Consider the following 65,915-nt stretch of genomic DNA (forward strand, 5'->3'; position numbering starts at 1 on the left):
CCAAATCTCTAGAGAGCAACTGCCTATAAGATTCTCTTCTTATCCCCAGTGAGAATATAATCTGGTAAATACGTGGGAGTGAACCCTTTCTCTTCTATTCTTGTTCTGACATAATTTCACATAGGGTCGGCATTCTCTTGCATGTTTCTGCCTTGTATTCTGATAAGAGACCTGCGGAGATCAATGTCCCCCTAATCATGTGTTCCAGCACATTCTGCATTTCATCCTTTGTATAAAGAGGTCAAGCAAGAAAGGAGTGAGATGCCAGGGTAGGGAACCAGATCACTGTCTTCCAATCCATAGTGGGCTGGAGGAAGGTGATGGTAGATTTCAGGTGAAAGGCATTTTAAGTCTGTGTGCCACTCCTGGAAAGTCAAATAGAACTTGGCCCTTAGTCCATTTTGTGCAACAGTTTTTACTTTTCTAGTATTATTCCCTCAATTGCCCTTTCTAAATCTTCCCTAAATTTCAGTATCTCTTCCACCTTATTGATTCTGCTACCTATTCTTTATGAGGACAGATCTCTTCCTCATTCTTAACTGTAACTTGTTCTAATCAACCAACCATTTAAAATAAGGTGGATCAATTGAATTTCACCGACTCTTCATACACTAAGACGTCGCCATCTCATCACCTATGATTTCTCTAGTGAAACTTAGAATTTCATTCACAAAAAGGAAATCAATCTCAGCTAGGTTATGTTACTAAGAGCACAATCCTAACCCACTTTCCAGCACCGACATAAGGGCAATGCAGCTCCGAGGTAAGCGTTCCCTTACTTTGAGGAGACCTCCATGAGTACCACCCAACTGCAGGATACAGCACACGTCCCATTGACACAGCTATGCCAGTGCTGGCAAGTTGGTTAGGATCAGGGCCTTACAGTCCAGTAAGAATCTCTTCTTCTCAAAAGTAATTACATTAATGGGCCACTCAGCTCACAATATCTGCTCCAGATAAAGCCCAAAAGTATGTTCAGAAATTAATCCACATCCACATTAATCCAATCCCCCTGTTGGCAACCTTCAGTCTTGAAAGACTATGGTATCGCGCTCTGAATGGTGTTCTGGAACAGCGTCTAGTGTGGCTGAAAAGGCCGATTCGGGAGTGACAATCCCTTCCACACTGGGAGCAAGTGCAGTCTGTTCCTGGTCTGTCTCCCTGGCTATGGGCCTTCCTTCTTTGCCTCTTTGCCTCAGACTGTTGGCCAAGTGTCTCTTCAAACTGGGAAAGGCCATGCTGCACAGCCTGCCTCCAAGCGGGCCGCTCAGAGGCCAGGGTTTTCCATCTGTTGAGGTCCACTCCTAAGGCCTTCAGATCCCTCTTGCAGATGTCCAATCCACAACTGCAAGAAAATCTAATCAAACCACGAGAGCTAAAAACCACGAGAGAGTTTGATGATCCAAAGATTCTAAAATCTTGTCCAAAATCCGTTTACAGCAGCCATTCAAAAATCAGTTCAAGAGATTTATTCCTTAGATTCAAACTATGATCTAATTTAGTTTGAATCTAAGGAATAAATCTCTTGATCAGACCTGGTGAACTGATTTTGTAGTTTCAAGTAAATTCCAAGTAAGCTGTCCAAGTAAATTCATTAGAAATCAATCTAAAATCAATTCCTAGTCAAATTTCATTCACAAGTTAAAGGTCAAAGTCAGTTCATAAGATACAGACAAAGTAAATCCATGCTTAGAGTCAGTCAGTTCATGAGATAGAGGTGAAAGTAATTAAGAGCCAGCCAGAGCCAGACTTTGAAATTGGTCAAAGTCAGTTCATAGAATCTAGCCAAAATTTAGTCAATGTGGAGTCAAAAAGTTTGGTCCATTTGTCTGTTGATATAATTCAGTTAGAATCAATACTCATTCACATTTTGGGCTCCGTTCCGGCTATAGTCATTAGACTTGAAGAGCAACATGCCAGAGCAGCAAGCCCCTCCTTTGGTAGACTGTATAGGTGCTGGTTCCCCAGACCTCCCCAATAAAGTTGGGTGGAATGAGCTTCCATACTTTTCTGAGTCCAGAAGGTGGGGCTTAGCCTACCAAGTAAGCTGAATGGTGAATCAGGAATCTGCCCATGTAGCTGGCAGCTTTCTGTGCCAATTGCAGTCTTCATAGACAGCTCCACACAGGGTGCATTACAATAGTCCAGTCATAACATCACCAGTGCATGGATAACCTTAGCCAGGTCTGACTGATCCCAGAAAGTCAGGTCTGCCAACTAAGGGCACAATCCTAACCAGGTCTACTCAGAAGTAAGCCCGATTTTGTTCAATGCGGCTTACTCTCAGGAAAATGCGGTTAGGATTGCAGCCTTAGTTGGATAAAGCTGCTCTGGGCCACAGCTGCCACCTGGACATCCAGGTTCAAAGTCCTGTCCAGGAGCACCCCAAATCCTGATCCTTCACAGGAAGTGCAACTCCACGAGAACAAGTTGGCAATCTAATTCCCCGAGTCTCAGAATGCCTAAATAGCACATTTGTTTTGTTCAGATTTAATGTCAGCTTGTTAGCCCTCATCAAGCCGCTCCAGACAGGATCTGACTCATTATAAGGCAGCTTCCTATGTCCCTATTTTTAGTCTTGAAAGCTGGTGGCAAAACTTGTTGTTAGTTTATGTAAAACATTGCATGCCTTTCACAATGTCCAACCATGCAGCAAGCTGAAGTAGGACAGAGATTCACAAATACTTTATGCACATGTGCTGGGCAAACCTGAGTGTGTACAGCATCTTGTACCATTTTTCAGAAGAAGAAAAAGGAAAAGGGCAAGGAGGAGAGATAAGCAAATCATATAAATTGCTGGCTTGTACTGAGTCACACTGTTGGTCCATTTAGCGATTTGTACAACAGGTAGTGGGGGAGTTTTAAAATAATGGAGCTAAAAGGTACATTGCAAGTGGTGGATCTCAAATTTGGGGAGAGGAAAGCAACTGCATCTTGACCCCACCACAGCATCTCTTTCAGTGGTTGTTTGCTGGTGCCTCTTTTCTAGATTGCAAATCCTTTGGGACATCCTTTCTTTTCATTTGCTATATAAACTGCTTCATGAATTTTCTGTTAAAGGATATAATCATACTGCTATTAGTTGGAAGGGCTTGTAGAGCTAAACCTTTTCTCATTGGTCTCCACCAGGTTGACAACCCAAAAGACTTTTTTCTATTGGTCTAGGGTGGCAGAGCTTATCCATTAAGGCCTTACTCCATTGCCCAGGGGTTCCCAACATTTTGGAGCCTATAGACCACTGAGGCAAAAATTGGAATCACTGTGGACCATATGCAACTCCATCCCCACCCCCTGCATATTAAAAATGTATAACTAAATTTGATAGTCCATGAGGGCACACACAAGTTAGACACTGGAAGTACCAGCTGCAGTTACAGGCAGTCCATTCTCCACCCTCTCTGATGGGCCATGGGGAAACCTCTCCTGAACAAGGACTCCCAAAGAGGGATGGACTACCAGAGAGGGAAGAGAACTGCCCATGGCCACAGCAACATTTCAGTGGTCCATGGGGGAAGCACTTGCTTGGCAAGGTGCTGGAAGTGATAGAAGGTGATCATCCTTTTTTCCCCTAAGACCTCACAGACCACCTGTGGTCCATGCTACCTGAGTTTTATCTTTTACCTAGCAAGGCTGGGTTTTGAATCTGTGACTTTTGGCAGCCATAACAAATGGTCTACCACTGAGCTTAGGGTTCTCCTTACAGGTGTGACAAAACAGACAGAGTGAAAGATGGCAGAGCTGAAATGAAAAAGAAAACCCCCAAAGAGCAATGGGATAGGAACAAAGGATATAGCATAATGCCAAATCATACCTATCTGGTCACTTCTTTAGCCCACCCCTCACTTTAACCTCAGTATTATGGTCTCTCATCCCTTTGCTTTACCCCAGACTTCTATCCCAAACCTTTATTTTGCTTCCTTGGAAATAAATGCAGTTGCCCCCTGTCCCATCAAATCTATGCTCTAGAGCAGGGGTGCCCAAACCCTGGCCCGGGGGCCACTTGCGGCCCTCAGGAACTCCCAATCAGGCCCACAGGGAGCCCCCAGTCTCCAATGAGTCTCTGGCCTTCTGGAGATTTGCTGGAGCCCGTGCTGGCCCAATGCAACTGCTCTCAGTGTAAGGGCGACTGTTTGCCTTCTCATGTGAGCTGTGGGAAAAGGGCTCCCTCCACTGCTTGCTGTTTCATGTTTCTGATACAGCAGCAGCAAAGGAAAGACCAGCCTTGCTTTGTGCAAGGCCTTTTATAGGCCTTGAGCTATTGCAAGACCTACATTCATTTATAAGTTCCATCTCTAATATATTCATTTATGTAAATTTATGTTTTATTCAAATTTTAGATGTAAATTAATTTTTTCCTGGCCCCCGCCCCCCGACACAGTGTCAGAGAGATGATGTGGCCCTCCTGCCAAATTTTTGGACACCCCTTCTAGAGGGCTTATGTCCACTGTGGACTAATTAACCTCCCTTTTTTCCCCATAATAGCCCTAGCTCTGCAGGAAGTACCACTAGACCCCACCACCAGGGTGGCTTGCCTGTTTGGACTGCAGAGGTCCTCTTTCCTCCCTGCTCCAGTCAGTAGTTTCTCCAGCCACAGGAGCTGGAGAAGCTTTCAGGAGCTCCTGGGGTGGACAGCCACACACCAATCTCCAGTGAGTCCTCTTTCCCAACCTTTCTCCTTCTACTCCCCACACCCTCTCCTACCACCTATTCTCCTATTCTCACCTATTCCTATTCTCTCATTCTCCTACTACCTCTCCTATTCACTGCAGTCTAAGGCCCTGGTGTTAATCCCATGTTTCCCAGACCTGACAGAGCAAGGGCCACTACTAACACCATACTCTGTCTCCACAAGGGATCTTGTGTGTTTTCATTACATTCCCAAGAGATCTACTGTTGAAGAATCATGCTTATAGTGCAATGAAAATGCACTTATAGCTTATAGTGCAATGAAAATGATCGTTTCAAAGGGATTGGTTGGTTCCTTTGTAAGCAGTACAGTTGTCAGGTTGCTAGGGGAAAGTTCTATGCTGGCCCTCCCATGTTCCATCCTTGATGGTGCATTGAGCTGTCACCAGGTCTGAGGAACCAGGAATCAGTCTGGGCAGGTTAGTCTTCTGGTGAGAACAAGTCCTCAGCCATTGCCCAACTTGGCCAGCCCTTACCAGTCGAGCTTTTGCATTCCTCCTGAAAACAATTCCCATACGTTGCACATTTCTGTCTTGCAGTGGGAAGCTGTCACATGCAACTGCAAGCAAAGATGTGAAAGTTGAACTTCAGCTGCTACAAAATAGGGGCAGGGAACAAAATATACACCATGACTTGTGCTTGATCTGTCCCTCCTCTCCCACATCATGAACTATCCAAAATCACCGCCATTTACACTGCAGATTTCTGTAGAGGAATTGTGCCTGCAGCAAGTATTTGTTTGAGAGAAAAGCCTGGAGATATCAGACTCGGAAACAATGCTTAAGGCATGAGAAGTCACATCATCAGTGTTTGAGGAGATACTTGCCTGACAACCTGGCCCAGAGACAGATGGCACTACAGCTACTTTACATTCTGCAGACCTCTGCAGTCTATTTTTAACATGGGCTATGGTTGGATGACTATGTGGATATCCCATCCTGTACCAATGTACAGTAGACACCTACAGAGCTCTGTTTCAGTGACATTCTTATGGTCTGTCTGGCTTCTCTAATAAAATAACATTAAAGAATTCAAAGTGCAGTTTAGAAATTGGGGTTGACAGCTGCAATGTGGTTCTCAGTCTTCTGACTACTGTTAAAAGCATTGCAGTCACAGTGCATGCAATCTTCTGTTATTTATATATTATATATATATTTTGGGGGAGGGGAATTAGAATAAATGTTCCTGTTTAAGTTAATGCAAATAACTGATACTGTATAGCTCAAATGAGACTGAGTTTATAGTCCAGTCCTTTGGACAGATTTGTCAACAGAAAGTTTATGAAAAGAGGAAAGGAAGAGGACATCAAATGAGGGGACCCTTTGGAATAGTGCAACCCAATAAACCAGTGTTGCACCGAAACAGCAACTCAGGAGGATCATCATTATGACAAATGCTATTTTAAGAATTTTACTATTGTACATTAAAGGCCTGATTGAGGTTTTACACTTCCTCAAAATTTAAACTCGCTGAAAGGTGCAGTTTTGAAAAAAAAAAAAAAGACTTATCTACAACTGGGGTATCTTCTCAGCCCCCAAAGCCAGACATTTTAATGATTAATGCTAACTACTGTTAACATGCTGTTAAAGTACTGTTAACATGCCTATTTGCATGGTAAGCATTCTATAATCATATTACACCAAGCACAAAAAAGGAATTTTCAAACCATAACAAGTGTCATGCTGAATTTCCTCTTGTTGAGCAATACTTTACACATGCATTACTTTAGGACAGTAGTCAAGCTTCCTGCTATTTGGTACAAACTTCTTGTGGGTGAGGACATAGGGGTGGCAATTAACATCTAGGTAACACAAAGCTAACATCAAGGAAACTACACAAAGATCATTATTGGGATAAGGTCACAACAGGTCAAGGGCTTTCCACTCTCCCAACCAAACTTGTGCATCATGCTCTTACTTGTACAGGATGCACAAGCAAGCAAAGACCCCCAAAGGGGAACAAAAGCCTGAAATATACCATTATTCATCCAATTTAAACTGTTTTTGCCATTACATTGTGAGAAGGAAGCAACCTAAGGGTTGCCGTAGAATCAAATAGCCCCATTGCAGGGATACACGTCTTACCCAAGAAGCCACCGGCACTGCCTGGAGAGTGTTTAGGATGCTGTGGCAGCTATTTTCAATGCTGCAGCAGCCCTGTGCACTGAGCAGCTCAGGATTGGGCTGAGACAGCAATGAGATTAATAGTACAATCCTATGTGTATCTATGCAGAAGTAAATTCCATTGTGATCAATGTGGCTTGTCCACAGGAAAGAATGGATAGCATTTCTCTCAGGCAGCCCAATTTTAGTCTGCACCAATGCAGCTGGGCCAGCGTAGCCACACTGCATCCTAAGTGCAAATTGAGTAGGCTGGAGGTCACTTCACAATCATCTTACTCCAGGTAAAGCAGCATCCTGCTCAATGGGGCGACTCTAATCTGTGCCTGGTAAATAGCTGGCACAATTCTGAGTTGCCTAGTGTCAGATTTTCAGGCCCAGGAAGGGGGATAGGATTGGGTATGCGCCAGTGCTGCCGATCCCACCCCCCTCCCAGGACCCAATCTGTCCACCCCTTTCCCCACCCCTGCGCTGCTCAGAGCAGCTCTTACGTGCTCTGGTACACACTACAACTTGTTCTAGTGCCAATGAGGTAGTGCAGGCTTTCCTGATGGCACTCCTAAGTTCTAGGCTGTTGCAGCGTGCTTTGTGGCATGTTTGTGACAGCCCAGGCCAGCACAGCAGGTTAGGATTGTACCATGAGAAAGGTACAAAAAAGATTCTCCCCTGGTCTGGGAATGCAGGGTTGGCTGTTAGAGAGGAGCTGGCAGACTCTTAACAAGCAACTAGCAAAAGTAGTCTTGGCGTTGGGTAGACACACCAACATCCAAAAGAGAAAGAGCTCCGTTCCTCCTTATTCGTTCTAGTCCCACAATACCATATGAGCTTACCTCAGCAGAGCTACTACTATACTTCTGTCAAAACATATTCATCTGAATTCAAGAATCTCAGAAGAGGGTACAAGCCCCAAACAGTAGAGTGTGGTCAGTGGGCAGAGGGATTACTTGCCCCAAATCACAAAGGAGGAGTTCCAAAGACAGAGAAGGATGGGCCAAATTGTGAAGTTTACTAGAAAAAAGGGAAGGCATTTTCTGTGGCTTCAAAATTTTACATTTCTAGTCTCCCATTCCCCAGCCAAGTCAATAAGTACAAAATACACCAGAATGATTTAAGTTGCACAAAAATCTTTATTTGCAATAAATCTAGTACATTTAAACCTTCAGAGACAAGACAGAATTCCAAGTATTTTTGGCGAGTTCAGTTCTTGTTCTTTTAAAAAAGCACACACACACACTGTTTACTCTTAAACAAAAAACATTAAAAAGACCATGAGATGTTACCATAGAGTTAGCAGAGCTAATTGGAGCTTGTTTCAACAAAAGCAGAAAGCTGTACATATACTTTAGTGGTCATGATGGTACTGCACGTGAATAGAATACATAAACTCACAAAAAGTGAATATTACAGTCAGACACATTAATTAAAAATTGAAAACAGACAACTGAGGCATTCAGATGTTCTAGGACTGTCACAGTATTTTCTGTTCTGCCATTTCATCTGCTCACCATTTAGAAAATTCAGCTTGCTCTGCCCCAACCTGGGGTTCCCATGTTCATGTGGAAAGTTGGCATGAGCTGCTGCATTTTCTTGCAATTGTGCATGATGAACATTTTACAACACTGACAAGAGTGGTACAAACCCCATTTCTCCTGGGCCTTGTGTGTGTCCTGGAACCCTGAAAACCTTTGCAACCATACCTGGTCTGGGACAATTTTGCAGTCACCAGCTAATACTGTGTAGAAGCCAAGGTTCAATGCCCTTGTATTTATCTTAGCACTCATCCCTTCCTGCACAATGCACTCAAATGCACCCACAGTTCTACAATACACAACAACTCGCTGGCAAGTCTAGAAGAGATGAAATATTATTCCGAGAGGGGAAGATCCCCACCTCTATGGTACTGATCTACTGTTTTGACAGGCAAAATATTCAGAGCAAAATCTGAAAAAGGCAACATGTTCCATTTTAGTTTTTAAAACACTGCCATGAAAAAGAGCAAGTTAGAAAAAGAATAAATTCAATCTTAATATAAGACATTCATAGTACAGTGGGACACGCTACAGTAACTGGACACAAATAATTACAATGAGGATTATAATACCTTGTTGTTTAATGCACATGTTCTACAATCAAATTGCTACCACAGGTCATTGTCCCAGATGCTAAACAGCAGCACACTTAAAGCCCAGTTTTTCTACTTTAAGTCCCAGACTGATGAGACACATTAAGTTCTTCAGGCTTCCCTCCCTGAAAAGGCCATTTGGGTATGTGAAGAACAATTAATGTTCAAAGTTTATCAGTAATGGTTTAGAATTTTGGAAAGAAGCAGCAAAGTATCTGCTTCATACTGACACCTAGTAGGAACTATGTTAAACATTTTTACAACTCTATGCCTTGTTGTTTGAACAACAGCCCAATCCTATTGACAGCCTGTGCTGGCGGAATGCATGTTCCACTGATGCACATAGTCGCAAAAGCACCATAAAGCGCTTTTGTGACAGCGCAAGGCCCAGGTCACCAGAAGGCCCACTGGAGCAGGTAAGTCCAGAGCAGAATTGTGTGGGGGAAAGCAGAACCAGGAGGCAATGTGGGCGGATTGGACCTAGTAGGGCGGTGGGATCAGTGGCACTGGTGCACGTTTTATCCAAACTCCCTTCCTGGACCCGCTCTACCTGCAACAGATCAATGTGCATTTGTGCAAGCAATATCACTGGAACAGGTCAGAGTTGACCCACTGTACCTGCTGGGGCTTACCCTGGGGCAAGGGGACAAATGTCCCTTTACCCTGAGGAGACTTCCATTTCCCACGGGATAGAGTGGAAGCCACATCAGCACCGCTGCATTGCTGCGCGGGGATTTAGATAGGATTGGGCTGTAAGTGTCTTACATAACTATAAAAATCACAGATTTCTCAGAGTAATTTGCACTTTGCAGTTGGTAGTTGCTGGCCACCTGCACCACGAGAACCCAATTTCCAGAGTGCTTTCATATTGTGGATGCACAGACACACACCTCTAGAAATGGCACTGTGGGATGGGTTTCGTGCATTAGTTAGCACTACCTGCATTCTTAAACCCAAATTGGGCAATTCAGTTTACCGTGGAGGGAAGCAGGTTTTCAGAATAAAGCTTGGAAGAGCCAAGTTTTAAATTCATCATTATCACACGCTTATAATAAAAACCTTTCAAAGAGGTATATCTGTCAATACAGTATGTGGAATGTAGCTGTTTTCCTGCAAAATTTCACTGTTGGTACAACTGCACAACAGCAGCAGTTTGTATTTTTAAAATCCTTGTACAAAACAATCATTTATATATAAAAGCGCATCAGTAAAAGTCTGGGGAATAAAGCTAAAATTATCTATCCATGATTTGTATTTTATTAAACATTTCATGAAAAAGTGGCAGAAAGCAACTTTAAAAAAAGAAAGGAATTAAGTCTTTGATATTGCATCAATTTTCACAATTCAAAACTGTTATTTCAAAAGTTTAAAGTTGCAAAAAGAAACCAATTAAGTCTATTTAAAAAAAAAGAATTTGTAAACACCAGGCAGCCAGCCATTTTTACACTGTTTTCCCTGTTAATGTGGAATGGACTATCAGTAATGCAATATGGTGTTATATGCCACAATCCACAGCAAGGCATACTTCTACCCATTGATTTAAGCAGGTTGAAGTCACCAAACTTTGTGCTAGACCGAAGCCATCACTTACTTATTGACAGTGGATGTAATACAAAAGGGCACACAAGCCATGCTGAAATGAATAGGAGCTGTGCAATGCTCTTGCATGACTCCCATTTATTCCAGGAGAGACTTCCATAGGAAAAGTGCTTGGAGTATAGTATGTCCAGCACTTGATACATGAACAGCAATTCTAAGACACATTTTTGTCACTTCAGTTCACAGTAAATGTGTTCAGAAAACTATCAAAGTCAGTGCATTTTACCCTGTGCAATATTTCCCGCCCCCCATTTCCCAGAATTTCTTTTACCCACATAATACTGAGTCAGAGGCTAGTGCAGGTTGCAAACGTGTGTGTGTTTAACATCACCAGTGACGGATGATATCTGCAGGATTTTTGTAAAGGTACTTCCAAATAGCATAATAGTGAACTGCAGCAGCAGTGGCAACAAACAGATGCCAAATGGCATGAGCGAATGGAATGATCCCATCACTTTTGAAGAAGATCACACCCATGCAATAGATCAGACCTCCCCAGGCAACTTCTTGAAGACCATCAGTGTTGTTCTGTGGATTAATGAAAAAAGACAAAAACAATTTACTCTTTGTCTTCATATGTACACAACATTCCCCCCCCCCCATAGCTGTGAGCAGTGAAGGTATAATGCATCTACTGAAACTGTGCACACAGCCTAGATAAAACAATTACACAACCTAAACATGAACAGATTCCAGCAAAATCAGTCCAAGGACCCACCTAATCAAGAAAATGGCTTCAAGCATGGCCAGCAAGACATTTCCAGGAAGGCCACAAAGAGAACATGAATGCAAGACATCTCAACTTACTCCCCAGTAACTAGTCCACACAGGCTTACTGCTCCTGAACCCGGAGAACCCATTTAGCTGCTGTGGCCAACACCAACAGACACTTGTATGAAGAATTGGTTCAATTACTTTTAAAGCAATCTAAAGCAGTCCACCTACTTTAATAGGTAGACCATGTGAAGTTGCACAGCAAGGAACAAATGTTGAGAAATGCTGCTTTAAGGGGGAGCTGCAGAGGACTGTACATTTACTGTTTTCCCCCTTATGTTTCTCTTTTAGGCCAATTTGTGGAGGATGTGTCAAACAGCCCTTAGTTTTGACCAGGAGTAGGCAAACTTTCAACTTCAGGGATCCTGGACCTTTAGCAATTGTATAGAAAAGGGAATTTCAGCAGGTGCAGCTTGTTAACTAACAGATGACAAGCCTCACCTGCTGAAATTCCCTCTTCTATACAATTGTTAAAGGTCCAGGATCCCTAAAGTTGAAAGTTTGCCCACCCCTGGCTTTGACAACTAAATGGCGCCTCCACGCTCAGAGGCAGCATGAATCTGAATACCAGTTGCTAGGTTCAAGCAAATAAGGTAGTCCATGACCTTCTTGTGGTCTTCCTAGAAGCATCTGGCTGGTTTTTATTCTGGGCTAAGCAGGGAATCTTAAAATAATGCCTACTTCTTTACTGAGCATTTATGGTATTCTTTGTCCAAACTATTTAAAAGAAAGGAGGGGGGAAAGAGACAAAGTCAAGATAAACTGAACTGACATTCCAGACCTCTTTTAAATGCTAAGTATCAAATCAATTTTAAAAGGATTTGCTTAAAAAATATTTATTTATAATTTTTTAAGCAAATATTCATCCTTACCATTGAGGTCACTGCTAGGGCAGGAGAAAACCCCATTGCTAAGTAGAAGAAGAGCTCTACAATTTTATACCTACAAAAAAAAAAAAAAAGAATTAAAAAGGTACATGGTACATACTGTAATTATACAAAAGCCACATTGCCTCCTTACTCCAAACACAGCATGTTTTCATTCGTGTACATGCTGGTATACCAACAAGGAATTCAGATTCTTCAGGGATTTTTTTCTTACTTTTTAATGCACTAGGCCTCCACAAAATGAAATCTACTGTTCAATCAATTCCCAATATTAAGAGCAATATCCCATAGGTACAGTGGTGACATTAGGGTTTGTGTCACCCAGTACAGGCCAGAGCATCACACCTGGGATGAACCTCCTCCCATGAAGTGGGTGGAGCAACGCCCCAGGCAGTGGGCATTGTGATGTACCATTGCCCTGTCTCCTTTTTTTTTTGCTATAGCTTTTGATAGAGGTATTTCAACATGGTTTGTTTCCTTGCATTCCACATGAAATTATGCATCGATTGATATAACATGATGGTATTAAAAAATAATAAGATTTTAAAAATTTGGGCCAGTAGTGGTGTTGGCCCCTGGCATATCACCTGGTGCAGTCAGCACCCCCTGCACCCCCTTAGTGATGCTACTGCATAGGTAATCAATGGAGAGTTTTCTCCTCTGATGGGCCAAAATGTTCTAAAGGACAAAAATATATTTGAATGGCATTTCAACTAAGGGCCCAATCCTATCCAACTTTCTATCACTCTGTGCTGCATCCTGCAATAGGGGAGCAGTAACAAAGGTAAGGGAACGTTTGATGTCTTACCTCAAAGCTGCAATGGCCCCGAAAAATTGGATAGGATTGGGCCGTTAGAGCCCAATCCCGAGTTCTCTTGTGCCGGCCGTATGAGTGTACCGCCAGCTTTGTGTGTCGCAAATGCGCTGCAAAGCTCATTTACGGCACCTGGCGAGTAGGATGCACTGGTGCTGGGCCTCAATGCTGGGCAGAAGATTATGGGCAGCCGCTGGTGATAAAGCAACACCAACAGGAGGCGGTGCAGCTTTTCGGATGGGGGAAAGACATTCCAAGGGGGGGAAGGGCGGGCTGCAATGCTTGACACAGGACTTCTCTCATTTGTGCCAGCAAAACAGCTGGCACAGATGTGAGTAACCCGATTGCAGGGCCTGGGGCTTTCCTTGGAAGAAGGGGAACAAAAGTTTCTTCCCTTAAAGAGACCTCAGGAAGCCTTCCTGGTTCCACTGGATGTAGTGGTTGCCATCTTTGTGCCGCTGCACCCAGCAGTGATGGGGCAGGACTGGGCAATTAGCCAGGAAACATATTCCATGTAGCATAGCACTGGTGCGTTAGTTCCAAAAACAAGCTGAAGAAAACAGTCAAAGGGAGCAGTTTCTATTTGGGTGAAAGGAGGGAAGGAAGAAAAGAATATGTAGATTTGTTTGAGAACAGCTTCCTTCATGTATCAAGCAGGTTTTATTTTCTTAGTAAACCACCTTGTGAACTTTGTTTTTTTTTTTATGAAAAGTGGTATATATTCTTGACAACAATAATTATTTATCAAAAGGAGGTTACAAGTGAAAAATGGTAATTCTTTCCTGCATTCCAGGGATGTGCCTGGCACTGACATGGTGAGACACAAATTAAAAGAGCTAATGCAAAAGCTGAGTGGCAAACTCAAGAGAACTGGGATAAAAGTAGGATGCTTCTGTTCTAATTTTTGTTACATAAAATCACCACAAATAATAGTCGCTGAAAGGGAAGGTATGTTACTCTAGATGTAAAATGTTCGTTCACAAGTCAGGATAACTCTTGCATCCTTCTGTTTATGTATTTCTGCCATTTTGAAATTCTTAAGACAAATGCATGTATTAAGTACCCATGCTGATACACTACTAAAAACCATGATTCAGGACTGGAAGCAGGCTGCAGAAGTGTGGGCTCCATTCTGTTCTGACTTCTGCCCGATAGTTAGAACGGGTTAAGAAGTCACACACACCTTTGCCTCCTTTGCCCTGCGCTGGCCTCTCCCTCCATTTCCAGGCAGCCCAAAACACTGCAAAAAGGCTCTGCCTCGCCCAGGCAGGGAATAGCCCTGGAGCCATGGAAAAGGTTCCCCTTTTGAAGGAACAGTAACATTCCTGAAGCCCCTCAGCCAGCAAAGAGGCTAAAGAGGGGGGCAGAAAACCCTGTGTAACCAGAACACATGCAGCAAGGTGGAGCTCTCACTCACTCACTCACTCACTCAGGGGCAGGTGAGGTAGCAACAGAGGGAATTGCTTAAAAAAACCCAGGGAGTGTATGCTGGATTCCCCCCCCCCCCATGATGCAGGCAATCACCTACACAAGCAAGCCTTCCCACCAAGCAAAGTATGAGATATAGCTTACGATCCTCTCCACACTTTCCTGGGAGTAAGCCCCATTGACTACAATGGGGCTCATGTCTGAGTAGAAACAAATGGGGCTGGACTCTGAAAAGCTCAGCATCCCACCTGTGAAAAAAGCGAGACAGCTGGCAATCGGGAGGGCTGAGGAGAGGGAGGTAGGAGGGGGAGGAGAGGGGATTGCTTTAAAAAACCCAGGGAGTGTTTGCCGAATTCCCCACCCCCCCCCAGATGATGCAGGCTCTCCTGCTCCAGCACGCCTTCCCAAGCAAGCCTTGGGAAGCCGTGGAGAGACAGGTGAGGGTGAGCAGAGAGCCAGACTACAAGTCCCAGAATGCTCCGGGGCATAGGAGCTTCCATGATGGTGGCCAGGGAGGGTTGTAGGGGCGGCGGCAGCAGCAGCGAAGAGGAGGAGGAGAACCTGCAGCGCTGTTGGGAGGCCGCCTGGGACACAGAGGCTCAAGCAAGCTCACCATTCCAACTGTGAGAGAAGCAGGACAGCTGGCAACAGGAAGGCTGAGTACGGAGGGGAGAAGAGGGGATTGAGAACAGCTGCCTTAGTTTCCTTCCATCTGGATGTGTCAGGCTGCAGTGTATTTGTGTAACTCTATGGCATTTAGCACAATGCGTTTTTTGTTAATCACGATGAGTCACGGAATGGAACTAATGCGGATAAATAAGTTCCACCTGTATACCTAATTGGCAAAGGTGTGAATTAAAGTACAGATCATGCTATTTCTTACTTTTCATGGTAGAGAAATACATAAATGGTTCCTCCAGCAGCCATTAGCCAGATAAACCAACGCATATGGGATGCCAAAGGTCCAAGTTCACGAAGATTTAACCTAAAAAAAGCATTAAGGTAATAACAGAAATAGTAAATAGATGGTAAATTCTGCAGATCTATTTCTGCTAACAAAAAGATTAAAACAGTCCTCAGACACAAGATATTCATTTCTTAACTTTACAGTCCCTGAGATGTATTATTTAGTGTTAAAAAAAGGAAATAATAATCAGCTCTTAAGATTAAAAATAGACATGACAGAGGTCAAAATTTCCTTAGAGCTAACTGCTTATGGTTGATAGCAAATACTTTCTATTAAAAAAAATTAACTCTCAATGGCAAATAAAAATGCATTTAATTTAATCATGCCTCTTCAGGTGCTTAGAATGGCTTATAAACAGCAATCAAACTGAAAGCCATGAAAACTAAGAAAATTACACAGGCCTACGAAAATGAGGGTCAGAAAAGTTTTCCCCAAACTTTATGGTGGTGTGATATGAATTTGGGGTGCCGATTCCAAAAACGGCATCCATTTTGCCCTATCATGTCTAGTTTTGGAGATGTAGTACAGCCTCATTGGTGAATGGTTCAAGCAGCTTCCTCATGAGGAAGCCATGGTGGAGGCTTCCTCATGAGGAAGCTGCTTGAACCATTCACTAAAGAGGCTATGCCGTGTCTCCAAAACTAGACGTGATAGGGCAAAACAAATGCCATTTTTGGAATCAGCACCCCAAATATTCCCAGGAATTGGTGTAACATTTAAGGAAGCAAAATGTATGCTGGCCTGTGTTATGAATTCCATTAAAGCAGTGTTTCCCAACCTAGGAATTGTAACCCCTTAGGGCAGGTGTTAGCATTTGGGACACTACCTCCTTAAGGAGGGTAGTGACCCAACAGGGACACATAGGTGCCATCAGTATGACACTTCCAGGTCTCACTGCTACTGCTGCTATCACTGAACATGGTTAAGTAAAAAGGTTTTTACTTACTTGTGTTTGGCGGCTGCAGGAAAACAGGAAGTGTGGTATTAACAGCACCTATGGGTCCCCCAGTCAGCTCCTTAAGGGGTAGCGCCTGACCAAAGGTTGGGAACCACTGCATTAAAGGCTACTAGAATTTTGGGAGAGCAGACACATTGCAATATCAATAAAGATGGGTCACATATGACCACTCTGGTCCTAATTCAGAAGATACACACACACAGAATTCTTGTATGCAGTTATCAAGCCAGCTGCAACTGTAATAGCAGAAACTTACTGCTGTACGCACATTACCCTTGCTGGATCAGGCAACTGTGTTAAAATGCAAAGACAAATAAAAGCCTTAATTTAGTTAATGGAAAAAGGATTTCACTAGCCTAACCCCAGCAGATTAGACCATGCACAATCAGTCAACTAACCAGACAAGTGAAAACTGGGATGATAATATGTCACTTCAATTTTAGCTACCCAAAAAGATATTTAATCCTTACCATGGTGCATACGATGCCGCAATAAAGACATAGATCATCATTCTGTCACACATATGAAAACAATGCTCCATTGTCCTAAATGGAAAGGCAAACAAAGCAACAGATCACTAAGAAGAGACGCAAGCTTTTAGAAGGATTATTCTCCTACTGAAGACAACTGCTCTTAGAAAATAAAAAACAGAATGTTTTGCCTCATGTAGCATGTAGTTCCATCACTAAGGTGCACTTAAGAACATAAGAACAGCCCACTGGATCAGGCCATAGGCCCATCTAGTCCAGCTTCCTGTATCTCACAGCGGCCCCACCAAATGCCCCAGGGAGCACACCTGATAACACACCAAAGAGCCCCCCTAACTAGAGATCCAAAAATTATGCTTACTAGTCAGAGAGAATATAGTAAAAGTGCCTCTGTACACACAGCAGGGTTCTTTACCCATGAGCCAGCACACTCTACTCCATGATCACTCTGAATTAAGGAGAAGAGTTTATTGGAAATATAGTGTTGCTCTTCAATATGTCCAAATCCTTGCAGTTTGTCTCAATATTAAAATAACCACTTCAACCACCTTAGTAGTCAAAATATCATACATCCGCATTTCTCAAACTGTGAAGGAGCTTTATTCTCTCAGTAAGTTCTTGCAGGGGAGGGGCTAGGGCAGCAACATGATCCCCAGGATCATGTCAGTAAGGGGGGGGCGAGGGGGGTGCTTTGGACTTACTGTGATTGATGTAGGGCTGCAGCAGGCTGCAGTAGGTGGGGAGAGCCCCGCGCAGCCCTCCGCAGCACTCCCCGACTCTTGGAATCTTCAGTAAAAGTGGGTGTAAAGCACTTCCTGCAAAACAGAAGTGCTTTGCACCCACTTTTACTGAAGATTCCAAGAGTTGGGGAGCACTGCAGAGGGCTGCGCAGGGCTCTCCGCACGTCCTGCAGCCTGCTGCAGCCCTACAGTAAGTCCGAAGCAACCCCTTGCCCCCAGGGCCTAGGAGAGGGGGTAAAGGGGGTGATTTGTACCTGGGCCTAGGGTCAAAAAGGGGGCCCAGGAGCCAAAGGAGGGGGCCCAGAAATTTCCTGGGATCTTACATTTTCCTATCTACTTAGACTTGTTGCTTGTGTGGGATGCTGGGGAAACTACCACGAGTGTGGCGCTGCAGCTACTGCAGCTATTGGCAAGCCATATATGCTGGGCCAAGGAATGCATACATGATACTCCTTAACACAGTGTCAAATCTGGGAAGAAACTGGACTGCTACAATCACTCCTTGGCTTGTGGATCTGCTTACCATGAAGGAGTGTATAGGAGTGTATAGGGACACAGCTGTAAGACTACAGCTGCAGGAGAAGCAACTTTTGGTATGCACAGGACACTTTCCATTCTAGCGTGAGCCTAAATATAATGATGCTAATTTTTTGCATTATTTTCTATATTTAAAAGATTTTAGAGAGACTTAGGAGTGTGTTTTGTTTTCCATATTACTGTATCTAGCTGCCTATGCCACATGGGTGGGTAGACCCTGGCTCCAAAGACTTATTCTGCTGTCTCCAACCTCCTCCCATCCTGATTTGCCTTTCTCTGCCCCCATTCTGCTCTCCCATCACCACAACTCCTCCACTCTCTTTCACCCTCCCCCTTTGCAAAGGGGCCCAAAAGGAACTTTGTATCCCCCTGATAAAATTCCTCTCAGAGGCCTTGCTTGCCCCCCTTAGCGACATGATCCCCAGGATCCCTCCCCTTAAAGGGACAGGGGAAGCATTACACGAACTGGTGGGTCGCCACCCGCCAGTTTGAGAACCACTGTATACCTAATTAGAACAAACCCCTCCTCCCCAAAATCCAGTTCTGGTTCCCCCATCAACACCCAACCCACATATACCATCCACTCCATCTCTCTGGCCTTTGGCAAGCTCTTTACTCTGTGCACCAATCCCATTCAAGAGGAGGTCAGGTCTAGAGGGTTGAGCCTCCATTTGCCTGAAGATAACATCCGAAGGTCACCAGTTCGAGGCCACCGGCACCGTGCAACCTTGAAGCAGCTGACAAGCTGAGCCGAGCTATTCCATCTGCTCTGAGCGTGGGAGGAAACTGGAGGCCAGAATGTGATACCAGATCAGAAAGATCCATCTGAAATGCTGTGGTTCTTGAAAGATAGAACCTTTCAATTGTAAAAATCCCTAAGGGGATTTAGAACAGCCTGCCTATGTAAACCACCTTGAATAAAGTCCGAGGAGAAATCTGAGGACCAAGAAAGGCGGTATAGAAAATACCTGTATTATTATTTATTATTATTATTATTCAAGGTTTCATCTGTGAAAAAGAACAGTGCAGAAAACCCCATTTTCAACATGGGGGTTTAAAGGACTGCTAGAGAATACAATATTTCCCTATAGATGACATGATGGTCACTACATGATTTTCTGCAAACCAGCTTTCTCTTCGTTAATTCCCCCCCCCCCCACCCTTTCATCAGTCTTGAGAGGACAACCTCTCTTTCAGCAGAATCTAATCCCAATTTCTATGCAAACTGCCCAGTCAGTAAAGTAGCCCCATTCTGGTCTTTGCTGGGTTTTTTCCTTTCTATAGTGGGAAAGATATCAGCTAGGAGCGAAGGGACTGGAAATGTTGGCACTGAAGCAGGAGCTAAAAGATTAAAAACAAGGTTTTAAAATGCCACTGCCTGCTCTAGCTCAGTCAACCAATAGGAAGGCAACAGGATGGGACAGGATTAGCAACTTGACTCCATACCAGAAGATGAGCAAACAATCTTACCAAAGTGCTAAAATGGAAATGCTGGTGAACAGCAACAATAACATAGCTTCTCCAGGTTTCCAAATTCTGATAGTGAGAATTAAATTCTTGGTTGTCCTGGCAACTGCAGTTAACTGCCAGGCAAGACAGACATGTCTCACTAATCTCTAGTCATGTAATCCCAATAGCAAACTGATGCCGTCTACACTGGTCATAATAAAGCTTAATAAATAAAAAGTAACTACCTTATCTAATAGACTTTTAGGGTCCAATTCTGTCTAGGACTGGGAAAGTGCACAGAGGTGTTTACAACAGCGGAACAGTGTTCCACTGTCATAACATGGTTACTGATGATGTAGTAGCCATTTTGCAAGTGTTGCCACAAGAGGTGGTGGCACAGCAGCCTCTCCACCAGAGCCATTGGGGGAATCATGGGAGGAACAGAACAGGGAAGGGGAGGATTTGGGAGGGGAGCAGAATGGATGGGTGAAATGAGGCAGATATCAGCAGCTGGGACTTACATTGATATCCTCAGCCCATTTTCCCGTTCCCTCTCTCTTACCGTGGACCTGACCAGGAAGGTAACCCAGCTCATCCCCAGGTAAGTGAATAAATGATCCTTTATCTGGAGAAGACCTCTGTGACTGCCCCCCTGCAGTACATACTCCAGTAGCATGGTTACATCAGCAGGGGGGGATTTTGTTAAGTTGGGCTGCCTGTCACTTGCACAATTGATTATGCCAACAACTAGAAGGCACTCAAGGTATTTAAAATGTCCTAAATTTCCAGCTTACAATGCTTTCTTCCAACAAGTTCAGTCTATAGTTTATTGTAACATCATTGCTTAGGTCCTATTTCATACTTAAAGGTGAGCTCAGGATAACAAGAATCTTGTAATATGCCACCATTTTTTTTAAAAACCTGCTAATCTTTTGCCCCAACTTATGTTCCATATCCACAAAATGATTAATTCAGAGTTGTTAAAGCTACTGTATCAACGCCCAGTGGCAATGCTTGAAAGAGAAGGTTGTATTCAAGGAATTGAAGGAACCTTCATTTGCACAACTTGGGGGAGAGATTTCTGCCAATTCCTGCCTTTGGCAGCTCCTCATGGCACATCCTATCATGCTTTAGGGGGTCATTCAACTCTCAGGAATAGATTTTTGAGGACAATAGGGGGTACTGTAGGAATAAGGGGTGGGATAGTTCCCTTATAAGAATTGCCTTCCATGTATGCAGCACATACAACCCCAAAACATCAAAGCAGGAGATAGACTGCTTTGCATCACAAATCTAAAAAGTACAAGTTGGTGCTACCTCTAGCACTTGCTACAGGAAATCACCTTCCATTTTATTATTATTCTTGTACTGGTACCAATCTAGAGGGAGCAAGCAAAAGCACAATGTAAAACGAATGCAGACCTGACTCAATTTCGGTCCATGGAAATTCTGCTGTGCTATTTGTGCTGAATATTGACTATCCATGCCTTAAGCAATTATTTTAAGAAGTTATGTCATTGTACTGTAGATACGTAGAAGCAAAGTGATATATCTGGTCCAGCTAATGATCTTTTAATAGATATCTTTTTGGGCTAATGATATATCTGTTTTGGTCTGTTTTGATAAGTCGGGAATCCTTGTTGTTCAGTCGTTAAGTCGTGTCTGATTCTTCATGACCCCATGGACCACAGCACACCAGGCTCTCCTGTTTGCCACTAACTTCCGGAATGTGCCCAAATTCACGTTCATTTCCTCCATGACACTATCTAACCATTTCATCCTCTGCCGTCCCTTTCTCCTTTTGCCTTCAATTTTTCCCAGCATCAGGGTCTTTTCTAAAGAGTTCTCCCTTCTTATGAGATGACTAAAGTATTTAAGCTTCAGATTCATCTGTCCTTCCAATGAACAGTTAGGGTTGATTTCCTGTAGGATTGACTGATTTGATCTCCTTGCAGTCCAGGGGACTCTCATGAGCTATGCCTTGTAGAGACACCCAAGATGGACACATCATAGTGGAGAGCTCTGACTAAATGTGATCTAATGGAGAAGGAATGGCAACCTACTCCAGTATTCTTGCCAAGAAAACCCTATGGACTTAGTATCAAAAGGGGGAATCCTACAGCACTAATATTACCACCAGTGCAAGTACAATCAAGAATTATTCTTCATTTATTCTTCAGGTAAGGGGAAAAACACAACCTGCTTTGAAATAGCATAGAGCAGATAGGGCATAGAGCACATAACACAAGAAAACAAGAAATGAGTGCTTGGCACATACCTTAGGTGACTCTTTTTCCAGGAAATTATGTGAAACACTGTAGAGACAATGAAGAGGGCACACAGGCCAATTCCATACATCCATGCTGTTATCTTTTCCCATCGATCGTCAGAGAGCCGATGAAGCAAGGCGCTACCAACAATAGCTGGAACAATGAGAAACTAGAAAAGCAAAAGAAATGAGATAATTCCTATTCGCTCATTTTATATTTCTTGCCTTCTATCATTGCAGCCCACATGCCCAGAACAGTTTCTTCCTCTCTTTCCGTGACTTCAAAAGGACCGAATGAAAAAATTTGAAATTTTTAAACTTCACAAGGAAGTTGTCTATCATGGCCATTATATTATACAATGTTGTCTTACTTCTATGTTCATCATGAAAAATAAGGTAGGAGCTACACTACATGTTACACAGGACCAAACTACAAGTTTTAACTTGGGTGTTTTTCAAAACACTGGCTGCTAGGAGGGGTTGTTGGGAAGAAAGATGATAAATCAGGATTAGGCCAGAGGGCAGAGAAGAGTTATTCAACCTTTCCCCTTCATACGCATTCTTGGCAAAAATGCCTCCCTCAACACAAGCAATTAGCCTCAGAAGGTAAGCTTCTGATTCTCAATCCCAATTCCCTGCCCAACAGTTGCCATTTAAGTTTAAACCAATGTGCAATTTAACACTTCAGTGCCTTGAACAGTCACACTTTTAAGAATTTGCTTTACTGAAGGTCACAAAGTGCGGCCCCTCAAATACAACACAGTGCCAAACTGTCAGATGATATGTTGCCTTTTGGATTAAAATATGCTGAAAGCAACACTTCCTCAAATTCATCATGCAAGCAAAAACTGCAGAAACTGCTTAGAGAAGGACGAATGCAAATACTTCAGACACACTGAAACCCAAACAAACCACCATGTCTTGTTTTATGGAGCAGCTTTTAAAAGAGCACATCCCTTCAGTCTACATTCAAGGTTAAACAGCAGCCATCTCAATATTATCTACAACAGTGGTTCCTAAAAGTTGGACTAAACTTGGTTCCTAAAGTTGGACTTTGGGACCAAAGGTAAGTAATTGCAGGGCAGGGCCTGGGGTGGGGGTGTCCTGTTGGTGCTGTAGCAATTGTGGTGCTGTGGGAATCCAGAAGCTTTCCCCCCTTACCTTTCTCTCTCTCTCCAGCCACTTAGAAAGGCTTCACCCTGAGGCAAGCAACACCTCCCTTCACCTGGGAGTGCTGGAAAGAATGCAAAGAGAATGCAAAGCGATGATTACTTCTGCTTTGCATTTTTGCATGCTTCAGGGGGAAGGGAGGGGTCACTTGCCTCAGGGTGAAGCCTTTCTAAGTGTCTGGAGAGAGAGAAATTGTCTGCTGCTGCTCTCCTGCATTGCAATGTTAAGCAAGGCTATTTTTAAACTGCTGAGCAAAGGGACATTTTTAAAAATGGATTTCATTTAACATAATTTTTGGCATCCACAGGGGTTCTGGGTAAAGAACCCTTTCGGATGCTGAGATACAACCTATAGTATTTTCTTTGACCTTGATTCTATTTATACAGGCAATTTGAGGTATGGTCATGATCTGCCTAAGCTGCTGGAGCTCTGTATTAGTTTATATGCAGGGGCACACTAACAGAGCATGAAAATAGCACTCCTGATTCCAGAGACTGCATTCTGTCTCATTTGTGGAATAAACTGAAGAAACTACTTTTGTGCCCTCTGTTCTCAATAAAATGCCTATGTGTGAAGGCGACCCTCACTAGCCCCACTGTGGTGGATTTCATTTATACTGGTAGTTCATAATTGTCTCCTAGATGAAACTCAAACTGTGGTAGTGATTATTATTATGATTAACAGTATTTATATACCGCTTTTCAACTAAAAGTTCACAAAGCAGTTTACAGAGAAAAATCAAATAACTAAATGGCTCCCTGTCCCAAAAGGGCTCACAATCTAAAAAGATGCAAAAGAATACCAGCAGACAGCCACTAGAACAGACACTGCTGGGGTGAGGTGGGCCAGTTGTGATGGCATTAGTAGCAGGGAGTTAAAAACCTCATTAGCTACTAGGTTTTTCTAGTAAACATTTTACTAGTAAACAAAGCGGTGGTGATAATTACTTCTGCTTTGCATTTTTGCATGCTTTGGGGGAAGGGAGGGGTCACTTGCCTCAGAGTGAAGCCTTTCTAAGTGTCTAGAGAAAGACCAAAATTGTCTGCCTGCTCTCCCACATTACAATGGTGAGCAAGGCTATTTTTAAAAGAGACATTTTTCCTTCAATTTCTCATCAACATAAAGATAAAACTGCAGGTGAAAAATTCATGGATAATTAGGTTATACCTGTACAGAGGTACAACAGCATTACAATAGGACAGAAGCACCAAGCCCATCTCTTAGTCAAAGGTGAAGTCCATACATAAACTGTGGTGAGGAGGGGCGCTAAAATGATTTGGAAGATTTCAGAGCCTGCCGTCCCCCTGCCAACTCAGGAACACAAAAATAACTTTCAGATATATCTGCAATCCAGCCCGATATGCATTTCTCAAAATAACAAACCTTACATCGCTTTGAGTACTATATTTCCAACTACAGTGACAGTAGCAACTACTTTAAAGATCAGTTGACAACTTTGTCTATAAACTAGCTCTTGCAGCACCCATGGGACAGAGAATACATTTCCAAAGTCTTGTTCTTGGAAAGAACCACAGCATAGTCCTATTGTGGGTCTCTGCTGGTGCAGGAGCAGCTACACTGGTCTAGAGCAGGGGTGCCCAAACCCTGGCCTACGGGCCATTTGTGGCCCTCAGGGATCCCCAATCCAGCCCCCCAGGGCATCTGGCCCGCTGGAGACCTGTTGGAGCCCTTGCTGACCCAACGCGACTGCTTGTCGCAGTGGCAGTAAGGGAGTAGCTGGCTCTGCAGAACTCTTGTGCTCTTGCTGAGAGTTCTGAAGAAGCCCTGCCCATCTGGCAGGCAGGCAGGAGTTCAGGGATGCCACAGCTGAGGCCACACTTGGATGGGGGTGAGAAAGTGTAGGTCACTGAATGTGCTGCTTCAGTTTGCTTTGTTTGTGAATTGGGAGAAACGTATGCTGGGCAAGTAAATGAAGGCACTTGGAGGGGTGGGGAAGTTGAGTTGGAAGGAGGAGGGACCTGCTGGAGAAGAGGATCGGTGGCTGCTGGAACGCTGGGCAACTTTGGGGAAGGGAAGCAAATGAATGAAAGCACTTGGAGGGCACATGTGTGTGTCTGTGAGAGAAGGCGGGTGTGGGGTGGGGTGAGGAAGCTGAGCAGGGTTCTAATTGTGCTCTGGCTTTGAATTAGAAGGAGGAGAGACTGACTGGGTGAGCTCCGAATTGGGGGGGGAGGCTGCAGTAGCTGCTGGCACTTGGTTCCTTTGCTTGGTCTCTTTTGGGGGGGGGTGAAGCAAACCTGGGATAGTCAGGAACACAAGGCTGCATGTGCCTTCACCAAGTGCATCAATTCATGTCTCTGTGCATTTGGTTCTTTTTCCTGGGTGTTTTTTTTCTACCCCCACCCCCATTTGGCTTGGTCTCAGTCTGCTTTGTTGGTTTCTTTGCTGCCTGTAACCTCCTTCACCCAGGTGCTGTTTCTGCTTTCCCCCCATGTGCATCACTGCCTTTTCCGATTGCTATTTCCAACCCCTCCCCATTCCTGGCTTGGTTCTGTTTCTAAAACTTGGAAGTGCCTGGCGCCTCCCCTTCTGTCCTTGGTGATGCTCATTTCATCCCAGATGTATCTCCTTTACTTTTTAAAATTCTGCTCTCTCTGGTGTGTGGGGGTTGGGGGGATTGGAGCAGCATGGCTTCTTTCTTTCTTTCACCACTTCATCCCTCAGATATACATGCTTTTTCCCATGTTCTCCCTTGTCTCTGATACAGTTATGTCTCAATCTACCTTATGTTCTGGGGATAGGAGAGTGTGGCCATCAGATCTATGGGCTAGGTTTGCCATCTCTACTGAAATCAAGTTCCGAAGCATCCTGTTTTCCATTGCCTCTGATAATGTTATATCTCAATCTGTGCTTTATGTTCTGGGGGGAGGACAGTGCCTGTATTATAGTTCTCAAGGGTATTATAAATAAGCTAAGTAAAATTCATTCACTCATATAAGTTTCGTCTTTAATTTATTCATTTATGTAAATTTATTCAAACGTCAAATGTTAATTCTGTTCCCCCCCCCCCCGACTCATTGTCAGAGAGATAATGTGGCCTTCCTGCCAAAATGTTTGGACACCCCTGGTCTAGAGTGTTACAGATATGCCATAAAGCACGTTTGCAACTACCCAAGAGCCAGCAGCTGGCCCACCGGCCCTGAATCCACAGAAGTGGCCACTGGCAGAGGTAAGGAAAATACAGTGGTACAGGGGTGGGAAGAGCGGGCAGAAGGGCAGAATGGAGGTGAGGGTGTTTCAAGGGAGGGGGAGGGTCATATCCTCCACCTTATCCTAATTCCCATCCTGGGCCTAAACGCCATAGGTGGAATTGCTTGGATTTGAACCAGCAATTTAGCTTTGCACAAATCTGAGCAGCCCCATTAGGCAGGCTGGAGCATTACTTGGGATAAGGGGAAAAATATTCCCTTACCATGAGGAGACCAACAGCCTGATCCTAATCTGTGCTGGATACAGCACAGCCACTTGGCCCAGCTGGGCTGCCCATTGAGCAAGCAACATTATCCTTAGAATCACTATTCCTTAGAACTCCTGGTGTTCAGGTTGAGTCTGACCTTTAGGGCAGCGGTTTTCAAACTCTCTTGGAGAGTTTGAGCCGTTCTAAGTTCTTGCGGGGGGGGGGGGAGGCAGCGGGGGCGATCCCCAGGATCGCACTGCTCAGGGGGGCTGCAGGGGCTTGGCTGCACGTACTTGAGCCTCCTGCAGCCCTCCTGGGGGTGTGGGGAGCCCTGCATGACCTTCTGAAGGGCTCCCTGCAGCTTCTGAAGTGAAAGTGGAGCGATTGTGCTCCACTTCCGCTTTAGCAGAGGCAGGGCGCAATCACTCCGCTTTCACTTTCAAAGCAGCAGGGAGCCCTGCAGAAGGTCATGCAGGGCTCCTCGCACCCCCGGGAGGCTGCAGGAGGTTCAGGTGCATGCAGCCAAGCCCCTGGGGATTGCGCTACTGCCTCCTCCCTGCCTCCAGGCTGCTCCCACCCCTTAAGGTGAAAGTGGCCAGGGCCCACAGGCTGGGGTGTTGCGATGCCCCAGTTTGAAAAGCCCTGCTTTAGGATAACTGCAGTTTCACTCAGTGCTTTATCTAGGGGTGACTCAGGTGACTTCTTCATACTTTAAAACATACATTGCAACATAAACACAGATAAAAAGCAGCATGACCCACTTGTGCTTCTTCTTTTAATCATCCTTGTAGTGTTCAAATCCACCTTGAGAATGCTCCAGGATTTAAGAGGCCCAACAAGTCTTCAATTCAGATGGAGCTTAGAAAGTAATAACTTGTAGCAGTTGAACCAAGTGGGCAACATTGGTCTAAATTGCAAAATAAGTTTCCAGAGTACTTCTGTAGCTGCCACACCTGCTTAAAATGCAATTGCTTTATGGTTGTGCAGCCTGATGGCTGGGGCTCAGTCCTGAGCCTGTGCGTGCCAGCTTACCGCAGGCTCACAGTGCAAGCCTTACCACAGGCCCACCTCCAGACATAGCCCAGCACAAGCTCACAACGGTCCAGCACCAGTGGTGGTCCCGTGTTCCACTGCCAAGTGGTTGCCCAGATCACTGAGTGGTGGAGAGGTGAGTGGGGGTTTGGGGGAGGCAGGGAGGAGGCGCTCTGAGATGGGGAAGGCAGGGAGGAGGCGTGGGAGCAGGGAGGGAGCGGGCGGGACCAGTGGGACTCCACCAGATCCTGAGCCCCATGTCGGACTGCACAGTCCAACATGGAGCTCTCTGATTCTGCAGCAGCTCCAGAGCTGCTGTAGAATCGAATAGCGCCATTGCGGGGCTACTTCCTTTACTCGGGGGAAGGGGACAAATGTCCCCTTCTCCTAAGGAGGCAGTGGTGGTTGCCTGAGGTATGCTGGATGCAACAGCAGCCCTGCACTCTGGGCAGCTCAGGATTGGGCTGCTGGTTGGCTTTTTGATATCATCTACATAACATTTTATTAAACACTGGAAAGCTAATGAAGAGCTGCAATATAGTGTGGTGTGTGGCAGATATCCAAGGTAGAGTACTGTAAGAGCAGTATATAAATATACAGCATAAGCCAATCAGCACATATTTCAGATGCCTTATTAGCTCCAAAACCCAAATGCTGCAGATGCTGCAAACCACCCATCTCATAGTGAACTATCAATTCATTAGACAGGCACAGGCCTCAGTTTATCCCTTAATACTCTAGGATAGGGGTGTCAAAACTTTTTGGCAGGAGGGGCACATCATTTCTCTGACACTGTCAGGGGCTTGGGAAAGAAAGAATTAATTTACATCTAAAATTTGAATAAAGTTACATAAATGAATATATTAGAGATGGAACTTATAAATGAATGTAGGTCTTGCAATAGCTCAAGGCCTATAAAAGGCCTTGCACAAAGCAAGGCTGGTCTTTCCTTTGCTGCTGCTGTATCAGAAACATGAAACAGCAAGCAGTGGAGGGAGCCCTCGTCCCACAGCTCACATGAGAAGGCAAACAGTCACCCTTACACTGAGAGCAGTTGCATTGGGCCAGCACGGGCTCCAGCAAATCTCCAGAAGGCCAGAGACTCATTGGAGACTGGGGGCTCCCTATGGGCCTGATTGGGAGTTCCTGAGGGCCACAAGTGGCCCCTGGGCCAGGGTTTGGGCGCCCCTGCTCTAGAGCATAGATTTGATGGGACAGGGGGCAACTGCATTTATTTCCAAGGAAGCAAAATAAAATAAGGAAGCTTTTCTTTTGCTGCCACTGCTGCATCACAGATGTGAAAAAGCAAGCAGTGGAGGGAGCCCTCGTCCCACAGCTCACGCAACAGGTCAAACAGTTGACCGTCAGGCTGAGAACAGTTGCATCAGGCCAGTGCTGGCTCCAGCAAGTCTCTGGAGGGCCAGAGGCTCATTGGAGACTGGGGGTTCCCTGGGGGCCTGATTGGAAGTTCTCAAGGGCCGCAAGTGGCCCCAGCGCTGGGGTTTGGGCACCCCTGCTCTAGGACTTTAAATTTGAAGAGAAAACTCATATGTATTAGGCCAGGGTGCTCAAACATTTTGGCAGGAGGGCCACATCATCCATCTGACACTGTGCAGGGGGCCGGGGAAAATATGCATTTCAAATTTGAATAAATTTACATAAATGAATATATTAGAGACAGAGCTTATATGAATGAATCTTGCCGGGCTTATTAATAATAACCATGAGAACTAGAATACCAGCATGCAAAGAAAACACATGGGAACTATGAACTATTAATGTGATTGGTGGAGCTGTTGTCTTGAGCCACCAAAACATCAATAAAGTGCAGGAAGGGGAGGGAAAAAATCTCAGAGCCATTTCTTTCTCAGCAAACCCACCACCCCCCACGCTAGTAAACTCAAGCAGCACATGAAAACAACTCTACATCTCTATCTCCATCTCTATTTCTCCGCCACAACTCCTAAGTTGGCACACGTTCCTTCCCATTCTAAAGCCCCACATCTTCTCCCCTCTCACTCCAGCATCCTCACACTTCTGCAGACCCTTCTCATTCAAAAGCCCCGTGCCCCCCACTTTCTCCAGCATCAGCCAAGCAACCCAGCAAGAACTTGCCATTCAAAAGTCCTGCACCTTCTCCCCATCAGAGCCCGCCCAACCCTGACACAAAGCATACTCACGGCATCAGCATACCGTTCCGTGCCTTCTCACCCCTATCTGATGCTTGGCCTCAGCTGAGGCCTCCCCAACTCCTCCTATTTGGATGGGTGAGGCTCTTGCAGAACTCTTGCAAGAGCAGGAAAGCTCTGCAGAGTCCGCGTTGCACTCGATGCTGCCGCTGCAAAGAGCAATTGCATTGGGCCAGCTAGGGCTCCGGCAGGTCTCCAGCAGGCAGAGTGCCCATTGGAGACAGGGGTCTCCCTGGGGAGCCGGACTGGGGGTCCCTGTGGGCCACAAATGGCCCGCGGGCCAGGGTTTGAGCAGCCCTGTATTAGGCTATTACAGTGGTACTCAAACTTTTCTGGCCAGTGGCTCCATTAACCTCCATAGCTGTTGGCCATAACTCCCCATCATGTTCCTGAGGGCTGGAAGTGACATCATTAAACAGGAAGTAGCCAGAAATATTAACTATAATATATTAAATATAATATTATAACTTTATAATATTAAATATTAAATATATATTAACATTAATTATATTAATCATATTAATTATGCAGATCTTAAAAATATATTATTAATACACAGCAATATACATGCTTTATAAATTATCACTGCTGAACACTGTTGGAGACAGGATGCTGGAGTAGGTAGATTTTGTCTGGTCCATGAAGACTCATTTTTTTTAACTTTGTAAGCATACTAATAGAATTGTTTTATCAAATGAACTTTGTGAACATCCAGTCTGACCAACATTACACACACACACACGCACACACACCCCTGTGGACCCCAATCCAACTAGTCATTTCTCCCATTCTCCTTAGATAGAATTGAACCTTTTATTAATTTAATGAAATTAAATTTTTCCAGCAGCTGGTGGGGAAAACAAAAATAGGCCATGAAAATATATCAGAGCTGATAAGGGTTTGGTTAGGAAGCTGATTTGTCTCCTATACTAGGAGATGCACAACTCAAGCCTATGCATGTCTACTCAGAAGTAAGTTCCATTAGAGTCAATGGGGCTTACTCCCAGGAAAGTGTGGATAGGATTGGGCTGGCAATCACCATCAATGGCTGATAAGTATTCCCTTCAAATAGCAAGATTCATCACTTTAAAAATACAGCCTTTCCTCTTCAGTCAAACAAGAAGATTAATAAATTGCGTACTTTAAAAACAGTACCCTTTTTCTGCTCCTGGCCAAGTAAAGTGTGTGCTTGTCACTCCTCTCCCCCTTTGCCAACTGCATGGAAGCAACTTTAAGAGTCCTGATGACTGACAAAATAGGAAGCATTTTATTTGGGGAGGGGGAGGAAAGTGGGAAGGTTTGGAGATCAAAAGGGGGGAGTGGAAGGGGGAGGGGTTGAAAAGAGAGATTTCACTTTGATGAGAAGTGATCCCAGGCTGGGAACTAGGAACCAACCAGACAAGGATCATCTAGGGTTAAGGACTGCAAGCTGAGCAAGCTTTGGAAACAACATGCAGTGAACACAGAAGGTGGCAGCCTCAGAGTGGAGGGAGAAGAGGGTGGGGCAGCAGCAGCCACTCTTGAAGTCCCTCTTGGAGCAACTCCCGTTTCTTCTGCTTTAAAAAAAGTGCAGACAAGGGGCTCGTATTCTGCCCAGGGGTGTGACTGTATCGCTGGGAGAGGACATCCCACACCTCCCCTTTGAGTTCCTGGCACCTCCCTAAAGAGCCGTGTGTCACAGTTTGAATGGGCTATACTGCTGTTTCAATAAATCAATGGACTGTTTTTGAGCAAAGTAAGTCCTCAGTATTGTAGAACCAATAAATCCATCATACCAACATCAACAGGTTTACTTTGAAGTCACTTATCATAGCTTACTTAGAAATAAGCATGTGTGGGCTCAGCCTGTAAGAGAGTTATGTCTCATCATGGCCTCTATTGTCTGGGAATGCCCTTTTCAATGATACCTCTGATATACCAAATCAAGGCAGCTGGGGTACAAACCAGCCTGAAGTTTAATCATGTGACCATCATGCCTTTTAGAGATATTTGTGGCCCCCTGGAAAGAAACTGCCATATTGCCCAAGCCTGTATATAAATAAACCACAGCTTCAGCAGAAGCTATCAAAAAGTTTTCAAATGCTATCCAAAACATGGCACGTTCTCTCTGGTGCTAGCCCCAGGATTCTCTCTACCATGGAGGTATCCAAATTAGCAAGAAGGTATTATGAACAAGGATTCTGAGATAACACAATGCAAAACATTAGCAAAGGTACCTAAATGATCAACTGTGCACAGCAGTTGAATGTGGCAGTTCTCTGCTTTGCTGAGACATGCATCCATTTCAAGCTGATGTGTCTAAGCAATTGAGAAAGACATGAGAGAATTGCAATCTCTTTCAAGTGACACTTGAAACAGGGACACTTTACTATGGAAATAAATGACATTTGAGTGTGGGGGTTGGGGGGCAGGCTTGTAAGTTATTTTGTGAGCTTTTATAGCCTTGTTTGCAAGGCTACTTTTAACACTGAAAACAGGTTTTAATACGGAGAAATATGCTGCTGTTTCAAACAACCTTTTTTTGGACTAGACATTTTAGCAATAAATCTCTCTCAACTGCCCAAAGTGGGAGAATGAACTTTTAGCAATCATTTGTTTAGTGGGGATCTACTTTCATGAGGCTTTAGGGAATCTTTGAATCCTAAACATGGTCCAAAATGAAGACTCTATAAATAAATAAATACAAATTGATGGAGCTTTTGGACTCTGCTATGCTCCCAGAACATGCGCTTATGTCAGCAAACTCTCATCTTTGTTAATGACACTTCCCAGTACTAGCTTGTATTAAATCATGATTTAAACACTTTAAAATATGATGCAGATGGGAACGAGAGTGATTTGAACACTATGTGAACTACACTGCCAGTAAGGCGATGCACTTACCGCATGAGTATAACAGTTAGCAGCATGCTCATAGCACGTAGGTTTATAACGGCTGTTTGCTGGAGCTGGATGGTTCATGAATCTGTTGAGACAAATTAGAACATATAGTTAATGCATTTGGGATACTTACAAGGATATAAAGAAACATTTATCTATTGTGTTTGAAAGAATATTCTATATAATAACATTAACAAAGGACTACACAACTAAATTGAAAAGTGTACTTAAGTAGCAACTTGGTAGACCATTCTAACTCAGTTAAGGGAAAACTAGACAAGCACAAAAAAAAATTCTGTTGACCCTTTAAATTTCTTTTTCAAAAACAGCAGGGGTGGGCAGGTACAAAATGGGCACAAACCACAACAGTAGGCAAGGAAGCTTTCATGTTTAAACCCCACCACTTTCAAACATCTCCCCTGGGCACCATTTACAGTAAAATAAAAAGTTTTTATGGGCTTTCAACAGCAGCTTTTCTTTTTGCCTTCTATAAGGAGTGGGGAAGGATGTGCACTATCCAGCTAGAAACACAATAAGATCTAAGTGCTGAAGTCCCCCTGTCATGGTGTTGTGCTATTAAGTGTATGCACTCATGCCCTCAAAGGTATGCAGCTATTTGTGAAAAAAAAATTAAATAAAGGGTCAAAAGCATGCATTTGTGAGCATGTCTAGTATGACACATTAACTTAATGTTAACTTAAAAGGTAAAATGTCCCCCATGTTAATAGTAAAATTCCTAAGTAACAACATAGAGTACGATTTTTCCTTCGACATTTTTCTGGGGAAGAAATGCTCAGCAATAGCACTGAGATTAATCTGTGCTTTTGACCTAACCCAAGTTTTACTATGAAAGGTGGGGCAAATGCATTTGTATGGAAGAACTTTCTTCTACATTCTCTCATTTCCATAGTATAAGACAGGGGTGACCAAAGTTTTTGGCAGGAGGGCCACATCGTCTCTCTGACACTGTGTCAGGGGCCGGGGAAAAAAAAGAATTAATTTACATTTCAAATCTGAATAAATTTACATACGATTACATAAATGAATATGTTAAAGATGAACTTATATGAATGAATGAAGGTCTTGCAATAGCTCAAGGCCTATAAAAGGCCTTGCACAAAGCAAGGCTGGCCTTTCCTTTTCTGCCGCTACTGCATCACAGATGTGAAACAGCAAGCAGTGGAGGCAGCTCTCATCCCACAGCTCACGTGAGAGGTCAAACAGTTGCCCTCACGCTGAGAGCAGTTGCATCGGGCCAGTGTGGGCTCCAACAAATCACTGGAGGACCAGAGGCTCACTGGAGACTGGGAGCTCCCTGAGGGCCGCACTGAGAGGCCTCGAGGGCTGCAAGTGGCCCCAGGGCTGGGGTTTGGGTACCCCTGATATAAGACAACAGCAATATTAAATCATACAATTAAAGCAAGTTAGAAAATAGGACTTCACCATAAAAACTAAGTTGTAGTCATTCTATACATTGGAACAAACATATCTGTAGTTATGATGGGGTACCAAAAAACCCCACAGAAAAATTCATACATTCTTCAGTATACTGTCACCAGCTTATTCCTTGTATATAATCTAATCAACTCACATGGCAGTTTACAAAGTGCTGGGTCCCTGCTGACAATCTAGATTTTTTAGCAGAGAAAGCAAAGAGAGGCAAGGGAAGAACATTATCAAATACAGTTTCTTCAGTTTAGTTTCTATAGAAGATGAAGACTAAAACGTTCAGTCAGTCAAAAGCTCAAAGAGAAAAGCTCCAATGCAAATGTGTGATTGGAAAGAAAAAGATGATGCTAGAGCCCTTAGATGTCCTAAGAGAGAAATCCAGGTATAAAGGGATAATAAGGGAGAATGGATGGAATTGTTTAAGGTACTAGGAGACTTTCAGAGTTCAACAGTGATGGTGACAAGCACAGATATCTTCAGAGTAAATACAGAGACAATGCCCAACATTAAGAAGCACAATAATTCTCTACATTAGAGTCATAACATCACTTTGATGAGTTTGGCATTATAACCCAGAAGCCATACAAAAGAGCCAAACTGTGCCTCATCCAGAGAAAAACTGATCATCAGTCTGAGTTCAGTGATGGACCACTGGATGGACTGGGCCAAGGCAAAAAAGTTAAAGTTAAATCCGGAAAACACAGAGGTATTGTTGGTCAGGACACCTGTGACTCTGGTTATAGATTCCCAGTTTGTTCTGGCTAGGGTTGCACTCCCCTTGAAGAACCAGGTTCACTGTTTGGAGGAGCTTCTGGATTCAGCCTTACTCCTAGATGCCCATGTGTCAGTCACGGCTAAGAATACCTTTGCCCAGCTGAGACTGGGGTGCGGTGTCCTTTTCTGGGTTAGTCAGACCACATTATGGTAATCCATGCACTGACGATATCAAGACTGGACTACAGTCACGTGCTCTATGTGGGGTTGTCCTTGAAAACAACCTGAAAATATCAGTTAGTGAGGAACTTTGCTGAACGTGCTTTAAACAGCACCAGGCAAGCAACATCACCGGTTGGCAGTATGTTTCTGAGAGCAATTTAAGGTTCTGTTATTATTTTTAAAGCTATATATGATTGAGGACCAAAATACATGAAGGATAGCTGCCCCCTAGACATAGTGGCTGAAGTTAGCTGATGAGGTCCTTCTGTAAGTCCCACCACTATCAGAGGTATGCTTGGCTGGAATGAGTTGGGGGGGGGGGCCCTTTACATGGTGACATCCATTCCAAAGAACATCCTGCTTCTAAAAGATTAGTTTAGTCCAGTGGTTCCCAAACACTGAGCTGTGGAAACCAGCCAGGGGAGCCGCAGAATCTTTGCAAAAAACCTGCCACCCTATACCATGTATAGAATCCCTATACCTAATGGGGAGCTCTGGACAATAGCCCAGTAGGTAAAGAGATCTGCCAGTCAAGTTCAGGAACCACTAGATTAGCCTCTTCATGCTTCATTGTTTGTTCAAAAGGGTTGCTGTTATTTTTTGCCAGGCGTATGGAGTTTATTCCCCTCCCCCATTCTTACATTATTGTTTTGGTCTAGGTTTGAAGAAGGTTTGGCTGTTCTGAGGGTTTCTTATTATTCCATTACTATTCCATTACAGTATTGTTTTAATTGTGTACTGGCTTTTATTTTTGGAATGTAAATCACTATGGGCCCCTTTCTTGGAGATGGAAAAGGCAGTATTTTTAAAATAAATAGATTTCATTTGGATTTAAGCACACCTAATCTGTTCTGGTTCAGGGCTTAAATACAAACACCTGGGTCACTGTGACAAGCAATACATTAAGGCTTTGGAAACACAGGGCTAAGTAGAAAAATCCAGGAAACAAACATAAAAAAACAGATTAATAAAGTCAAAGAGTACAGGCACAGCTATGGAAACATAAGGAAAACAAACAAATGCATATGCAAGTCAACTAAGTATTCTTCAGCAAGCCAATGACAACTTGCATGAAGGATGTAGACTCAACTGTAGAAGGCCATGTTTTAGGATCCCTGGATCTACATAGGGAGGAAGCAGCTGTCCTCAATCTGCAGTTCAAAGCCACATCACTTTTGCAAGAAGAATCTCTCACCTACCAAGACTCAACATGAGCATTACCAGCATGGAGAGACGTCCCAAGCAGAGCAAGGAACCTGTCTTGCTTAAAGGACTCCAAACTTTATGAGGAATTGAATGACAGTGGTTCCATCCAGTTAAAGGTGGTTTTGTTTATTTGGCTTTTGAAATATTCATTTATCACTTAGACACTTGGAACTGCAACAGAAGGCATCTATCTCCGGACCAGATCAGACGGAAAGCTCTTCAACCTCTCCAGACTGAGAGCAAAATCCAAAGTCCAGCTGAAATGTCTGCGTGACTTCCTCTTTGCTGACGATGCAGCTGTCACTACCCACTCTGCCAAAGATCTCCAGCAGCTCATGGATCGTTTTAGCAAGGCCTGCCAAGATTTTGGACTGACAATCAGCCTGAAGAAAACACAGGTCATGGTTCAGGATGTGGACTCACCTCCCTGCATTACAATCTCTGAGCATGAACTGGAGGTTGTCCATGACTTTGTGTACCTTGGCTCAACGATCTCCGACACTCTTTCTCTCGATACCGAGCTAAACAAGCGCATCGGTAAAGCAGCTACCACGTTTTCCAGACTCACAAAGAGAGTCTGGTCCAACAAGAAGCTGACGGAACATACCAAGATCCAGGTCTACAGAGCTTGCGTCCTGAGTACACTTCTGTACTGCAGCGAGTCATGGACTCTTCGCTCACAACAGGAGAGGAAACTGAGCGCTTTCCACATGCGCTGCCTCCGACGCATCCTCGGCATCACCTGGCAGGACAAAGTTCCAAACAACACAGTCCTGGAACGTGCTGGAATCCCTAGCATGTATTCACTGCTGAAACAGAGACGCCTGCGTTGGCTTGGTCATGTCGTGAGAATGGATGATGGCCGGATCCCAAAGGATCTCCTCTATGGAGAACTCGTGCAAGGAAAGCGCCCTACAGGTAGACCACAGCTGCGATACAAGGACATCTGCAGGAGGGATCTGAAGGCCTTAGGGATGGACCTCAACAAGTGGGAAACCCTGGCCTCTGAGCGGCCCGCTTGGAGGCAGGCTGTGCAGCATGGCCTTTCCCAGTTTGAAGAGACACTTTGCCAACAGTCTGAGGCTAAGAGGCAAAGAAGGAAGGCCCATAGCCAGGGAGACAGACCAGGGACAGACTGCACTTGCTCCTGGTGTGGAAGGGATTGTCACTCCCGGATTGGCCTTTTCAGCCACACTAGAAGCTGTGCCAGAACCACCTTTCAGAGCGCGATACCATAGTCTTTCGAGACTGAAGGTTGCCAATACATACCTTAGACACTTCATTTTCTAATATGCAAGACAAATGAAATTCCTACAAAAATCTATAATCCAACATGGGAATAGAAATGAGATTTCAAGACAGTAGTACCCTTAGGTGTACACTTCCAACCAGGTATAATTATCAGAACTATCATGTTCTGGCTTAGCCCTGTAAATAAATGAGACTACAGAGTCAGAACACAATTATTTACATTCTGACATCAAATGGAAGTACATAAATGGAGAGAAATAGAAATCTATGGCATGTCACTGAACTGAGAAAGACAGCCAATTTGAGCCTTGATCAGGGAAGACATCTCAATTTCTGTTTAGGAATTGATTCCTTTACATACAGTATGAGCGTGATACCCATGCTTCGCTAAGGTATTTAACTACTTTTCATCCATTTTGACTCCAGTAAATGTTCCTTTGATTGCAATAAACAATTGAAATTTAGCACAACTACCCCATGTCAGGCAACACCCTGTAATTATTGAAAGTCATGGTTCTATTGAATGACATGACCAACACCACACTCATGTTCAGTTTGAACATTATAATACTTCAGTGGTATTGTGATGTCCATCTTGGGGGCGGAATCAAGGGGTGCGTCGTCTACTGTGCGGTCCAGGCCCGCCCAGTCTCTCCCTGGCCAGCGCAAAGAACGGGGAATTGCAAAAAGGAGTTTGTTGATCTTTTTTACTTTAGTTGCAGTTTTTACATTAATCTGAGGGGACCTTTTTCATCACAGGGACCCCTGGGGCATCCCCCATACAGTGTCAGTTAAGGTCCATAACAATCCCTGAAAAGGGGTCAGTTACCTCACAGGTCCCCTCTCCAGTAATCCTCACCACGAGTTGTGCCGGGTACATTGTACTCCCCACTGGAAGGCAGGTACGTCAGGGCCGTCCCCTTGGAAAGGGAGGGGTCGGGATTGCGTTCTCATCCCCTCCTCAATCCCCCAGGTAGTTTCTGGACTAGAGACCTCAAGGTTCCTTGCCCGGCCAGATGGGGAATAGTCCTCCCTCCAGGTAAGTGGGGTCAGACTAGATGGGTTCCTAGGGCCTCGTCCCATTGGGGCTCTCCCATAGCCCTGGGGAGTGTGTCCCCTCTTTGGGCTGTAGTCCCTGACCTCGGCCGGCCTGTGGCTTCGGCCGGCCTGTGTCTGCCTCCAAACAGCAAGGGATCTGGCCTGTCTCCTTTCTCTTGCCTTATTGTATCTCCTCCCTCCTAGAGCTCAGGAAGGTGCTTCCTCCCCCTTTGGCTGCCTGTTCTCCTCTTATCCTCCTGGGCAGCCCTTCCAGCCCCGCCTCTTCCTGGACCCATCTGGACCTGAGATCTCGGGTCTCTCTACTGCAGGCCATGCCCGACCTGTTAAAAGGGGTAGCTGCACCTGGGCTGCTATGTTTCTTAGGAGGCTCCTGCCCTGCCCAATGGGTGAGTAGGCTGCCAGTAAGGATAGCCCAGCAGCTTTACTCTCTCTGGCTGACTCCTTATCCTCCCAGGGCATTCCCCTGGGGGTTTCCTTGGGTTGGGCTCCCCCTCCTTCAGCTCGCCTTCCCTGCTGTGGATCACTGCCCAGGGTAAGTCGCTGGGTGACAGGTATATAAGATATTTTTGTTTAATAAATTGTTATTTTTGTATTTTGAATTGGTTTTGTACTATAATAGTATAGTACAGTGGTTCTCAAACTTCCCGGGAGATTTACTCCCGGGCTAAGTCTTTGCGGGGGTGGAAGCAGCAAAGCAATCCCCAGGATCGCGCCCCTGCGGGGGGGGGGGGTATTTTTCAACAAACCATATGTGCTCCCAGGGTCCAGGGGGTGTGGGGAACCCCGTGGAGCACTTGCAGGGCTCTCCGCGGCTTTTAAACAATGAAAGTTCCAAGCGCAATGAAACCGGAAATTCCACTTCCGGTTTCATCGTGCTTGGAACGTTCACTGTTTAAAAGCCGCGGAGAGCCCTGCAAGCGCTCTGCGGGGCTCCCCACACCCCCTGGACCCTGGGAGCACATATGGTTTGCTGAAAAATAGCCCCCCCCCCCCCCCCGCAGGGGCGCGATCCTGGGGATCGCTTTGCTGCTTTCCACCTGCCCCTTAAAGGGAACGGGGCATCTTTACACAAGCTGGTGGGTCGCAACCCACCAATTTGAGAACTAGTGGTATGTAGAAACATTTCAAAAACACATCTGCCTAATTCTTTAAAATTTAGGCAGACCTGTCCTTTAAATGTAAGTTTCCACACTAATGTAGGAGTAAGCCCTACTGACTATAATGGGACTTCTGCGTAAACATGCATAGGATTGGGCTCCTATATCAGTCACATTCACAAGCCTCAAAAGGGGAGCAAGGTTAAGCAAAAACAACTCCAGACACAGTTACTAAATGTTTCAATGCAGATTCTGAAGATCAACTCTGTACGATTTTGTTTCCATTAGTGAGTCCCACAAATTTCTTTAAGTCATGCACATCTCATTTCATTAGAATTATTTATTGCTCTTTGTCCTGCAACAAAAATCTTGTACTTGTACATATTTAGTAAGTAGTTAGTTATACTGTGATCAATGGGCCTTACTCTCCAGTAAGTGTTTACAGCATTACAGCCTGAAAGTTTGTTGCTTTCTTTTTTAAAAAAAAAAAGTATGCTAGAAGAATCGCTTTCAACCTTTTCTGGACCAAACTCTACTGCAAACCGCTATACAGGATCTAGATGATGATGATTATTAAGAATATTTCTAAAGGTATAACCTAATTATCCATGAATTTTTCAGCCAGTTTTATCTCAATGCAATGAGAAGGGACCTTTAAATTAAAGGAAAAATGTCCTTTACTTAGGGATTTAAAATAGCCTGCTTACCATTGCAATGCAGTAGAACAGCAGCAGGCAGACAATCAACCAATCTCTCTACAGGTGCTTAGAAAGTCTTCACTCCAAGGCAAGTGACTGCTCCCTTCCCGCTGGAGCATGTGAGAGAATGCAAAGATGCAAAATGGAGGTGATAATCACTAGGGAGAAGGGAGGGGGTCTCTTGGAACATAAGAACAGTCCCACTGGATCAGGCCATAGGCCCATCTAGTCCAGCTTCCTGTATCTCACAGCAGCCCACCAAATGCCCCAGGGAGTACACTAGATAACAAGAGACCTCATCCTAATGCCCTCCCTTGCATCTGGCATTCTGACATAGCCCATTTCTAAAATCAGGAGGTTGCACATACACATCATGGCTTGTACCCCATAATGGATTTTTTCTCCAGAAACTTGTCCAATCTCCTTTTAAAGGCATCCAGGCCAGATGCTGTCACCCATCCTGTGGCAAGGAGTTCCACAGACCAACCACATGCTGAGTAAAGAAATATTTTCTTTTGTCTGTTCTAACTCTCCCAACACTCAATTTTAGTGGATGTCCCCTGGTTCTGCTGTTATATGAGTGTAAAGAGCATCTCTCTATCCACTCTGTCCATCCCCTGCATAATTTTGTATGTCTCAATCATGTCCCCCCTCAGGTGTCTCTTTTCTAGGCTGAAGAGGCCAAAACGCCGTAGCCTTTCCTCATAAGGAAGGTGCCCCAGCCCAGCAATCATCTTAGTCGCTCTCTTTTGCCCCGTTTCCATTTCCACTACGTCTTTTTTGAGATGCAGCGACCTGAACTGGACACAATACTCCAGGTGCGACCTTACCATCGATTTGTACAACGGCATTATAATATTAGCTGTTTTGTTCTCAATACCTTTTCTAATGATCCCAAGCATAGAACTGGCCTTCTTTACTGCCACTGCACACTGGGTGGACACTTTCATCGACCTGTCCACCACCACCCCAAGATCTCTCTCATGATCTGTCACAGACAGCTCAGAACCCATTAGCCTATATGTGAAGTTTTGATTTTTTGCCCCAATGTGCATGACTTTACACTTACTGACATTGAAGCGCATCTGCCATTTTGCTGCCCATTCTGCCAGTCTGGAGAGAGCCTTCTGGAGCACCTCACAATCTCTTCTGGTCTTCAGCACTCGGAAAAGTTTGGTGTCATCTGCAAACTTAGCCACCTCACTGCTCAACCCTGTCTCCAGGTCATTTATGAAGAGGTTGAAAAGCACCAGTCCCAGGACAGATCCTTGGGGCACACCGCTTTTCACTTCTCTCCATTGTGAAAATTGCCCATTGACACCCACTCTCTGTTTCCTGGTCTCCAGCCAGGTCTCAATCCAGGAGAGGACTTGCCCTCTAATTCCCTGACTGTGGAGTTTTTTTAGTAGCCTTTGTGAGGGACCGTGTTGAACGCCTTCTGAAAGTCCAGACATATTATGTCTGCAGGTTCTCCCGCATCCACATGCCTGTTGAGCTTTTCAAAGAATTCTAAAAGGTTCGTGAGGCAAGACTTACCCTTACAGAAGCCATGCTGATTCTCCCTCAGCAAGGCCTGTTCGTCTATGTGTTTTGAGATTCTATCTTTGATGGGGCATTCCACCATCTTACGCGGTATAGATGTTAGGCTGACTGGCCTATAGTTTCCCAGGTCCCCCCTCTTTCCCTTTTTAAAGATCGGTGTGACATTTGCTATCCTCCAATCCTCTGGCACTGTGGCCGTTTTGAGGGACAAGTTGCATATTTTAGTCAAGAGATCTGCAACTTCATTCTTCAATTCCTTAATAACTCTTGGGTGGATGCCATCAGGGCCCGGTGACTTATTGATCTTTAATTTATCAATGAGGTCTGAAACATCTTCTCTTTTAACCTCCATCTGACTTAATTCCTCGGTCAGGAGGGGCCGTTCGGGCAGCGGTATCTGCCCGAGGTCTTCTGCCGTGAAGACAGATGCAAAGAACTCATTTAATTTCTCTGCCATCTCTAAGTCTCCTTTTATCTCCCCTTTCCCTCCCTCACCATCCAGAGGGCCAACCGCTTCTCTGGCGGGTTTCCTGCTTCTAACATATTTGAAGAGGCTTTTATTATTCCCCTTAATGTTGCTGGCCATGCGTTCCTCATAGTCTCTCTTGGCCTCCCATAGCACCTTCTTACATTTCTTTTGCCACAGTTTATGTTCCTTTTTATTCTCCTCATTAGGGCAAGACTTCCATTTACAGAAGGAAGCTTCCTTGCCCTTTACAGCCTCTCTAACTTGGCTCATTAGCCATGTGGGCACCGTCTTGGATTTAGTGGAGCCCTTCTTTCTTTGTGGTATACACCTCTGCTAGGCCTCTATTACTGTTGTTTTAAGCAGCCTCCATGCACTCTGGAGAGATTGGACTCTTTTTACCTTCCCTTTCAACCTCCTTCTAACCAGCCTCCTCATTTGAGGGAAGTCCGCCCGTCGGAAGTCAAGGGTTTTTGTTAGAGATTTGCCCGGTATTCTTCCCCCAATGTGCATGTCAAAACAGATCGCAGCATGATCACTGTTCCCCACCGGCTCAGTAACATTGATATCTCTAACCAGGTCCTGAGTACCACACAATATTAAATCCAGAGTCACCTGTCCTCTGGTGGGCTCCATGACAAGCTACTCTAAGGCACAGTCATTTAGCATGTCAAGGAATCCGGTTTCCTTTTCTTGACTAGAACACAAATTGATCCAGTCAATATGAGGATAATTGAAGTCCCCCATGATTACAACCCTGTCCCTCCTTGGCCTGATCTATTTCCTCATTTCAAGGTCCCCTTCCGATTTCTGGTCTGGAGAACGATAGTACGCCCCCAGTATTACATCGCTCCTCAGGCCTGGTAATTTAACCCACAGGGATTCTACGGTGGAGTCAGACCCATCTTCAATCTCTACTTTGCTGGATTCTATCCCTTCCTTAACATAAACGGCCACCCCACCTCCAACACACCCCTCCCTGTCCCTCCTGTAGAGTTTATAGCCCGGGATTGCGGTATCCCACTGATTCTCCGCATTCCACCAGGTTTCCGTTATGCCTGCTATGTCAATGTTTTCCCTTGTCACCAGACATTCCAGTTCTCCCATCTTTGCTCGGAGACTTCAGGCATTCGCATAAAAGCATTTGTACATGGAATGCCCCAGGATGGGCTGCTTATTAGCTCCTTTGTCTCCACATCCTCTCACTGTGCCAAACCGTCTATCACATCCCATCACACTAACATTCCCAATTTCTTCTCCTACTCTGCCTTTGCCTTGTTGTTCTCTAACTTCCCCATCCTCGTCCCATAGGGATGAGGAGTCCTGAACCGGATGCCCCTTGGCTCCTGTCGACCTTCCCCCAAGGATCAGTTTAAAAGCTGCTCTGCCACCTTTTTAATGTTATGCGCCAACAGTCTGGTTCCATTCTGGTTCAAGTGAAACCCGTCCCTCTTGTACAGGCCCTGCTTGTCCCAAAATGTTCCCCAGTGCCTAACGAATCTAAACCCCTCCTCCCTACACCACCGTCTCATCCATGCATTGAGACCCCTGATCTCCGCCTGCCTAGCTGGCCCTGCGCGTGGAACAGGTAGCACTTCAGAGAACGCTACCTTTGAGGTCCTGGCTTTCAGCTTCCTACCTAATAGCCTAAATTTGGCCTCCAGGACCTCCCGGTTACACTTGCTCACGTCGTTGGTGCCGACATGCACCACAACCGCTACCTCCTCCCCAGCACTGTCTACCAGCCTGTCTAGACGAGAAGTGATGTCCACAACCTTCGCACCAGGCAGGCAAGTCGCCATGCGGTCCTCACATCCATCACAAACCCCCTCTCTGTTTCTAATAATCAAATCCCCCACTACAAGACAACCCCAACCCCCCTCCCGCCAAGGAGTATCCTGAGTGCATTTGGATACGGGCCAGTCCCCTGGAGAAGGGGTCCCCCCTAGGGGATTGTTTCCCTCCTCTCCAGGATGATATCCTCCAGCCCCGAGACTTCCCACCCAGGCAGCTGAGGAGCTGCACGCCTGAGGTTGGGATGAAGCCTGATCGTTCCCGGAAGTCTCCCCACGGTCCTTCTCTTGCTTCAGAGTGAAGCTTTTCTAAGTGCCTGGAGAAAGACTGATTGATTGCCTGCCTACTACTGCTCTCCCACGTTACAATGGTAAGTGCGGCTGCTTTTAAACCACTGAGCAAAAGGACATTGTTTTTTAACATGGATTTCGTTTAACACAATTTTTTGCATCTGTGAGGTTCTGGGAATAGAACCCTCACAGAGACCCAACCTGTATACCACTTTTCAACAGTAGTAGTTCACAAAGTGGCTTTCATAGTAAAATAAATCAATAAATGGTTTCCTGTTCCCAAAGGGCTCACAACCTAGAAATACAGAACTCACACCAGCAGCAGCCACTGAAAAAAGATACCATGCTGGGGTAAAGAGGAACAGTTGCTCTCTCACTGCTAAATGAAAGAGATGCTACTTTGAAAAATGCCTCTTTGCCCATTTATCAAGTTTTACCCACAAACTTTTTAAATAAGATGTTGGGGCATACATTTTAAAAGACAGGTCTGCCTATATATGTCTGATTTGATCCTTTTGCCTTTTCAATGACTTGGCAACACTCTGTTCATTTACTGTGCTCTTTCACAAACAACACCCTATTTTTGAGTAGGAAGATGCATTTATTATCTGTACATACATCCCCCTGTATCAGTGAGGGATATGTGCCCCCCCTGCAGATACCAAAACCGTGAATAAAAGGCAACATTCTATTTACTGTGGTACCAAGAATTCCCATCCTTTCCTTTGCAGCCTTTTATAGAACACTAAAAGAGGTATGCGAGAAGCAGTCAGATGGAACCCTGGAGGAGGGAGACAGCCAGAATGCTAAAAGGAAGCTTCATGTTAGCTTTCCCTTAGTCTTCCTCCTCTAGCATTTGGGTTGCCTACTTGTAACGTTCCTCTTCTAAAATTCTGTAGATGGAGAAACATGAGCACTGGGCATCACAGTAAAGGAACACAAATGGATACTGGGTATGAGGAGGCGTGGAGAGCTGTAGATAACTGAAACAGCTGATAAGGGACCTGTGGAATATGGGGGGGAGAGAACACCTGTATTTTTGGAAGACATCACAGAATGGGTGAAAACAGTAAGATAACAAATACCAAACTTAACCCATAACTAGAGGTGTTTGTTTCCAGTGAGTAAGATAGGATTACAGTCAAAGTATTACTGAACACAATGGGCTTATTTTGAAGTAAAGTAAATAACACCGTTTTCAAACACCTCCATCCATAAAACATATTTTGCTTTTAATTTTGGTTAGCAGGATTTAGTTTCTTTAAATTTCTCTCATAGTTCCATATAATTTGAGGGTCTTTCTTAGATTTATGGTCCAAACACAGCGTACATTATCTATGTCTGCTCATTGCAAACTGTGTTCTAAATACAAATCTTGGTAGAATCAGCAGAGCTTCCTTGACTTTTAAATGCCAAATCTGAATTAGTTTTTTTTTTTTCCCCTTCACCACTCTTCAATATTTATTCAATGAGTGTTCAGAACTTTGAGAAGATCTGCCTCTTTAAAATCACACATAAAGCAAAAGGGGAAGGGGGAGCAAATTTAAGAGCAAAAGGGATGCATGACTGAAGAGTTCAAAACCCTGTTCCCACCCACCTGCCTTCCCACAATAAATCCTCCACTCAGTGCCCAATCCTATCCAACTTTCTAGCACTGGTGCAGCTGCAATGCAGGCCCGAGGCAAGGGAACAAACATTCCCTAACTTGTGGAGGCCTCCATAACAACCCCCCCACCACCACCACCACAGGATGCAGCACACTCCCTATTGGTACAGCTACAGCAGGGCTGGAAAGTTGGATAGGATTTGGCTCTCAGCTGAGAGACAGTGCAAGCATGTAAGCTGCTGGATGGGGAAGAGTTTAGATGCCTCACCTGACCACCCCTTTGTTCTTAAAACCTCTTGCCATTCCTACTTTATACATGATTGGAACATAGCCTTAAAGAGATGGACCTGCTCCAATCCTGTACACAGACAGAGCATTGATTTTTCATACACATGAATTAGCAAAATTTAGCAAGAAATAGCAGGACATAAATACATTTTTTTAAATTTTAAAGGACATAAATACACTTTTTTAAATTTTAAAGGACATAAATACATTTTTTTAAATTTTAAAGGACAGAAAAATGGGAGCTCTGTGTCATTTCTCTAGGCAAGGCGTTTCTAGCTTGCTTATTATCTGTTTTCACTTCTTTTGACCTTAGAGCAAAAACCACAGCCAGGTTGCAAAGCCATCAGCCTCAACATACAATAAACATTCCTCATACTTTAATTTGGCTCTGAACACCTACGCTTGATAAAGAATGCAAGAATTCCAAAGCCTGGACATTTTAAAAATAGATATCTTCTATCGGATGAAGTAACATTTCTGTCTACTGTCTGGTGAACAAGGCCACAAACAGAGCTTGAATGCTTTAAGAGTCTGGTCATCTGGGTGCCAAGAAACTGGGGGCTGGTGTCATTAAAGCATAATAAATGGTATTCATCTGGACTGTGTATAATTAGATATGAACTTTTAAAGGCAAGTAGCTTTGCTGACAAAGTCTAGGTTGCTATGCTTTGTTCCTAGTTTCCCCAACAATCAAACTTCAAAGAGTAGGGTAATTCAAAATCATCTGATTGATAAGAAAGGTAACACATCTATCCCCAAAAGCAACTCTTTTTAGACACAGAAGTGAACTAACAGACCACAGAGTGTAGTATATGATAAACAACATTTACCTGAAACCATTTTTGAGTAGCAGCCTCACCAGGCCCCCAAATTAAGACATTTTCCATTTCCCTTCACTTCTGTATTTAGATACAATTCTCCATGAAACCAAACTACACAAGAATACACTATTTTACCTTTCAGTCCATTATACGGGTGCTGCAAGATAAAGTTTTTGACGACAAACCTGAAGTTTTTGCTACGGGGATCTAGTATGCCTATGCTGACTGAATTGCCATCCTAACATTGCAATTTCGAATCAAATATTTTGCAAAATGCAGTTAGAAGCTCTCTCACTACAGATTCTAATTAACTGCAAACCAACACACACATACCCCTGACTTTTACATGATCATCTCCAATGGCACAAATTTCTAGCTAAAACTATTTTTCTTTCTTTTTTTCCCCTTAAACTAATGTTCAAGTTCTGCTGTGTATTCTAATTAAACTTGTCTTGAGCTGCAATCCTATATCTATTTACATAGGAGTAAGTCACACTGAACTCAGTGTGACTTACGAGAAAACAAGTATCAGTTTGCACTGTTAGTAATTAAACCTTAGAATTACAAGCAGAACAGATCTCAGAGTGCAAAATTTAGTTCCAATATATCTTGCTGCACTGCAAGATAATTGATCAAGTGTTTTAAAACCTTCCTAAAAGGAATGGTTAGAGACTGGAAAAACAGTATTGCTATGATTTGGACTCTAAGCCAAATATCTAAAAAAAACTGACTTCTCTTTGATTATCAAAGAATCTCACTATTCTATAAGTTAGCAGGTGCTACCAATGGGTAGAGCCCAATTTCATAGCAGAATACTGTTTATATTAGTTTAGTTTTAAAATGCTGTGGCTGAACTGTCAAAACAGTGGTATTGGTAAAGACAAAAAATCTCAGACTACATCACAGCTGATGGCACCCAAAACACCCTTACTTTCTGCAAGACTGATAGATTTGATATTGGCTCTGAGAATCTGGGTGCTGGAATGTATGAACTTAGGAAAGTTTTCTCCCCTGGCTAAAACATCAACCAATGCTTCACCATGTCTGATGTGGAAAACAGGCAAGCCTATCAATGTGTGGTGGACCCTGTACAGAACAGGTCCAAACATGCTTCTCATTAAACAATTTTTGCCTTCAGTCACATTCCAGTTACTTCTAAGCAGCAGTAACAAACATGTGGAGCAACATCTCAGACATGCTGTTTCTGAACTAACAATCTATGGTCAGAACTAACCCATTTGATGCAGGAGTCTATTTCCGATTACTAAACTGCTTTTATGTTCTTCCCCTGCTCCCGTATCCAAGTCTACATTGTACTCAAAGTACTCATTGTACTCAAAGTAAACAGACAAACCCTGTCTCACTGTAGATACAGTCACTTAGAGGGGAAAACAGACAGAAAAAGCAACAGAGGTACATGAAAGAAAAGTTTAGTTCAACCATGATGAATATGATAAACACCGGATACATGAACTTTCACCCACTTTTAGAAGACGGAAAAACCTCATCTTCCACCATGAGGTATTTCCTTTCACAAAGCAAAACCTGCATAATCACGTCTTCTCTCAACAGCCAGCAGATGCCTACCTTCTTTCCTTAGCAGCTGAGGAAGAAAACAGTCATTGTCATTGCTACCTGAGGAGAGAGTATGTCATTTTTAAGAGCTTCTCCAACAACAGTTGTGTGCAATACCAGATGCCCACATTCTCTGTAAATCCAACATCACCTCAAATGTCTTTGAACACAATTGGGGTAAAAGTGAGGTAGAAAAGGGCACAGGAAAAAAAGGGAGAATCCAAGGATGCAGAGAGAACCAGAGCACTTTTCCAGTGGCACACATCTTATATTTAGCAGAGGGATAGTTCCCTCTTCACCCCAGCAGTGTCTTTTCTAGTGGCTGTTTTCTGGTGTTCTTTTGCATCTTTTTTAGATCCTAATAAGTCCTTGTGGCACAGGGAACTATTTATTTGCTAATTTTATTTTCTCTGTAAACTGCTTTGTGAATTTTTTTGCTGAAAAGCAGTATATAAATATTCTTAACAACAATAACAAGAATTTCAGATGCATTCATAGACAACTTGGGCCAGTAGTATATGCTTTCCTCAGCTCAGTTTCCAGGAAGAAAAGTAATAAGGAAGGTGCAAACAACTCAGATTGTTGAGAAGCAGAGAAAATGCGTAAATGGTAGGCTCAGAAACTGCACTTGCAAGAAGAGTTATTTTATGTATTCCAAAGGGACCAGCTTGGAGCTACTCCACTATGATATGTGAAAACAGAGATTCCTTGGATACAACACTGTTGTCCCAAAGGGCTGACTTCTATCTCGCACTGCTCACATCCTACATCACATGCATAGCACAGTGTGGGAATACTCCCACACACTGTACTTGTGTATTTTCCTGGGGAATGCAATTACATTTATAGCTACTTGCACAAACCAATGGAATTGCCATCATGTATTCCTGTATAGTGGAAACATGCACAATTCCTCCAGTGTAACTGAATTAAGGGAATACAGCAAGTTCACATCAAATCAATGGGTGGGTAGAGGGTGTAACAGGAATAAATAACAGGAGCAACATTTTAGATTGAGAATTCTTCCAGACAGAGACGGCTGTTTTAATGGTTTGAAAAGAATAATACACATGATAAGCTTCATGTTGTTATCTACATCATTAACAACACCCTGCACCTTCTGAACTACTATAAGCTCTTCAACTGGGAAAATGTAGTTGGAGAGGCTACTATTCACATTGTTGAACAGCTCCTAAAAAAGGTGTACATCTTTTATACAAGACTGGAAAATCATGATCATATTGCACATCTCCCTTGCTCTCTCTCCAATGTTTCTTGAAGTGACCATTCTGCTTGTACCACATCCATTTTCAACTACTTCAGGGATTCTTAACTATTCCCCTTGGGGTTATGGGAACCAAATAATGGGGGTATGGCACTGATCTCTGAACATTTTTTTAAATGGTTGTTAGATTAACTATCACCATTATCAATATTGATTGAGGCATTCCAATCCATTCCATTCGGTTCCAACTATCCATATGTAAAGTAAAACCAAGCTACTGACACCTTCTGAATTCATGCCGACACCAAATAAGACTGGTGATGATGATTTTGACAGTCTGGCAAAGGAGACTTAAATGGGGGACTTATTGGGCAATCCACTGGAAGTGTGCAGTCATAAAAAGCTTAAGAGCCCCTGTACTACTTCTTTAGCCAACCGATCTCATGGAAAGACAATGTGCATTTCTATAGATGGAGATCATCTCACTCTTCTTCTGTGAAGAAAAACTCTGGAAATCTCCCATAGGAGCAGACAAATATCTTCATCCTTCACCAGCTTCTAAGTGACCCAAAGAAGCTGGTGTTGTAGTTGCACACACAAGGAAACACACTTTTACATTAGAACAATGAAGTAAAATTATTTAGAATTGCCACCCTATGTGCCACACACTGAGACCACTGTACTCTGCTTTAATTAATGTGGCATGATTACCGTGATTCAAGTTTTCAAAAACTTGAATCTAACCCCCTCTCTCCCATACACATACACACACAAACATTTCATCCATAGACAGAAGTCACTCCATGACAGTTTATTACCTCACTTATCACAAATACCACATAGGCTGTTAAAAAGAGATAAACCAATTCCAGTTAAGCAATCTCTGTACTCTGTGCCTGCTGGTTCTCCAAGCCACAAATCACTATGGCAGAAGAAAAATCCCCAAAGCATGCGTTAAAAGTACAGAGGAGGAGGATCTACCTCCTTACAACAATTCAACACCAGTAAATGCAACAAATATGAATGGGATGGTTGGGCTAAAAAGGTTGGGAAAGGTTTTCTCTAATCTGCATTAGGCTGCAATCCTATCCACTTTCCTGTGAGTAAATCTCATTGGACACAATGGAACTTACTTCTGAGCAGACATGCATAGGAGTGGGCTGTTGATGTGCTGAAATTCTTGTGACATTCACAATAGGGATCTGCTGGGAATCGGAAGGGGAGGGTGGAGAGGTCACCAGGGTGAGACCACCGGGGTGAATTCACCAGGTCCCTGCACGGGAGCACGATCCCCCACTACTCTCTCTGAGTCCCAAGTCTTTGCACGTCTACTCATAAGTAAGCCCCATTCTAGTCAACGGGGCTCACTCCCATTAGAGTGCGGAGAGGACTGCAGCCTCCCTGAGCCCGCGGCGCCGCTCACCTCCTGAATCTCTCCTGGAGCCGCCGCATGGGGGTCCAGTCCGCCCGCCTGCTCCAGAGCCGGGCGAGCTGGGGGTCGGCACGGTGGGCTTCGGGCGGCTCCTGAAGCGGCGAGGGCCGGAGTCCGGGCCCTCATTGGCTTGCCAGCCACGAGCGGGGGCAGCGGGGTGGCGAGGCGAGGCGAAGCCAGGCCTGGGGGTGGGGGCTGCGCGCGCGCGCGCGCTCGCTCCCGCGCGCTCGCTCGCAGCCGCCCCCACGCTGCCCGCCCGCCCTGGGAGGCAGGAGAGTCAAACGGGGTAGCGCGGTGCTGAGGCTCCCGCTTTAACCGGCGCCGCCGCCAGCTCTCCGCCCCCGAGCGCGCGTCAGGCGAGGCCGAGGCCGGGCAGGCTCCTCCTCCTCCTTCACCAGTTGGGCGGCGGGCTCGCGCCCTGCGAGCAGAGCGGGTCCACCCAGGCGGCTGCCGTCCTCGCCGCGCTCCCTTGGGAGCGAGCCCCGTAGACGAGAGCGGGGCTCGCTTCTGAGCAGACACGCAGAGCAGGGGCTCTCCAGCCGCCCCCGCACTGGCCGCCGTGGGGGGGGGGCGTCTGGCCTGAGGTGCCTCCCCCTCCCCGCACTTTGGTTTCCGTTGAGTTTTCGAAAATTCAAACCCCGCCCGAGGCGGGTGACGAGGGTGGGCGCGCGCTCCCCTTCCCTCACGAGCGCGCCCCGTGCCAGAGCCCGGTCCAGAGTGCGCTGCTGCTCCTGCAGCCCTTGGAACACGGGGGGGGGGGGGGATGCGCTCCCTGGCGCGCGCTGCGTGTGGAGATGCGCTCTGTGGAGATGCACCGTCTGACATGAATTGGGTGTCAGTCAGTTTCACTGAATGTCTGTAGAACTGTGAGAGAAGGAGAAAAACTCACTCCCCACATCGTGCATTTAAGCCTCAGTCATGTTTCCCCTTAGCTGCCTTCCCCCCCCCCCCAAAATGCTTCAGCCCAGCCATTTTCAACCACTGTTCTGTGGCACGCTGGTGTGCCGCAGATGGTTTGGGGAGAGTCATTTATTAGTATGGCCGTTGGGGAATTTGAGCCCCCCCCCCCCCGCCAGCAGCATGGTGTGCCTTGTCAGTGGTCAAAACACTGATGGTGTGCCTTGGCAATTCTAGCACCTCATCAGTGTGCCATGAGATGAAAAAGGCTGAAAACCACTGCTTTAGCCTTTCCTCACAAGGAAGGTTCTCAAGCCATCTGACAATTTTGGGTGCCCTCTTTTGCATCTTGTCCAGCAAAAGAATCCAGAATATCCTTCTTGAGGTGCGTCAACAAGAATTGGACATAGATTGTTCCAAATGTAGCCACCCCACAGATTTGTACAGGGGCAATGTAATAGTAGTTTTATTGTCTGTCTCTTTTCTAATGACCCTGGGCAAATCTGAAGCAAATCTGGGCAAATCTGAAGATCTGCAAGCTGGGTCACTGTTTGCACATCCACCAAGTAAGTCCACCTCGGCTTGCAAGCCTTGGAGGTGGCAGAGCAGCCTTGCTTAGGTTGACCAGCTACAAAGGGACAGACAAAGTGCCTCTACCTTTAACCATGGTTTGGAAGAAGGAATTTTGGTAGGTGCAGCTGAACATGGAAGGATTTAAAAAGCTGCACCTGCCAGAATTCCCTCTTTAACCATAGTTGAAGGTAGAGACACTCTGTCCCCCTTTGTATCTGGACCCCTACCTATGCAGGCTTGCTGGGAAGCAAGTCCCACTGTATTCAGGCAGGCTAGCCACCTGCAACTTGGAACTGATGGGCTAACTTCTAAGGCTTAAGGCTATAATGCATAAGGCTGTGCTGCTGGTCTCCTTCAACAAATGTGCAGGTCCAAAGTAGTCTGGTGGCATCTGAAAGACTATTATTTATAAATCAGAGGCAACAGGCAATGCCCTGGAATGGAGGGAACTTTCTAGTTGTGCGGTGAGGACTCTAAAGCAGTGTTTCTCAACCAGGTGTACTTGTACCTCTGGTGGTACTTGAGGTGATATCTGCTGGTACTCGCAAGAGGATCCCCAGATTCCAACCACCTCCCACTTCCTGGTAGGGAGACCAGCAGCAGTAAGAGGCTTGGCTCAGCGGGCATAGGTCCAAGATGCACTTTTCATGTGCTGGAAAAAGACTTCCCATCTGCCCTGAGCCTCTTACTGGTGTTTGTCTTGTTGTGTCTGGTCTCGCAATCCAGAAGTAGCTGATTATGGGCAGAATCCAAACCCACTTTCCAGCACTGACATAAGGGCAATGCACTCCTAGGTAAGGAAACAAACATTCCCTTACTTTCAGGAGTCCTCCATGAGTGCCCCCAACTGCAGGATGCAGCACATGTCCCACTGACACTGCAATGCCAGTGCTGGAAAGTGGGTTAGGATTTGGGCCTATGACATCATTGCCTTTTACTTCTGGTGGTACTCATCATGTAAAGTGTTAGGGGGACAAACATGGAGAAACACTGTTCTAAATCACTCTTCCCCGTACCAGGGAATTGTGTGGTCCTATCCTTGTCTTTTTGGTATTTGGTGACAGATGTTTTAATTTTCCCTGAACCTTTAACATCCAGGTTTTAGGTTTTATGTATATTATACAGTAATTCTCAAGGGTTTTCTTTTTTTCCTTTTTAATCTAACTGCAAGTCTTTTCTGTTGCTCCTGTTTTATGTGGCTGATTGTTATTGTACAGTGTCTGTTAACATTGCGCTTCAATGTCAGTAAGTGTAAAGTCATGCACATTGGGGCAAAAAATCAAAACTTTAGATATAGGCTGATGGGTTCTGAGCTGACTGTGACAGATCAGGAGAGAGATCTTGGGGTGGTGGTGGACAGGTCGATGAAAGTGTCGACCCAATGTGCGGCGGCAGTGAAGAAGGCCAATTCTATGCTTGGGATCATTAGGAAGGGTACTGAGAACAAAACGGCTAGTATTATAATGCCGTTGTACAAATCTATGGTAAGGCCACACCTGGAGTATTGTGTCCAGTTCTGGTCGCCGCATCTCAAAAAAGACATAGTGGAAATGGAAAAGGTGCAAAAGAGAGCGACTAAGATGATTACGGGGCTGGGGCACCTTCCTTATGAGGAAAGGCTACGGCGTTTGGGCCTCTTCAGCCTAGAAAAGAGACGCTTGAGGGGGGACATGATTGAGACATACAAAATTATGCAGGGGATGGACAGAGTGGATAGGGAGATGCTCTTTACACTCTCACATAATACCAGAACCAGGGGACATCCACTAAAATTGAGTGTTGGGCGGGTTAGGACAGACAAAAGAAAATATTTCTTTACTCAGCGCGTGGTCGGTCTGTGGAACTCCTTGCCACAGGATGTGGTGCTGGCGTCTAGCCTAGACGCCTTTAAAAGGGGATTGGATGAGTTTCTGGAGGAAAAATCCATTATGGGGTACAAGCCATGATGTGTATGCGCAACCTCCTGATTTTAGGAATGGTTAAGTCAGAATGCCAGATGTAGGGGAGGGCACCAGGATGAGGTCTCTTGTTATCTGGTGTGCTCCCTGGGGCATTTGGTGGGCCGCTGTGAGATACAGGAAGCTGGACTAGATGGGCCTATGGCCTGATCCAGTGGGGCTGTTCTTATGTTCTTATGTAACAGTGTGGAAAATGCCTGAAAAGCAGGGTACAGTATAAACCTCCTGAATGATTGATTGACAGATTGGTTGTGCCACACAAGACTTTAAAGCACCTCTTGTGTATTATTTTACCTGATGGTTCCATCATCACTACTACTCTGGTTATTTACAAACTATGCATTCAGAGAAGGAATAAAAACACCAGTGAGTGTGCTACAAGAAATAATTAAGGATATGTGATTCAAAAGTTCACGTAGAAGAGGCTACCTGTTGCATCTTTGCATGAGGTATAGGCCAATTCTAACGAACTTTCCAGTGTTGATGCAACTGCAATGCAACCCCAAGGTAAGGGAGCAAACATTCCCTTACCTTGTGGAGACCTCTGTGACTAACCCCCTCCCCCACCTACAGAATGCAGCATGTGCCCTATTGGCACAGCTGCATTGATGCTGGAAAGTTGGTTAGAATTCGGCTGTCAGTGCTCTGACCTTGTATCCTTTCAGTCAGTCCCTGCTGGTAATTCTTCAAGTAATTCTGTTGCAACTTGTGCTAGGTGTGATTGGATCTGAGAGGATGTTTTCTGTTACATCTCTGCATGAGCTGGGCTTTTTTTTTTTTCCTGTTGAGGAGGCACACCCAGAACAGTGACTCACAGAAACACAGGATCCTACATACAAAGCTGCCTTCTATTGAGTTATTGGTTCCTCTAATCCACTATTATCTACACTGACTGGTAGATACTCTTCTACCTGAAAATGCCAGAAACAGAGAAAACCCAATCCTATCCTTCCCCCCCCCCCCATCAATACAACAACACCAAAAACAAGTGCAATGTATCCTGTAGAGGAGGCAGATCTGGAGGCTACCCCTCCACAGCTGGCACAAGTCTGAGGAGACAAAGGGGACAGGGAGGCTTGCAAAATGGGATTGGATCCAGCATGCACCATCACTGCTGGATTCACCCCCTCCTGCAGCCTCCCTGCCCCCATTTCTTCCCCCTCTCCATCTATCCCCCTCCATCCCCACAGAGACCAGTACTGGCTTGAGAGCTGCATTACTATTTTATTTTATTATTGTATTGTACTTTTCAAAATGTTGTAAGTCACCTTCAGGGCTCCTTCAGGAGCAGAAACGTGGGGGATAAATACCAGGATAAATAAATCAAAAAGTAAAGTGAACTTTCAACATTAATTTTGAAAGAAGTGTGCTGCAGCTCTAGGCATGGTTCTTTTCTTCTTGCCTATATTCACTTAAATCAGCAATATCCTATCCTGCATTGCCTTCTGAAGCTGGTGTGTTCATAAACCAATCACAACTACTTTAAAAAAAAATGCATAGGAAAGGCTACTTCCAAAAGATGACAGGATTGCAACCTAAAAAACTCAGGAGGTGGGTTTGGGATGCTACTTAAATTATCCATCAAATATTGCAGAAGTGAGGTGAAGGACACTGTGGCCTCTCCTACCACCCAGAAGACTAAGGGTCATCAGGTTATTGCACCACCTCTGTTCAAGCATGAGCACCAGCAAAGGATGATCAGCCTGCCTCAATGGGATAGAAATGCCTGTTTACAACACCAATTTGTCCCGACCTTGTCAAACTGACCTCCCTCCTCTATCTTTCCCCCTGTCTTCTCTTGTGCATGCTTTATCTTTTAAGTTGGTAAGTCTGAGGGCAAGGCCATGAGTTAAGCCACTGTGAGAGCCAATGTTTGTCTGAAAAATGGGGGTAAAAACATAACACCATTAAATAAATATTGTCAATTGATGTGTAGTCAAGAATGTTTGTGTGCACATGACAATCTTTTTTGCTTTCCAGTTATGCAGGGATGAGGGTAATGTGCCTCTCAATTAGGAGGAGGCCCTGTATTACATTAAGCATGGAGACTGATTCTAGCTATGAATGATTCTGCCATTTAATCCTAGCTGGAAACTTTGTTATGTCCTTCTCACTGGGATTGACTTGTAGGACAGTTAAGTTTTTCAGAACTGCATTCCTATGTATCCTGGTCCTAGTAGTTTCTACAAAAGGTGGGTGAATTAGGAGATAATCCTTGGTACAGATTTGCATACAAATGCATTAATATTTATCTCATTTTGCATGCTTTTAACATAAAGTATGGGTGCTAGATCGTCTTATTAAAAACACAGGAGGTTGAGAAGATAAAAGGTAAAAAAGGAAAGTGATGTTATCTACCTTCTGCATTCTTTTTTTTTAGATTTGTGAACATGTGTTTCAATGACCTGACAATTGCTTCACTATCCCCTCACACAGTGTTTGGACAGAGTGCAGTAAAGAAGTAAGGAGCTCCCTCCTCCCAACTCCCTCCAGAGCTGGGAAAAAGGGGGAGAAAAAAAGAGACTGTAGCACTCTGATCACTTTGCCTTCTTGGTGATTACAAAGTATGTAGGCAGGGATAGGCAACTGGTCTCTTTAGTTTATTTATCAGAATTACTATGTGCCCTGCCTGCCCCATGCCACTTCTGCCTGAAATGGAAGTGGTGCAGGCTGGGAATCCAGACTGCACCACTTCCATTTCAAACAGATGTGACATGGATCAGGCAGGATGCAGGCAATGCTCCTGATAAGTAAAGGGACAGGAGCATGTATGCACACATGTGTCCTCTCCCATGTCCGTGCACCAGCCCTGGATCTTCCAAGGAAGGGCATTTCATAAGGAGAGTATGCTTCTGGCTCTTTTAGATATTTTCCTCGTGTATAAAAGCTATTTAACTGTGAACTTCTCTTGTGTAGCAGAGCAAAAGTTTAAGTGACACAGGATGGGCACCAACACTCAATTATCTTTTCCACAGAATTGACAACATCCCTTCCAGGCATGGTGCTCTGTATGTGTGAAGTGCCCACATGATTAGGCCCCATCTCTGGTTGGCAACTTAAATATTCTCCCAGGTATGTCAAAGCAACTCAGCTCAGTAATTCCTATGATTCAGATAGCGTCTAAAGGACACTGGTGGTATTAGTTAATCTGGCAATCTCTAGTCTGACATTTTTTCCCCTTATAAATCACTATTATTGATTTAAAGAAAGTTATAATTTATAACTTTTAAAGTTATAAAACTGTCATAGGATTTGCATCTTGCTCTTTAAAAAGTGATATCCAAGGGCAAGTTGCAAATACAATTTCTCCTTTCCTCATATTGGTAATTTTCATTTGGCCTCTTTTTCATGTGGAACACTGCTAATTATGGATTACTTTTCAGGACAAAGTGCATATTTGCAGCTGAAACCAGGGGAAAAAATGTCCTTTTAAAGAAAGAAAAACCTCACTATGCTGGCAAACACACTGAATTTCCAACATGTGACAAGGGAAGGGGGAAAGAAAACACCCCATGCTTAGTTTTTTGGGTAAACCAAGCTTAAAAACAAAAGTAGTGTTTAGAATACAGTAAGTCAATTTCAGCTGGAAATAAAGAACTGACACAGAAAAGAGAAAGTATCTGGTGTCCCAGGGAAGAAATGCAAGAACAAAAAAGGATTAAATATGATGAGAATGAAAGTGATAATAGAAAATGAAAGCAAAGCAAGAAGGAAGAGGGCCGATGAGAGAACAGTGACTCAGAGCACAATCCTAGACATGTCTATGCAGAAGTACAGGGCCGCCCAGAAAGTAATGCACCACATTTTTTTCTTCAACAATTATTTATTGAACACAATGAAACTTACACACAAGAAAGAATGATATTTCTTCTACACTCCCTATTTTTCCACGTAATCTCCGTCCAGTTCTATGGCCTTCCTCCAGCGAGACACAAGGGCATGTATGCCCTGTCGGTACCACTCCTTGTTCTGGTCATGAAGCCATTTCTACACTGTGCGAATCACCTCTTCGTCATCCTCAAAATGTCTTCCGCGAATGGCATCCTTTAACGGCCCAAACAAGTGGAAGTCTGAGGGAGCTAGGTCAGGGCTGTAGGGTGGATGGGGTAACACAGTCCAACCCTGTTTAGTGATGTGTTCCGAAGTCCTCAAACTTGTGTGAGGCCGAGCTTTATCATGTTGAATCAAACATTCACCTGGGTTGTTATGGCGCCGAAGTCGCTGGAAGCGCTTCTTGAGTTTGGTTAATGTCTTCACATAAGCTTCAGAATTAATGGTGCTGCCTCTTGGCATCACATCAGTGAGTATGACGCCCTCACAGTCCCAAAACACAGTGATCATGACCTTACCGGTGGAAGCAGTTGCTTTGAATTTTTTCTTCTGTGGAGATTGAGGATGATGCCATTCCATCGACTGTCGTTTTGTTTCGGGCTCAAAATGGTGAACCCAGGTTTCATCACCTGTCACAATCCTGGACAAGAACGCTTCCCCCTCATCTTCAAAATGTTTCAGCAACTCAGAAGAAATGTTTTTTCTGAGAGATTTGTGGTCCACCGTAAGACAGCGCAGAACCCATCGTGCACACACTTTTGAGTAATCAAGAGCACAGATGATTGCATCCACACTTCCTTTGCTGATTGACAGCTTTAGTGCCAACTGCCTAGTCGTTATGCGTCGGTCCTCGTGAAGGAGCACATCAGCAAGCTGCGTCTTGTCAGGTGTGACAGCCATGGATGGCTGCCCCGAACGCTGCAAATCTTGGAGCTCTGCCGAACTGCCTTCTAATGGCCTCACCCTCTGTGCCCAGCGACTAACCGTACTTCTGTCGACTGCAGATTCTCCATAAACTGTACACAAACGTTTGTGAATGTTCCCAACAGTTTCTTTCTCCGCAGTGAGAAATTCAATGACGACACGCTGCTTGTAATGTACATCACTTACAGACGCCATTTCGAAACACTGCTGCAGCTATGCTATCTGTCTGAAGAAACCAAAAATTTGTGTGCGCGCTCCTGAAAATTCAAATAATGTATATCTAAAGTTTCGCATTCGTACCATTACTGTAGGCTGAGAAAAAAAATGTGGTGCGTTACTTTCTGGGCGACCCTCGTAAATCCTATTATGTTCAATGGGACTTAATCCCAAGAAAGTGTTTAGAATTGCAGCCAAAATCATTGCCACGGACTTAACAGTACTGCTGAAAACTCATGAGTCAGACTGAATCCTTCACCCTAACTCCACAGTTCTTAACAGTTAAACCAGGGTCTTTGCATCTAAAACAGTTTGTACTACATGCTTAGTCACAGATCCTTTAGTCCCACTATTTTGAATGGAACTAGTGGTCTCACAGCACAACCCTATACATGTCTACTAAAGTAAGTCCCCCTGAGTTTAATAGATTTATGGCCCAATCTTATGCTAGGTTTTCGGTAGCAGATCTCCCCATCTGCCATCATAAGTTGTGAACCAGTGACATTGTAGCTGCCCCATTATTTGGCAGGCCACAGCTACCAGTGCAAACAGCCAGAAACTGTGCACAGGAGACAGTGGCCCAATAAGTCTACTCCATCCTCCATTGTCACCAGTAAATTGGTGACAAGGAGAATAATGGGCGGATTCGGATGGAGAGCAGCAACCACCCATGCTGAGATCCTATCTCTCCTTTCTAACCCAAACCTGCCCCCCACCCCCAGGAATCTTTTTGGACTCACACTGGCAAAATATCTGTCATAGGTATGAAGAGACCCTATGAAGCCAGGCAGCTAACAGAGACATCCTATCTCCTGGGTCATCTGGTAACAACCCCCCTCCCAAAGAATGCAATGTGTGCTTTATCAGCGGCGCTGCATGATCTGGACTGGTGGGGGGGTAGGATTTTTTTTACACAAATATCTAAAAATATATTCTTTGAGATAAATGCAAGTTTGGGAATTCATGAGAATCAAGAATGGCTGCAATGCTCCCTGCTTCAAGTCAGAAATAGATGTTATGGAAAATGGGGGTGGAGCTTGTATGTGGCATCTCTGTGCTTGGGTCTTTCCTGAACTTGCATGGTCTAGTGAAACTCAGCACATGATGTTATGCCATTATGCTGTGGGTTTCTGCAATGCACTTGGCTGTTTGTAGAGGGCAGGAGCAGAGAAACTCATGTCACGATGATGATCTCATACCACCCAGTGAACTTCTCTAGGTGTTATCTGGAGGGCTGAGGGACTGGACACATGTATGCTTTTTTGGCTATAATCACATGCTACCTATAACACCAGCTTCTGCCTCATATGCATGGCATCTGTTACTATGCAGTGTACAAAACGCTCATGCTCTGCAGGTCATTCCACTGTACTGGTGCAATAGTCACCACACTTCTTCCTGATGACTTCTTTACTGATGCTAGAGCACCATAGCAACAATATTTTAAATCAACCATGTGAAAGAATACTGGCTACTATCTATTGATTGTAACCCAAGCTAACCTGACCGTGCTGATAATTAGGCTCAGACCATTCACATTTCTTAAACCACTTCCCTAGGACTGAATTACCTGTTTTCCCATTTTCCCATTTTCAGTGTATACTTTCAAATATGTAAATTAACTCGCAAAGAAGCACAGAATGTAAGTACTTAAAAAAGTAAAGCATGAAACAAATAGCAGAAATACAGAGTAGTGCTGTCTGCTCCCCCCACCCCAAAAAAGCTTCCCTGCATTTTAGAGCTGTCTAACAGGCAGAAACTGAAGTCACAGCTTTCCCCATGTTATATCTCCATGTTGGAAAAGCTACACCTGTTGAATTTTTACATGTAGCCTCCAGTTTTTTATTTAGGATGGACTGACTGTCCAGCATCCTGAATCCATACACATGTGACAAAATCCTACTGATTTCAGATAAGGTTACTTCCTTATAAGTGTATTTTGGAATATAGCCAGATTGCCTTTTAAGGGGCGATCTCTTCAAACTGGCTGGGTAGCTGGCAGTGATTTCTTCCCATAGGATCAAGGGAGAACCACAGTGCAATTCTTAAAACAGAAACAAAGCTATCAAAAGCCAAGAAATGTCACTATTGTATATATTTCCATACGCATTTTATTTAGTACTGGAATATGTTCTGTTCCAAAGAATTTGAGACAGCAGATATAAAATTAACTCAAATTATCCTCACCACAACCCGATAAAGTAGCCTAGGCCAGGAGACAGTGGCTTGCCCACCCTCCTGAGCTCCATTGTTGAGTGGGGATTTGACCTCAGTTATATCTCAACCCGTTCCAACTCTGTCCTCTGTTCCACTGGCTCAAAGATGGCACATTCTGGAGGCAAATTTGGAGACCTGCCCACTTCCTATATTGCAGAATGCTGCCTGTCACCATAGTTAGAACTGTTCTGATGGACACAAGATCAGACTGAATGTAGATAGAACTCTCCCTCTCAGACAAAGGACAAAAAAGAAAGAAAAAATGCTGGCTTTGCCATGATTCATCTCTGTTACTCATCAAAATGTCCTGTTGTGGGCCTCCTTCCCCCACCCTGCGACAAGCATCTATCTGTCACTTTGAATGTATATTACACACTTTGTGTGTAGATTATTTAATTGGAAAGACAGAAATCTAGCAAGTTTATATAAAACAGTCAGAAATGAGGAACCTGCAGCTCTCACAGCTGTCTTTTCAATCCTCACATTACCACCAAATCAAACCCTTCATGTCACAGGCTGCTCAGGCCACCTGACAGGAAGATCAAATGAGAAGAAACATGACGTGTCAGGGAGAAAGCCAACACTGAAAAATAACTCTGGGGGGGGGGAGCACTAGCTAACATCCTACACCACTCTTCTGATAGCAAAAGGTGTATACGTTTCATTCAAAAGCCCTGGCCGTCTTGTGTATCCTTGATGTTCCCATGTGTTCTATAAAGTTTGCACATTAGACATACCATTTGTACACCCATGAAGTTGTGGTTGTGTTGAAATCAGCCAATCTGAAAACTATGTATCAGAATCTTTTCAGCTTTGGAATCAAACATCAAGAGCAAACAAATGCAAGAAAGCAAGAAAGAGCATTGAGTTGTGACCAAGAGTCTGTGGCACCTTTAAAGACTATCAGATGGATTTCAGCATAACAGTTAGTGGACTACAGTCCATTCATCTGCTGCACAAATTTTATTCTCAGGTAGCTGGTATAGCCAAAGAGAAGAAGAAAAAATTAAAAGTGGCATCAAAGGCTTCTGGACTTTGAAGAGGTACAGTCAGTGGCCATTATTATGTAAAGTTTAAGTGTAAGTATGATGGCAGTTCATAACAGGCTCAATAGCAGAGAAAGGAGACTCCCGGGCTATGCTACATTAATGACTTTCAAAAGAGATGTGGTGTTCTAGAGCCCACACTGAATACTATGCACAGCAACTGCCATGAGGAAGTACCGCTGCAGGTCTATTGTCTCTATTACACAACACAAAATATTGGCAAGCATCTCTGGAATACTCACTTCACCAGGTTTCCTGGGACCTCCAGTGGATTCTTGCTGGGCAAAGATTTCCCATTTTTGGTGTAGCAGCCGACAACCATTTTAAAAAACAAAAGCAGGTGGATCGCACAGGGGTCTCCCTGAAGCAACAGGCACATGGAATCCTTTCAGTTCAGTCCTCTGGAAAAAGCAAAACGAAAACAAGGCATGGGAACTGGCATACGCACAAATTGATCCACCCACCAGAAAGGTATGGAGTAAGGAATGAGCACGGCTGACTCATGTTACTGCACTGGCAAGTGGTAGTCTTGAAAAAGACCTGGGGCATTAAAAGATAGTTTTTGCACTTCAAAGCATATGACCTGAAGTCCAAGGGTAGTTTCTTCTCGATTTGTTCTTTTCCCAGCAAATAATGCAAAATCTACAGAACAATGCTCTGTTCCTTGGAGGATGGGGGGACGGGGGACGGGAGAGCACCCATTTTCATGATCTTGTATACCTGAAGAGGTGAGTGAGTCTGCCTAATTTATTTTTTATATATTTTTATGAGTTTGCCATCATAAATGCAGGTCAGTCATTGCTTTCTGAGGCTAATATAAAACTTGTGCATCTCTGTCTGAGAGGAGGGGTTGAGTTAAGAATGTCAGGCAGCCCATTCCTCTCCACTCCCCCTCCGCCACCAATTTGTGTAGTGAGTAACAAAGGAAGCATTTCTAGAAATGTGTGGTTGAGGAAGACAGGAGAGTTGATTTGGTTGGAGACAGATCTGGAAATGGAAGCAAACAGGCGAAGCTGAAATGTCAGAGGTCTGCAGAAATGCCTCCCTGGAGAACTAATGTAACCTGTTGTTGCTTGTAAGGAGTGTTCTGCTTTTTACCTCCAGCCAATACTCCAACACCTCTATTTGCAAATAATCAAATACTACAAAGACACTATGTAAAAGAAAAACAAGAGCAGGGGTGTGTGTGTTTGCCTTCCCTAAGGAGGCTGTTTCCTCATGGGACTGATTGAGGACAATCCTTGCCTTCTCATCTTTATGCTGATAAATTACAGATCAAGATGTGAGGCAGTGATCCTTATGGAATGTGAGCTACAAGATATTTATACCTAGAACTTTTGGGCAGTGGCATAGGTAAGGGGTTGGACGGTGTAGCACTTGTACCGGGCAACAAGCTTTAGGGGGGGAAACAGCCTGAGCTTGACACTAGCGGCCAAAATTGTGAAAACCTTGGTAGTTTTTGAATAACACCACCATGTGAATTGGTGGTGTTTTCACCACCAAATTGTGAAAACCTTGGTAGTTTTTGAATTACCACCATGTAATATATCATTCAATGCCGAATTTAATGCAGAATGCAATGAAATAAACTGCAACAAAATAATTCTATGCTATCAAAAGTTATAGCCAAATAACCAGAAAAAAACACAACTGCATTATGTAACAAAAAATGGGATTTTCTTAACTCAAAACTGACCAATGAGACTGATTGTTCTAAAAGCCAATTAGATGTTATTATGATACAGCAGGGAACCAATAAGGTAATAAGATGGGAAGGAGTCTGAGGGGAAGCGACAGAGCAAGTGGCAGCAACCTGCTGGGGGGAGGAGGCAGATTTTCCCCCATTTTCACTTTTTTAGAAGCCCGGGTGTGACGTCAGTCTCAAGGCATCATTTTGAGTTCAGCACTGGGCTACACTATCATTAGCTACACCACTGCTTTTGGGCTGTAAAGCACTGAATATACTGCCACAATGAAGTTTACAAAGTTTTCTCTTTACTGCAAGTGAAGTCAGTGGAACTTCTTACAGTGATTTTGCACATTGTGAGCCCAATCCCTATGCATGTCTACTCAGACACGTCCTGTTATAGTCAATGAGGTTTACTTCCTGGTAAGCATGGGTACAATTGCTGCCTGAATCAACTGAGCCTGGCTTAAAGATGCCAATGCATACAAATTCTCTCTCTCTCTCTCTCTCTCTCTCTCTCTCTCTCTCTCTCTCTCTGACTTTCATTCAAACACTGTGAATTAATGGAGCACTTTTCCCTTAAGTTCAGCTGAGACCCTGCTCACCCTATTCTTTGATTAGAAGGATCTCTGCTGCGGGCCTGGGTTAGGAACCCTGCACTCTCTCTCTCTCTCTCTCTCTCTCTCTCTCTCTCTCTCTCTCTCTCTCTCTCTCACCTCTGTGTGCAAATAAAAGCCTTGTTCAGTAAATAGTTATCAGCACCTCTGTGGAGCCTGAATTCAATAGTCAAACATTTATCAGACAACACACTATTCTGATTTCAAAGTGAGATTTATTGCTTCATCCAGCGCAAATTGTCTGAGAAAGTTTCCCTTGTCTGTTTCTAATGTTGTGCAATGAAACCAGAAATCCTCCCTCATCCTGCCACACATTTTAAGGAAAGGTCATTGCATTCAGGCTGCAAGTCTTTAAGATGCCAAAAATTCTTTGCTGGTTTTGCAATATACTATAGTAGGCTTTCATGGCTGTGGAAGATGTACAAAAGTGCTAATAGAATTACAGCCCAATCCGAACCAATTTTCCAGTGCCATTGCAGCCGTGTCAAGGAAGTGCACACTGCATTCTGTGGGGAGGCAGTCATGGAGGCCTCCTCAAAGCAAGTGAACACTGGTTCCTTACCTCAGGGCTGTACTGTGGCTGGGTCGGCACTGGAAAGTTGGTTAGGATTGGGCTGTTAATGCCCAGTACCATTTCCAGATACAGTGGGCCCTCCTCATCTGTGGTTCAGAACCATTTACCATTGG

At 44.4% G+C, this 65,915-nt stretch overlaps 1 protein-coding gene across 1 annotated transcript; it reads right to left on the bottom strand.

The window, feature by feature from the left end:
* Positions 1-7,913: 7,913 nt before the first annotated feature.
* Positions 7,914-51,543, bottom strand: MMD (monocyte to macrophage differentiation associated). Its single transcript, XM_066617939.1, has 7 exons — positions 51,254-51,543; positions 32,531-32,612; positions 21,848-22,008; positions 16,826-16,900; positions 15,314-15,415; positions 12,174-12,243; positions 7,914-11,055 (listed from the first exon to the last, which is right to left on the bottom strand). Exons 1-7 carry the CDS (start codon positions 51,280-51,282, stop codon positions 10,855-10,857), a joined length of 720 nt encoding a protein of 239 aa, XP_066474036.1. The 5' UTR covers positions 51,283-51,543; the 3' UTR covers positions 7,914-10,854.
* Between the last annotated feature and the right edge of the window lie 14,372 nt (positions 51,544-65,915).

Source organism: Tiliqua scincoides, chromosome 2, assembly GCF_035046505.1.
Source record: "Tiliqua scincoides isolate rTilSci1 chromosome 2, rTilSci1.hap2, whole genome shotgun sequence".
NCBI lineage: Eukaryota > Metazoa > Chordata > Lepidosauria > Squamata > Scincidae > Tiliqua > Tiliqua scincoides.

Excerpts from the sequence above, each read along its gene's own strand:
- MMD (XM_066617939.1), bottom strand. The coding sequence starts at position 51,282 with ATGCGGCGGCTCCAGGAGAGATTCAGGAG. Across the intron at positions 16,901-21,847 it reads TGGAAAAAGAGTCACCTAAG|GACAATGGAGCATTGTTTTC; the intron begins GTATGTGCCAAG and ends CTTTCCATTTAG. Across the intron at positions 11,056-12,173 it reads CCCTAGCAGTGACCTCAATG|AACAACACTGATGGTCTTCA; the intron begins GTAAGGATGAAT and ends ATTAATCCACAG.